Source organism: Trichoplax adhaerens, genomic scaffold (assembly GCF_000150275.1).
Source record: "Trichoplax adhaerens TRIADscaffold_6 genomic scaffold, whole genome shotgun sequence".
NCBI lineage: Eukaryota > Metazoa > Placozoa > Uniplacotomia > Trichoplacea > Trichoplacidae > Trichoplax > Trichoplax adhaerens.
In genome coordinates, this window is record NW_002060948.1 from 36,647 (window position 1) to 108,735 (window position 72,089).

At 32.8% G+C, this 72,089-nt stretch overlaps 13 protein-coding genes across 13 annotated transcripts in view; 8 read left to right on the plus strand and 5 right to left on the minus strand.

Moving 5' to 3' along the window:
- Positions 1–1,611, plus strand: part of TRIADDRAFT_57027 (uncharacterized protein) — a gene marked incomplete at both ends in the record, with an annotated part of 2,361 nt that extends 750 nt beyond the window's left edge. Inside the window, 2 exons of the mRNA XM_002113115.1 lie at positions 251–357; positions 1,452–1,611. Of these exons, the coding sequence (XP_002113151.1) occupies positions 251–357; positions 1,452–1,611 (267 nt within the window). The remainder of the gene's footprint in view (positions 1–250; positions 358–1,451) is intronic.
- A 1,658-nt stretch (positions 1,612–3,269) lies between these two features.
- Positions 3,270–3,604, minus strand: TRIADDRAFT_26324 (uncharacterized protein; the record flags this gene model as incomplete). The annotated part of the gene is made up of 2 exons (XM_002113494.1): positions 3,270–3,383; positions 3,509–3,604. Coding segments are annotated over 2 exons (210 nt in total), but the record flags the coding sequence as incomplete, so codon positions are not given.
- Positions 3,605–5,411: 1,807 nt separating this feature from the next.
- Positions 5,412–13,755, plus strand: TRIADDRAFT_57028 (uncharacterized protein; the record flags this gene model as incomplete). The annotated part of the gene is made up of 17 exons (XM_002113116.1): positions 5,412–5,607; positions 6,870–6,971; positions 7,347–7,402; positions 8,631–8,729; positions 8,855–9,028; positions 9,108–10,437; positions 10,554–10,711; positions 10,817–11,010; positions 11,120–11,160; positions 11,343–11,483; positions 11,586–11,845; positions 11,932–12,278; positions 12,372–12,472; positions 12,574–12,801; positions 12,867–12,985; positions 13,076–13,460; positions 13,607–13,755. The coding sequence occupies 17 exons, from the start codon at positions 5,412–5,414 to the stop codon at positions 13,753–13,755; spliced, it is 4,080 nt and encodes a 1,359-aa protein (XP_002113152.1).
- Positions 13,756–18,691: 4,936 nt separating this feature from the next.
- On the plus strand, positions 18,692–24,338 carry TRIADDRAFT_57029 (uncharacterized protein; the record flags this gene model as incomplete). Its single annotated transcript, XM_002113117.1, has 6 exons — positions 18,692–19,849; positions 20,419–20,514; positions 21,916–22,123; positions 22,780–23,066; positions 23,392–23,561; positions 24,221–24,338. The coding sequence occupies 6 exons, from the start codon at positions 18,692–18,694 to the stop codon at positions 24,336–24,338; spliced, it is 2,037 nt and encodes a 678-aa protein (XP_002113153.1).
- Positions 24,339–24,681: 343 nt separating this feature from the next.
- Positions 24,682–26,268, plus strand: TRIADDRAFT_57030 (uncharacterized protein; the record flags this gene model as incomplete). The annotated part of the gene is made up of 5 exons (XM_002113118.1): positions 24,682–24,815; positions 25,384–25,447; positions 25,684–25,769; positions 25,940–25,990; positions 26,130–26,268. The coding sequence occupies 5 exons, from the start codon at positions 24,682–24,684 to the stop codon at positions 26,266–26,268; spliced, it is 474 nt and encodes a 157-aa protein (XP_002113154.1).
- A 997-nt stretch (positions 26,269–27,265) lies between these two features.
- On the minus strand, positions 27,266–32,871 carry TRIADDRAFT_57031 (uncharacterized protein; the record flags this gene model as incomplete). Its single annotated transcript, XM_002113495.1, has 17 exons — positions 27,266–27,295; positions 27,879–27,983; positions 28,106–28,195; positions 28,279–28,365; positions 28,457–28,546; positions 28,616–28,657; positions 28,729–28,863; positions 28,963–29,050; positions 29,145–29,218; positions 29,306–29,333; positions 29,419–29,504; positions 29,758–29,850; positions 29,978–30,046; positions 30,120–30,226; positions 30,317–31,408; positions 31,728–32,146; positions 32,822–32,871. The coding sequence occupies 17 exons, from the start codon at positions 32,869–32,871 to the stop codon at positions 27,266–27,268; spliced, it is 2,685 nt and encodes an 894-aa protein (XP_002113531.1).
- A 1,509-nt stretch (positions 32,872–34,380) lies between these two features.
- Positions 34,381–37,749, minus strand: TRIADDRAFT_57032 (uncharacterized protein; the record flags this gene model as incomplete). Its single annotated transcript, XM_002113496.1, has 3 exons — positions 34,381–35,293; positions 36,218–36,283; positions 37,637–37,749. The coding sequence occupies 3 exons, from the start codon at positions 37,747–37,749 to the stop codon at positions 34,381–34,383; spliced, it is 1,092 nt and encodes a 363-aa protein (XP_002113532.1).
- A 540-nt stretch (positions 37,750–38,289) lies between these two features.
- On the plus strand, positions 38,290–42,661 carry TRIADDRAFT_57033 (uncharacterized protein; the record flags this gene model as incomplete). Its single annotated transcript, XM_002113119.1, has 22 exons — positions 38,290–38,340; positions 38,640–38,728; positions 38,984–39,197; positions 39,310–39,397; positions 39,552–39,641; positions 39,769–39,824; positions 39,939–40,024; positions 40,122–40,221; positions 40,297–40,436; positions 40,540–40,630; positions 40,709–40,800; positions 40,892–40,973; positions 41,048–41,110; positions 41,466–41,545; positions 41,614–41,673; positions 41,762–41,840; positions 41,913–41,966; positions 42,073–42,125; positions 42,198–42,231; positions 42,355–42,420; positions 42,487–42,558; positions 42,644–42,661. The coding sequence occupies 22 exons, from the start codon at positions 38,290–38,292 to the stop codon at positions 42,659–42,661; spliced, it is 1,758 nt and encodes a 585-aa protein (XP_002113155.1).
- Positions 42,662–42,903: 242 nt separating this feature from the next.
- On the minus strand, positions 42,904–44,538 carry TRIADDRAFT_27184 (uncharacterized protein; the record flags this gene model as incomplete). Its single annotated transcript, XM_002113497.1, has 3 exons — positions 42,904–43,089; positions 43,442–43,555; positions 43,696–44,538. The coding sequence occupies 3 exons, from the start codon at positions 44,536–44,538 to the stop codon at positions 42,904–42,906; spliced, it is 1,143 nt and encodes a 380-aa protein (XP_002113533.1).
- A 1,669-nt stretch (positions 44,539–46,207) lies between these two features.
- Positions 46,208–49,314, plus strand: TRIADDRAFT_57035 (uncharacterized protein; the record flags this gene model as incomplete). Its single annotated transcript, XM_002113120.1, has 10 exons — positions 46,208–46,255; positions 46,564–46,658; positions 46,972–47,101; positions 47,178–47,436; positions 47,575–47,648; positions 47,789–48,044; positions 48,273–48,370; positions 48,668–48,716; positions 48,786–49,029; positions 49,245–49,314. The coding sequence occupies 10 exons, from the start codon at positions 46,208–46,210 to the stop codon at positions 49,312–49,314; spliced, it is 1,323 nt and encodes a 440-aa protein (XP_002113156.1).
- A 59-nt stretch (positions 49,315–49,373) lies between these two features.
- TRIADDRAFT_57036 (uncharacterized protein) lies at positions 49,374–49,925 on the minus strand (the record flags this gene model as incomplete). The annotated part of the gene is made up of 1 exon (XM_002113498.1): positions 49,374–49,925. One exon carries the CDS (start codon positions 49,923–49,925, stop codon positions 49,374–49,376), a length of 552 nt encoding a protein of 183 aa, XP_002113534.1.
- Positions 49,926–52,001: 2,076 nt separating this feature from the next.
- TRIADDRAFT_27246 (uncharacterized protein) lies at positions 52,002–55,268 on the plus strand (the record flags this gene model as incomplete). The annotated part of the gene is made up of 13 exons (XM_002113121.1): positions 52,002–52,128; positions 52,442–52,521; positions 52,681–52,787; positions 53,424–53,492; positions 53,565–53,626; positions 53,719–53,801; positions 54,035–54,104; positions 54,239–54,323; positions 54,456–54,557; positions 54,630–54,721; positions 54,801–54,908; positions 54,995–55,076; positions 55,190–55,268. Coding segments are annotated over 13 exons (1,146 nt in total), but the record flags the coding sequence as incomplete, so codon positions are not given.
- A 7,982-nt stretch (positions 55,269–63,250) lies between these two features.
- The window catches only part of TRIADDRAFT_57038 (uncharacterized protein), a gene marked incomplete at both ends in the record, with an annotated part of 9,861 nt that continues 1,022 nt past the window's right edge, over positions 63,251–72,089 (plus strand). Inside the window, 19 exons of the mRNA XM_002113122.1 lie at positions 63,251–63,870; positions 65,194–65,378; positions 65,659–65,744; positions 66,016–66,136; positions 66,315–66,469; positions 66,651–66,764; positions 66,942–67,064; positions 67,157–67,222; positions 67,484–67,549; positions 67,919–68,112; positions 68,847–68,926; positions 69,491–69,621; positions 69,742–69,797; positions 69,921–70,068; positions 70,276–70,349; positions 71,008–71,118; positions 71,240–71,407; positions 71,532–71,672; positions 71,807–71,876. Coding sequence (XP_002113158.1) covers positions 63,251–63,870; positions 65,194–65,378; positions 65,659–65,744; positions 66,016–66,136; positions 66,315–66,469; positions 66,651–66,764; positions 66,942–67,064; positions 67,157–67,222; positions 67,484–67,549; positions 67,919–68,112; positions 68,847–68,926; positions 69,491–69,621; positions 69,742–69,797; positions 69,921–70,068; positions 70,276–70,349; positions 71,008–71,118; positions 71,240–71,407; positions 71,532–71,672; positions 71,807–71,876 — 2,709 coding nt within the window. The remainder of the gene's footprint in view (positions 63,871–65,193; positions 65,379–65,658; positions 65,745–66,015; positions 66,137–66,314; positions 66,470–66,650; positions 66,765–66,941; positions 67,065–67,156; positions 67,223–67,483; positions 67,550–67,918; positions 68,113–68,846; positions 68,927–69,490; positions 69,622–69,741; positions 69,798–69,920; positions 70,069–70,275; positions 70,350–71,007; positions 71,119–71,239; positions 71,408–71,531; positions 71,673–71,806; positions 71,877–72,089) is intronic.

Here is a 72,089-nt window from a genome sequence, read left to right on the forward strand (position 1 = left end):
TGACCGTTTCTATAGTGTCTAGTACGATGAAAAATTTACAGTATCATTATAGATATTTAATAAATCAGTAGCGTAAAATTGGAATGAAAAATGAGAAAACTTTGTTCGCGAATAGTAATTAGTTTGTAATTGAATGCTAATAACAAAAAAACAGAAACAAAGACTTTGACCTTCCATTTAATTCTTATATCATTCTGACAGTAAAATTTTAAAATTATTAACGCGATATTTGCTATCTATTTAATCGTAGGTTATCGTTGAGAGATACAAAAATGAGAAAGTGTTACCTATACTCGATAAAACTAAATTTTTAGTACCACAAGAATTAACGATGAGCCAATTTGTCTCGATAATAAGGTAAGAGAAATTAGAAAAGGAAAAGTAAATCGATATTTGTTCGTTTACTTTAAATTAGTGCAAGATAGTTAAAAGATTTAAAAATACCTTGAAAAGGACACGGAAAAATTTATAGATCATTTTGACCCTCTGACTACAATCTGATTATGTCAGTGTCGATAGATTTATTTGCCTTTTGACAGGAAAATTTTTTCATCAATTTATTGTTCTTTTTTTGTTCAAGTTGATGATTCCAAGAATTAGTTTGTGATCGATGCATGATAATGTACTATACCTTGTAATATCTTGTAATATCTTGATCATTATCCTAGCTTGATCCTAATTAATACGTATTAAGAATTATATTACTGGCAGTAAACTGTTACCGATATAATAGATGTATAGGAGCAAAATTAGTCAATGTCCTTCTTTTAATTAGAATGATTTTAATTACAACAGTTCGAAATTTTAATCAACATTAAAAAATAATTTAAAAAAAATTGTTAGAGACGCTTAAAATTTCGAACAGTTATGTGGTTAGTTTGCATCTATAAACGTCAAGTAACGTATTTACGTTGTATTGTTATCATCCAGCTATAAATATCAATCTTTAGTTATTTATAATCGTTTTAAAGGTCCAAAAAGGTATAATTTTAAAAATATTATAATTAAAATATCGATGAAGGAAGCCGTGATTGTATCGCTCTATATGCTATAACCATCTTCTAGGCTTAACATTACTTTTTCTTTCTATAATATCGTAGCCCTGTAAATATCGTTACCTATTATTAGTCAAATTATCTCTTTTGAAAAAGTATCCAAACAGTCGGTTAAGCTTGTGGTATAGCAATAGTTCTCATTATCTATAGTCTTCTTCATCTACGAATAGATCAATATCCATGTTCAATTGCTTTATACAGATTAGCCGTAGCAAAAGACTAGACATACAGTAGTTTATTGCTGACAAATACTATCAAGCCTACATGGTGAATCATTTACATGTAAATTAATCGTTGTATAGGAGACTTGACAGTAATCTCGACCTAGTCAGTTTAGTACTTTTTATCGTTATACGGTTTGTTGACATTTTTTTTCTCCGGTGTAAATAAATATAGGAATCGTATGTCATTAACACCATCGCAGGCATTTTATTTGATTGTCAATAACAAATCATTGGTTAGTATGACGACAACTTTAACTGAAGTTTATAGAGATGAGAAAGATGATGATGGTTTCCTATATATGGTATATGCATCGCAAGAAATGTTTGGCTGAGTAAAAGTTATCCACTTGGCTCGTTTTTAATCCAATCACTTTGAATTCCCGAAGTAGCAGCAATTACTTAATATATAATACAATAATCTAGAACGAAACGTTTATTTTAATTTTCAATCGAATGGTTAATATTGTAAGAAGGAAATAATTCTATCCTATTTAATACTGTCGTATAGATTGAAAGCATGTAATTAACAACGCTCCACTCATCATAAGTGAAATATCGATTGATGATAGTGTTGATTCTTACGCTAGATAATTAATCCGCTTTTTAGATAGCAATAATTGCCATTACATTACGCGTACGTATCGAAAATCAACAAATAGAAAGAGATGTACATTCATAGCGATTATATTTTTGGGTTGTTCATTTGAAAGAATATCTTGTTGAATACTATTAAACATAAGATATGGTTGAATAAAGTAAGAAATCATCTTAATTACAATTTAAGTATAATGCATTATAGATATTAATTTTTACCTCATTGATATTCCTATCTAAAATGCAAGACTTGTTATTGAATACAAATACTAGAAATTTCCTACATGCAGGTATCGATAATTTTTGTTTTATGGCCTATTCTCCCATTTTGTGCATATTAATGGTAACTATCGGAAAATTTTATTGTTAAAATTTATTAAAGTGTCTAATAGAAATACTCCTACAACATTAGTAGTTCTATTTTACTGTGAGATTCAGATAATATAAATGATTGAATGACGTACTTGTAGGCATACGGTAGGTATTAATGCATCTACAGACTACTAAAAATTCAATTTCTCTAACAAATGTTGGCTTCTTTTATACTTGAGAATCTTGTCATTGCTACTATGTAGTATTATAATATACTGTAAGATTAAAGATGAATATTTGAGCTATTTTGTACCCGTAATTTTAAAATCGAACCGAACCGAAGCTTACCATAAGTTAGTCATAAAGCAAAATTGAGGCCAACTCATTGCAGATATTTTATAATACACTTTCACAATAATAATCGATTGTTCAATATAGTTAGCATCATTTATTTGATGATAAAAAATTGGCACTATTTATGGATGAATTAAAGTGCTTAGTGTATACTGATGATAACAATATATCTTCAAAAAGGCATATACATTATGTAATGTAGGTCAAAATATCGCATAAATCTTTCTTGAAATCAGCAACTGCGGATGTTATTGAGATCTTCACTTACAATATCACTTCTTATTCATCTCATCACTATGTTTCTACCTTTACAAAATCTAAAAAGAGGTGATGGCTGATCTGTAAACATGAACTGTCGAATACCGCAGTATCCCTAAGCTATCTCCCAAGACAGTAGTCTCTATCGTTAACATTTCATCCAATATCCTAGTTTGTTAATGTCATAAAGTGGTAATACTGCAATCAATTCTAGTAAAATCAGTAGGTTAGCTTTATTATATAGCATTACCAAAGCATTATAAATTCTTTTATTGATTTATATTACAAGTTCAACATTAAGAAAATTAACACAGCTAAGTTTTGGGTCAATCATTCAAAGCTGTACAAATCAGTAGAACAGTAACATTTGCTACGTTTATAATATGCGTATAGCAATCACTGCCAAAATAGTAATACAGCAGAGTAATTATGATAGTAATATTAATTTATGGAAACGTCTTAGCATTTATGGTTATTTCTGTGAGGCTATAGACTCAGTCACTTGCTGTTGATGCTCCTGAAATCGAAGCATAATCCGTTGTGTCATTTTTAAATACTTCTCCGTACAGTTTAAAGCACAGCCGATCTATTGAGCAAGTAGATGAATGATATTAAAAGTTAGTTGCAAACGCACATTATGATAGTCCGATATAGTACTATAGAATAGAACCAATGTCTATCTTTGCCTATCTAGTGTGATAGATATTTTACCTCCAAACTTGAAATCTTTCGACTACTAAAGTCGTGTACACAATCACTAAAACATGATTCGGATAATTTATTGTATGAAGCTAGAAAGTCGCGGAACTTCAATGTCGAAAAAATAGATTTCAGTTAGTAATAATTAGACCAGAATGTTGTTCTAAATGAATAATTTATGTCAGAGCTTGGTTGGCACTTTCTGTAGAAATACCTTCAATATGCATACACAGTACTGTACTTGTTAACGATATTTAGACCTACCTGTCTCATATTTACGTCGTCTTGGCCGGCATTCATGTTTGCAATATCCTAATTCCTTTGATCAGTGATAGTGAAATAAAAATAAATTTTATTACGAAACGTATATACCTAAACGATCAAGCCATTTTAAACTAGCGGTCTTCTTCTTGCACCTATTGTCAATGAGCTTGTCTAAGTCAATTAAGGCACTACAGAGATTACAGAGATGGTACAGTATAATACTGGAAAATGATCATAGTGTACTAAATCCTAAAGGATACTGAGGTGATTGGACATTGAATGATGTCCATCCAGGTTTATCATTGGCAATTGCATGCTTCAATTATACACAGGTATACAGTATTATACAGTAGGAGGTGATCATAAACACCTGACGATCGTTGCCAGTACTTGCAACAGAATAATCAGGCTCGGGGATTTACGAACGATGATCATTTCAATGGACATACGGATAGTACTCTAGCGTGGTGTAAGCCCAACGAAAGCATATCTTTGCATGTTTGCAATGGCACAAGATTGTAACCTGGATTGAAGCCAGTAGAATACACAGATCAGATCAGATCCGAATAAAGAACGGTACTACAGCACTGTAGTAGGCTGCAATAGGCATCCTACGACATTGGTACAGTATGTTCTTTTTACTGTTGATAATTGTAAAAGAAGAGATAGTAAGATCATTTTAATGAGCACGAATGCGCTGCTGAGCACGTCGGTCAATCTTGGGAGTAATGGTTGGCGTTCAATCTTTGCAGTGTGCTTGGCAAACCGCTTTCGCCTTTGGCAACGATTACATCCACGTCAAGTTGCACTTCAGGAGCGGTCAATGGCAATATAATGACTTACCTCAAATATCCTATAACTGGTTAATATGGGTACAGCAAAATGGCTAAAATTGTCTACCAAAATTTCTTGTAAGTGATGAGATGAATATCGTAAGGTGTTGTTGTACTTGTATGATTGACTGGCGTGTCGACAGCGTGTATGCACTGCGCAGATCATAGCGGAATACTCTACTGTACGGTATTACCATGATGTCGCACACAAAGGTTTTACAATGTACAGTACCATAGTGTACAGTGTACAGTACATACATTACATTACAGTACTGTACAGTACAGTACTGTACACCGTAATAGTGTACTGTACACTGTACACTGTACACATGACCGACTACCGAGCACAGTATACAGTACAGTACAGTACAGTATCAGTGAACGGAACGGAAAGAGAGTCGAGCCATCTACAGTACTGTACTGTACAGTGTACAGTACACTGAGTACAGTACAGTACAGTACATAGTACTGTATATCACACAGTACTGTACTGTACTGTACGTACAGTGTACAGTACACATGACCGGCTACCGAGCACTGTACAGTACATACTGTACAGTAACATCATACTGTACAGTACAGTGTACAGTGTACTGTACTGTACTGTACTGTAACTGTAATACGATCAGTGCAAAGCGTTCGTGTGGAACGGTTACATCTTCAATCCATTCGCGCGTCTAAAGGCCCATTTAAAAAAAAATATTATTCATATAAAGTTGATAATTGACCAAGACTCAAGGATCAAGATGCTGGCGAAACATTCAAAGTGATTCATGTCTTCATTGTACAATATCTTAAGCTAACTCACTTTAATAATAATGACTGCAGTAGATCGCCTTACTGTAAACGATACAGCATTCAATAGTAATCAAGAGTACAACTTGCCTTATGCCAGTGAAATATTGAATGTAACCGGTGCTGCAGCCAATGCTGTGATCAGTGGCCTCAAGTTGACTGCAGATGACGCCGTGGACGACAACCTTGAAAGCTTCAGCCATCACTCGCGTCATAACGGTAAGTTTCGATAGTCCAATGGCGTTGTAGAAACGACTACGAGAAGCAAATGATATTTTCAATGATTCATGTCGCCATTTTACAACTTTCTCCAGCAAGCAATCAAAATGTAACGTCATATTCTCTCTCCAATGTCGATCATCTTGTTCTTCGTCGTGCTTCTCACTTTTACTAGACTTCCAACCAAATAGAAAAATACACTTGCAGTACGTAGAGTATCCTACTATACGATGAGTACACCAAGCGATCTCGTACTTGCAGTCTTATCATGCAAATAGATTAGCCTTGGGCAGAGTGGTGCCAATGATTCTGCAATCCTACAACGAGCTGTAAAAGAATAACAATCCCATTACAGTATATATACACTTCAGTACAGTATATTCTTTCTCACTTCATGTTGGTTACACGTATTTTGTAGCTCTCCATGATTGCAAAACTGATCAAACACTGCAGCATCACCACGCTATACTGTACCAGGAATATGGAATAACAAATCATGATGGTAATAGACCATACTATGCCTACACAATTCGATCGAAAATCAAATAAGAATGTTGATTCCCGGCTAGCTGTAGCTTACTGCCAGGAGAATACTGTAGATGCGCGTACTGACGTGTATCTTTTACCTAACCAAGTGGATAGAATTTATTCTATAAGCAACGCTATAGCCATTTACGGCTTGGAATACTACACACTGTGGGTCAGCATGATTCTAAAGAAAAAACATCGCTTCCAAATACTCTTCTATATTTATGAATATAATACATAAATATTGTCCTCTACTATCACTGTACGACATCCTGCAACTCAGTAAATGTACACTAGGTATTCCTTGATTGATTGATCTGTCTGATCACTTATGAGGTATTACTAATAAAGCTTGCAACGATTGCTTGCTAATAAAGCTTGCAACAATTGCTTACTATTAAAAATACTCAAATGCTTCTGATATCCAAAAGCATTGCTGTTTTAATGACTATCCGATTGCATAAAGATAAAGAAGCCCAAGTGTGCAAGTCCAACTAGTTATCTTATCAATAGACATCGACGGACATACTGTACACTACTACATCACTCTTCCACATCAATCAGCATACAGTTTATTACCCGATACAAAACATCCTTTTATCAAATGATAAAATCCCCTATAATGTTGTGAATTATTCGTAATATACTACATGTCGGTATGGCAATCATCATATCTTTCTCTTCTACTCGAAAATGTCCAGGCTAATTTCCTACAATGTTATAAACTGCTACAGATATAGACGATGGTCTCACCACAGAAGATGAAGACGCACTAGAATCTGTACAAAAGAAATCTGCTAATGATACGAAATCGAAAGATACCCATGCAGATAATTGTAAGATTAAAGACTTGTAAATTATAGCTTCTTTTGATCATATTCAATATTATAGCATTCATTGCCACATTTTTCTCTATTATTTATACTCTACTCTATTATGATAAATCTTGCTTGTATCTTATTACTGTAAATTGGAACCATAGCATACTTTATCAATCGATTAAGTAAGGCTATCAAGCCAAATTTTACTACCATCAAAAATCCGATACTCGAGTGACAATCATGACATAATCAAAGTCCACAGTCAATCCCTTATAACTGAAATGTCAATATATTAGCAAGCATTGAATTGGATTGTTTTGTTGGGGTGTTAATGTTATAAATTTACAATCAATATCTTCGATGATGATTAACTGAATTAATGCTTTTTAGATTTGAGACAAGACAGAAATTCTTATGCTTCCAGGCATCCAATCAATACCATAAAGGTACTAACATAACTAAATTACCTTTAGCAGTATTGTCGAATTCTTGTGTGAGCAGTTAACTTCATAGGATACTACATGATATTTCCATACAGACAATAGTAATAGTAGAGCATTTTAAATAATCAGGAAATCTTCAATCTTACTTGGGTAAAATATCATACTTGGTAGGTGTACAATGTATCATCCATCGTAATCGACGTTGGCAGTATAAGATACTAGCTTATAGTAAACGCTGTAGTGACTTTTTCAACAATTTTTGAAAATATTATTCAAGATTTACGGTATTCCTATGTTGCTTTTTACTTGCCAGTAGGTACTGTAGTAGGAATTAACAGTTAAGACGGTTCATGACAAGGACCATATGACCGCACTCAGACTACCATATTTACCGTCTTCAATCTTTGCCAGGCTATTATCTGCCGCCTGTGCACTATCGTATGCCTTGCAACTATATAATATAAGTAATGTTGTTAATAGGCTAAAACATATCGCTTAGTAATTGCTTTCTACAGCAGTTTGTACAACAAAGATATGATACCTGGCCACAAAATAATGATATGATTTATTATAGCACGTACGATAGCGTGTTAAAAATGGTAGCAATTCATTGTACGTTAGCTTTGCTTTTAAGTTTAAAAATATCTAATTTCGAATAGTGTTCATAGTTATATAGTTATTAAATTGATTTTACTAAAAAATCCGAAAATATTGCTTTTTTATATATAAGTCATCAAATCGCTCGATACAACAAGGAGAGCATGATACTACGATCGAAATTGGAAAATTCGAAGGTAAATCGTAAACTTCGATAATATAATTTATGAATTAATGATATATTATTACTACCCTATATATACTGTATGTATACTGGAAATTAACCTATAACTAGATTTGCTCATTGGACTTGATTTTATATACCTGTCTTCTTGATTATAAAATAGACAAACTTGTCACTCGTTCCTTCAAGCTTAGCGATCGCGAACAAAAATTAAAATCTACGTTCATACACAGGCAAGTGTAACTCTGTTAAACAATTTCAGATATTGAACTTTTATGAAAAAATTTAAAGGAAATATACGATGTGATTAAAATACACTGTTGTCCATAAATCTTACTATTTATCACCTTTTTTTATCGAATAAGTAGCCAAGGAAACCGAAATAAGCCTATTAAACGGGTCCTCCAACCAAAATTGATCAAGAATAAAATTAATGATGACTTTCAACAGACATCTCAGCAATCGAAGGAACCAAATATTGCTTCTACAGCTGCAGCTGCTGCCGCCGCCGCTGCAGTTGCAGTTGCAAATACTTCACCTATTTTAAAGGTGAGAAATAGAATAGACGCATGTACATGAATTACCGTAATGTAACTGCATCAGTATTAAGTTGCACTATTCTAAAATGTTGCATATCTTGTTCTACATGCTTACGCTTCAACTATCGCATTCAGGTTCAAGAAACGCTAGAAAACAAATTAAATGAACTCATCAATCGACTTCAAGTAATAGATAACAACATTAACAAGAGTGATTCCTATCGGAGTGAACAGAATTTACTTCAAACACAAAATAAACTTCAAGAACAAGTTCATAGTCTAGTCAATCAGCTTGAAGGCTTAGAACAGGTCGAGAAATTCATATTGATATTTTTATTTGTGCTATAAATTACTAAAGTGTTTTTAACGTCGTAACTATGAATTTCAGCAGAGAGATGTTGATAGAAAAAGTAAAAGTGTACTCGAAAAAGGTCACCCCGTAAGCACGTCCAAGTTGTTACCTTCTCCAACCGATAATGATGGTAATGCTATCGCACCAAATGACAATGTTCAATCGCAGTCATTACACTATAATAACAATCGGTTAAATGTTACTCGTGATGTTATGGCAAACACTGTTAGATCAGATATAAAGAACAGTAATAATAATCAATACGCTTTGGCTAAATTTGTTGGTCCACGCACCAATCCTCCTAAGCCAATTGAAAAAAATCACTCCAAGCAAGCTAGAAAAAAAGAAAATCACGAAAGAGGCAAACTGTTAGCAGAAATACTATCATCTGAAAGTTCTCCATCGTCAGTTCATGATGAAAATCGTTTAGGCAGTCAGTTATCCAAGAAGTCAATACCTAGTACGAAGATTAAGTCTAATAAATCAAAAAATTCTGTTAGCGTAAACATTGGTAATTACGGAGAAACTAAACCGCTAAATTCCTACATGTTGCCACACTCACAATCAAGTAATCGGAAGGAAGATATTCTGATGGAAGTTAGTAATCGGCAGATATGGAATGGGATAGGAAAAGCTGAAGATGATTTAAAAGAGATACTCTCAACTTCGAACATTATTGATAATAATTTGGAAATTGTTTCGCAAGTGAGCCGCTATCGGAATAGCATTTTTAGTAAGGTTGAAAACATGAAAACATTTCAAGATATAAGCACACAACGTATTAAAATGGAGGTTAGCAATAGGATTGAGAATATTACAGGTGAAATAGAACCGGAGATTGTAGCGGCTTTAACTAAAGTAGTAATCCCCCAGAATGAAAGTAATAGTACAGGCGGGAAGATAGATGAAACTAAAAAAATTGATACCGTCAAGGGTCATCGACGATTTCTGAAAGGCAAAAAGGAATCTAATAAAAAGGTAGAAAATGATTTCGCTGTACATAAATCCAAAAAGGGAAAGGTGAATAACTCTATTAATGGAGACAAGACTAGCCTTAAAGAAAGGATGCAATCTCGAATAGGGCTTGAAAAGGGATTACACAGGAGAACCAGTAACGATACCTCCAAATTCAATATGGGCGGAAATTATTATAAAGCAGAACCTAGGCGTCAACGGATTGATTGTTTACCTAATTATGAGTCAAAGGTAATTCCTTTAGGATACCCTATTATATCTAATTCTGTAACGGTAGAGGATACACACAAGCCTATGAAAGACAGCCAAGATCTTAATAATTTAAAATCGAGAGAAAATAACAGTGCGCAGTCGGTTAATCTGTGCAAAGACGAAAATATTAAAGAAAATGGTATGTATATGTTCATTAGTTGAGTTAATTTATGGTTATGAATTAAGTATTTAATGTTATCTAATAAAAAATTAATTAAGATTTGCTCTAATTTTATTCACTTTCAATTTTACAAGTTGATATTCATGTAGAAGAAAGAAAGAGCCCTCAAGTAGAGGAACAAGTCATTGACCATCCTGTTAATAAGGACAGAAAAGCCGAATTACAAACTGTGTCGCATGAGGACAAGCCGTCTTCATTCAGTAGTGAAACTGAAGAAGAGATTCCAATCAGGGTAGGTTGTATACGTGTGATAATATTCTCATATTATTCTTGTTAGTATTATATATTTGCAATTTAATGTTGGCCTAATATTCAATTGTAAATTATGATTATCTAGAATGGAAACAGTGATAAAAATTTGGTAATGTCGTTATCCTTGCAAGGAGCACGTCTCCAACCGAAAAATAAATCTCCTTCATACAACGCTGAGCCTAGAAATCGGTATATCAGCGGTAAATACTTTGGTGAAACAAATATTCTAGAATCGGAACAACAATTGCAAATAATGATACGAAATAATATAGTTGATTGGTATGAGTAAATAATATATGGAAATTCGACTTATTAAAGTTGTAAAATTTTATACTGTAATATATATGAGTTACTACCAGGAATTTAATATTGTCGATTTTATTTATAGGGTTGAACAGGAACTGATTGCAAGAATAGTTTCAGAGGCTGGTAATATACGCAACATCAGTAATGTTGATGTCGAGAGTAGTAATGAAGCAGATGAATCTTCCTCGAAGAGCAGCGAAGCTGATCTCTGTAATTGGATATTTATATTTAATGTAAACAGTTGAGTAAAGTAAACTACGGCTAATACATGCTATTTTTCTTGGTTGTAATTTATTCATTTATAGTAAACCAAATGGGATCTCGAGGTTTGCAGTTACTAATTGATGCCGGAAGTTCTATCAATCATGAAGCAGTAGAAAACCTAGTATCAGAGGTTTTGACTGATAAATTGAGAGATCAGATGGCCGGAGCACAAGTTGAAGATGGTAATGATTTCAAACGTCTGGTAGACTAACGTCACCAATAATGTTTTTCTAACATGTAGTAAAGTGCTATTAATATAACTTCTATTTTCTGGCTTGTTTTAGAATCTGAACATAATCTAATATTAGATAAAACAGTTCTAACGCCTCAACCAACACCGCCAGAATCAGATTCAGACCATGAATTTAATGTGATTGAAGCTCCCAATGTATATACACCTCCAAAATCGAATGCTTCTTCATCGACATCATCTGATCTAGAACAAGGACTAGACACTATAGTAAAAAATGAGGATAATGCATACGATGAGCGTAGCATTGATAGTGAAAATTTAACAGAAAATAATCCACAAAAAGATATAGAGGTTTGATCATGTAGAATCTACTTTTATGCAAGTCACTATTCCTATTATTGACGTGTCTTAATTAAAATGGAATACATCAACAATAGGATTCAAAATTTCAAAAGCCGGACCTGGATACACCAATTCTGAGTCCTTCTGCAACGCCTCCTCCTTCGGAAATCGAAATGGTTCCTCCAGTGACTCCTACTCCGTCTGAGTCTGATAAAGGATCAATGAATATAGCGATGGAGGACCTTTCACTGACTTCGGAATCAAGCCAGAGTGATGACGATCTTAACCAAACCGTAATTGCTAGCCATAAGTACGGTGGCACCACTCGAATTTATGATGAAGATGAAGAATACAATTCGCAACATCAAGTTTATACTTCAGTTTCTGAAAAGCAAATGATCGAAGGAATAGACAAGAGTGCAGTAATTGCGCCTAGACCTATGTACGGCCTTAGTAATCTATATTTGTATACATTGAACTTTGTATTGCATCATGAAGGCATCAGCATTGATTTAATGTTCAATTATTAACGTAGTAGTTATTTTTCCACTTCTGCTGAAATTGCTAACGATGACGAGTTATCAGTAATACAAGAACTGCAACATTCCGAGCTGTCGAATACAGAAGTCGAGAAAGGTAACGTTACTAATTTGTTCAGTTCATACCGTTGGTTACAGTTTTCTCTGTAATACTTATTGTTAGTTTTTAGAATTAAAAAATGATAAACATTCTGGTAGTTGTAGATGAAGGAAAAGTTAGCCCTAAGACCATGTCAGAGTCTAGCTCTATAGTTACAACAAATGATACGTATGGAGATGGTATTTCGGAAGGGGAATTGTTGACGAACGAATCAACTGCGTATGTAGAGTCGCGGAGTGAAGGAGAATTTGTGCATAAGAATAAAATTCAGAAGGATGCACGGCCACATTATGAAGCCGGTGAAATGATTAATACCTATGTCTATTGTTAGTATGTATGCTAAATATTTGAATGTAATTTTAAAATTTTTATTTGCTGTCTTTGATTGTAGCTATCAATTCTCGAAGATTAATTGAAGCTATTCTGGATGATGAACTACCAACCGAAAGCGCTAGTAGTGACACAGTTATGGATAACACACTAAGTGAAGTTAATCCATTACCTGATGATGTTAGATATAACGAGATTTTAAATCAAAAAGTTATTACCTTTTACATGTTCTTTAGTACAGCAATTACAGTTTGTTGATTTTGATAATAGGATGGGAGCTGCTCAAGCGAAGGTGAAATTTCGCCTGGTGCTAGGCAAGTTAAAGTATCAAGCATTGACCAGGTAGAATTCGACAATGATGGCAGTGAAGGTCAGCTGAGTGTTGGACAGGTCAATATCGAAAAGATTAACCCTACATTAACAAAAGGAGACGTTGCAAAATCATCAAATCGTAACTATCCAGACCATATAGATGATGGCAATGTAGAGTCCACGGCAATTGGTGGCATCAGATATGTTACGCCTATATCAGCAACTACAGAAATACCTGCAACTGATATTAGGCCAAAACTGCCGGACAAACTAGAAACAGAAATATTAGACTGTCATTCATCCAGTCCTTCAGAATTAGAGCCGTTAGGCGCTATTGCAGCAGGTAGTATTTACTGTAATATTTTTAGTTTCATAAATTGGAAACATTTTAGATTAAATAAACATTATTACATGTTATATTCGGTATACAAATTTTGGTATAATCCTTTCTACCATATATTTATACGCGTATATTTACGTATTTGTCAGGAACTGACGGCATGGAATTTGTGACGGAGGAAGAAGACAAGGATCAATCAAGAGTTTTTATGCGTTCTGAAGAGATATACGATAATGATAAGGAAGAAGCAGATATTTCAGTTTTATCAATGGATGACATTGATAGTATATCTGGTTAAAGATACTTACGCAACTAATTATCCAACATATTGCTCGCATATTTTGTCCTTAGTCAGCCCAACTTATACGTTCTGCAGGGTGAAAGTGATGTTAGTTAGATCTAGCTCATAGAAAAGGATTATATTATTCTGGAAGATTTATTCCAATCTGTAAAAGAGATGATATAACGTCATATCATTAAATGTTACTGGCATGATTGCAATCCAATTTAATGTACCATATATGAATCCAACCGTGTTCAGGTTTGGAGCCGCCAGACTCTCTTGGTTAAAATGTGTAATATATGTATGTTCGATTCATAATTTATTGTCATCGTACATTACTTGTATATTAAACTGACTGTAATATATACTGTGTATAACATACGAAAACTGCTTGTAACATGAGATAATATGTATTGTTTAGTTTAGATTGTATTGGCTATAAATTTTGGAATCTGAATATAAATGTAGGCGTGAACTTTATTTATAAAATTACGAAATGTATTATTTTTGAATCCAATTCGCTAAAGCAGTTACAAGTTGTAGAGGTAACAATAGATAGTATCCAAGTATATGTATACAACATATGTATAGCAATAACGATATAAATTAATTAAGGTTTGCCTCTGTAGTACGTAAATTGTGTATATGCTATATTGTATATTAAAATTGCCATAAGGACTTGATTATGCTTAGCTATTATCTTACGAGTATTATTAATATGGTCTAACGAATAACGGAACTGTAGCATTAACAATAAATAATTGCTAATTTAGCGTAGAAGTCCTATATTAGTACCATCGACAGATCTTTTCTAAAGGATTAATAAACATTGAATAAATTGTAGCGATGCTGTAACAGTTGCTCTTCACGCCTGGTGCTGTAATTAAGAAATCAGGAGTAAAGGAGGACTGATAAAGCGTACATCTACAGTTCCCCTCTCCCGTTTAATATTAATTGACAATAACAAGAGTAATGCTATAAACCGGCTATGGCATCTGTACTAAAATCTTTCATTAGGCATTTAAAGACATTTTGGGTAGCTTAAATTGACAAATCCTATAGAGCGGCCTCGCGCCTGTTACGGACGAACATTAATAAAATTATAAATTTGTGAATTTTAATACGAATTAGAAAATTTTACATAACAACAGGTACAACTATTGCTATCAACCAGAGAATAGCTTATGACGAAAACATACAAGACTTTAAAGTATGTACTTAATTTAATTTGTAACTAGCGATCCTTCGTGTATACTATACAAGTATACATATTACATGTCAACCACTGTAGTATTGTAGTGTTAGTACCAATAATGTCACTTAAGTACTCAAACTAAAGGTAGTGCAGTACTACAGGATCTCAAGAATTTATTTACCATGATTTATTTTTTGTTCTTGCTATTATTAAGAGTCATTTCTTGTCTAGCAATTTTGGACTAAAGATAACCTAGTTGGATAATTGGTAGCCGCTGTAATTTTGGCATAGATTTGCTAAATACAGTTTTGGTAACGTTGACATGCTATATATTTTTACTAATCATGAATAACATATTACAATTTTTCTAAATATGGAAAGGATTGTTGTAAATTGAATTAGTGTTACAGATGTATTCAAATTTTTGGCTGTGTCAGTAATTACATTAACAGTAATTAATGTCAAGTAATTTAATTGCATCACTACTTCATAGGCTGATAAGTAAATATTACAACTTCCATTGCTTATTCTTAGATTAATTGTATCACAACTTCATAGGCTAATAAGTAAATATTATAACTTCCATTGCATATTCTTAGATTGAAATCTAAACACAAGCATACTCATCACGTCACAAGGCTTGAACTCAATGATTTATCTGACTCTTAATATCAGCTACTTGTGAATTTTTATGATTACAATAGAATTACTTGCACCGTTATTAAGACTTATGATCGCCATAATGCAATCATAAAATTTCGAATTCTTTTCCCGTTATGCCATGAATGATTTAGAGAAAATTTGGTATTTTTGTATCCAACTTATGTGCTGAGTTGATATATTGTAGATAGCTATAGACATATGACCTTACCTAACACATGAATATTATATTGGCGTGCATGAATACCTGTAGAGTGCAGACTCGTTTCTAACTGTGCCATCGTCGTTGGTTCGTAGTGGCTGTATGATTACCGTAGGATTTATAATGTACAAGTGTGCATATACGTATGCACATATACGCATATGAAATACTATGGCAGAAAATTTAAAAACGACGATTCTTATTTATTAAATTATATGGAAATTATTTAACTTTTACTGAAGCAACTTATTTTAAGCAACAGGCGAATTACTTCAATTAACGTTCCTTTCGCAATAATATGAAAATTATGGTGTTGTTATTATTAACGGACTGTAATAGAAGAGTTATGAGATATGACCCAGTAAAGGTAGATGATTAACCCTGCTGTTGATGGCTATAAGCCCTTCTCAATCAATCATACTATTATAAATAATAATGTTGATTTAGCATTGTTTAAGTAGAATTGACCATAAGGTTGTCATTTATGAAAATAGATTTGGTTATAACGCTAACCAACTTATGTTGTTTATAGATAGACTATTTAGGGTAGCGTCTCATCGGCAAGATAATGGAATAATTCAATTGTTAACCAGACGCTAACTATATGGCAAACCATCTTTGCTGTTTTTAACAGTATGTTGCATATTTTAACCTTTTTCAAGTTTAACGGTCACTGACTATTGTTCGTGACAAACTACGCTAAGACAGGCTGATTAGTTTAGTGTAGAACTTAGTTGACATGAAAGATAATATCTGGCTACATTTTTCTTGCTATTAACTTTTTATCTCCCTTGTAATTTAGTTCCTGCGGATTTTTTAAGCACTTTTTCTGTACATGATTGAGCTAGTGATAGCTTAAAACGGTATTATCGTTGTAAAGGATTCATTGAAGTTTATTTTGCATTTTCAACAATTCTTGAATTTTAAATTACTTTGCTGCATTTTGATATAAAGTGATACAAAGATTGAGTCGCCATATTTTCTATTCGATATTGACAAGTCTTATACCTGTGCAAATTTTAGTCGTAGCTGAAGTTGTATTGCAGTGCTAGAACAGGTTATAGATTAAATGAAAGGATGCATACGGCAATATCTGACTGATAAGGATGTATAGGCAGTATCAACCAAAATGGCAAAGTTACCGAGTAAGTTCAATCTTTTATGAAAGACGTATAAATATTCACTAATTTTAAATTTTCATTTTGCCTTCTTGATTATCATTGAGATAAATGATTTGCTTGGTAGAATGCATTCAAATTTATATTGTGCATTTTACTTTAAATCTATGGTAGTGCAAGAGAATATTGCTGAAGCGATGCAGCAGTATCCAATTTACAGATTATTTTCAGATATTATTAGTGATCTGATTTTAGCTCTAAGTTAATAAGATTGGATAATGAATAACAGTCTTTTCTCTTGGATATATTCCTATATTTTTATTGCTTACTTAGTAATACTATCCAAATTAGCCCGATCTTATTTTAAATTGCAGCATACTGCAAGAGAAAACAGTGGAAGGGATAGTTGACGTCTTCTAGATGACTACCAGAAAACATTTTATTACTATTAGCTTGCTATGATCAAAAACTTAAATCTTAGCGGAGTTATTAGGGAATAGTAATTTTCTGTTAACTCTAATCTTATATTGAGCATTCTCTCCTTACTAGTACAGCTCTAAAGCCCATAAATTTTGGTTAAAAATAGTAGAATAAGATATCATTTAAGGCACAAATAAATACGTATCATGTGCAAGGATACATTCTTATTTTAGTACCTTGGATTGTGTAATACTAGCTTTGACTTGATAGAATTTGATAGGGAATAGTAATATGTTTTCTCTCAACTCTAACCCCATTACTTACTGTACTGTATGTTATCATATTGATGTTTGATGTTAATAAATTCATAGTTTACATCGATAAATTGATTTTTCACTTAAAAATGGTAGTGATAAAGTAAATTTATCAACACAATTTAATTAAAGAAATTTTAGAATTATTCTTGAAAAAATCCATTTATATCAACTGCCATACTATCTCTTTTTGATGCCGTTCCCCTTAACATCATAAATAGATTTCAGCTCTGCTTTTTGCTAAACCACTTTTCTATTCTTATAAATTTATCGTTTATCCGATATTTTAAATTATGCGTTGATATAATATCCCCCTAAATCGAATGGATTCTAGCGCTATCCAATAATACATTTTCAATAAAAATCTCTCATTATATTTTGACGCCGCTGACAACATTACTCAAGGAAATTTTTAGTCGTGCTTCTTACTCGAGTTTTTATGTTAATTCTTTATAATTAATATCATCCATTATTATACCAAGGAATACAAGATTATCACCCGCGCTTTTATAATCATTTGAAGTCTCACGACTTACGGTTACTGATCATTAACCTATCTAAAATTTTTACTTTACCTTTATCCAACTTTAGTATTTTGCTTTCCTAATCTATCTAATAGTACCTCTGCCAACCATTATTACATTGTTGCTGAACATTAACGTATCTAAAATTTTACCTACCATTATTTAACTTTGCTAGCTGCCTTTCCTTCCATCTCAATAGTAACTCTTCCGGCTGTTATGACATCGTTATCGATCATTAACGTTTCTAAAAATTTCACTTACAATTACTTAACGCTGTTATTTGCTTTTTTATCCTATCTAAATAATACCATTACCAGCTGTTCTAGCATCAATACTGATCATTAATACGCGTATATCCAACTTTTGACTTACCCTCATCGAACGTTGTTATTTGCTTTTTCAATTCATCCAAATAGTAGCTCTTCCTGCCGTTATAGCATCATTACTGATTGTAGTTAATACGTATATCTAAAATTTGACTTACCATCGTCTAACGTCGTTATTTGATTTTTTATTCCATGAAAATAGTACCTCTGCCAGCCATTGTTGCCCTTTTCATCATCTCTATTCTGCTTGTGCTCCTATTAATCATCTACTGTACCATACTACATAAAAAGAAATGTAAAAAAATTTGTTGCGAGAGTTGTCCATGTCATAAAAAATCAAAACCGAGGTCACTATTGCCTGGTACGGATGCAGAAGATGGCTCTGATGATAGTATCGATCATAATGATGAGAAATCCGATCTATTATTGAGAGATCGGCAAAATAATGCATTAGAATCTGTTCAAGTGCAAAAAAATTATGGTGAAGATCGCAATCAACGACGTTATACTAATAGTGCCAATATAGCAGCTGCTACTAGTAGACCAATAACTCCATCGATAAGTAATACTAGTCGGCAACAATATGATCGAAATTATGCCAATGGAAATAATACTCGAATTGCAGCCGGTCAGCAAAATGGTGCTCGAACTTCTGAAACAGAATCAAGATCAACTCCTTATGCACGTACTGGAAATACGAGTAATTTACAATATGATGATCGATCGCTTAAATCTATTCCTCTAACATCGACTAATGATAGTGATAATTATCCTAACGATTCAGCTCCATACCATAACGACGGAAATTCATCATCGGTGATGCCTTACCATACTATACCTAATCCTAGTATTTCCTCACAAATTAGTAGTACCATACCCGATGTCGATGAACAAGATCAAAACAACTCCGATTACGAAGAAAGTCTTTCTCAATTAAATACTAGAAGTGGTCAAGTTCAATTTAAAGTTACTTATGATACAACAAAATCAACTGTTACCATCAATATCGAAAGATTAAGCGATTTACCTGCCAACGTTAGTAAAGGCATAGTATCAGTCCATGGAGCTTTCCTTGGCAGTAAAAAGAAACGCTTCAAGACTAAACGGCGTAATATGCGATCAGCCATCTTTAACGAGAAATTTGAGTTAGCTAAAATAAGTCTAGAAGACATGAAAGATGCAGTTTTACGCTTACGAATTTATCACACTACTGATAAAATTTCCTTTTCCTCGGAAAAAGTCATCGGTGAATCATTCCTACCCATGTCTATCGTTGCATCATATGAGAATGCTGAATCAATCCACCAAACTACAGCTATTCAGCCAGTAAAGACAGGAATTAATGGACAGGTAAACTTAAGCACTCTAGTTTAAAAGTTTACATCAATTTGCAGTACGTTGATTAATTTACTATTACAAATAAAAGTTTTTACTGTTTTATGACTTTAATGCAGCATGCAGTCTTTCACCAATCATATCTCGCTAATGATCATTTCTAATCTTCTTCATTGCACTCTATCCCATGCTATCCTCGCCTATAGTCACCAATGTCTATTTAAATTAAATCCAGTAAAGAAATGTATTTCTTGAAGAAAGTAGTTCACAGATGGCCTACTCGCTACACAAATTAACAGCATGACTTGAAGATTACACTATAAACTAGTTTCTAACAAACACGAGCTCAAAAATTCGTTTCCAATCATCAAAATGAATGTAGATATCGTTTTGTTTTTATTCTCTTTCTATTTTACGTTTATTTTTTTCGCTTTCTTTTCCGTTTAATGTTGAGGAGAAAAATTTTCATTTTATGTTGATAGCTAAGTGTTTATAGCCATGATAGGAATTGAACATGAAATTCAATACGCTATAGACTCACGTTCCATTCTAGTAGTTCAAGTATTTGGATATACTGTGCGTAGCTTACGTCGGGATTTCAACGTTACCTCTATGCTAATCTAGCCATTATCCGTATTGCGGATGGAGATTATTACCATCCATGTTGGTTATCTCATTGGGTAGGCATTCTCAGTTTAATAAGGAAGGCCCTAATCGAAAATAACGTTTCATAAGACAAATAAGTGATTCTTCAACACAAGTTCTCGCGCCTTTTCCTTTAATTTTCCCTTCATTTTCAATTCCTGTCATAACTTTGCTTTCTCAGTAGATACTAATTGTGTTTATCTAGTATATATTACGACGCTATACAATATAATGCACTATTTTAGTTACGGATACAAATGATTTTAAACTCGCACCAGTCCTTTTCTCGTCGATAATGAAGCTAAATCTTGCATTTGTGACATAAAATGGACGCAAATAAGGTTCTATTCGGAAATAGCGTGCTCTGAGGCAAGCAGACGACAATTTAACCTAAACACTCGCCGCATTTTCCCCTAATTTACTCTTAATTTGGGTATAGTACTATATGTTTCATATAGTATGGTAATACCGTAGGAATATCAATTAGATGCGTTCGAAAAGACCTCAGTGAATTTCTTACAACGAATAAAGTAAATGACATTGCATAGAGAAAGATTTGGAATGATTTAGTTCTTTACTGCATATACGTGATTATAGTATACCTCATGTCTTTGAAAAGATCTCAGTGAGTTTCTTAGGACGCATAAAGTAAATAAGATTGCAAGATGGAAGTTCTGCAATTATAATGTTGTTCTACTTCTATTATATATCTGTAACAGGATAGTAGTAGAAGGACAAATCAGACATCATTAAAACCTTTCAGCTAATTTCGTAAAACGTAAATTACGCTTAGGAAGATCTGAAATTAGAGTATTCTGCTACTTCCACTATAGTTCATAAGCAAAGAAGGAAGATAAATCAAACCCCTTTGAAAAATCTTCCGTACAATTCTTATCACGCAAATAAAATTGTATCCATAACCCACCAGAAGGAGTAATAGTGTATTGGAAGTTGCGTATAGAAAAGATCTAAATGATTAACTCTCTCCAAATTAGATTATGGCATACTAGTGTAAATACAAATTAGATATCTTTAAAAATTTGTAATCAATTCTCCAAATTACTTATCCATAATTTAAGCTGCCATCAAGTCCGTACTCAAGCATAGAAATAATTTACGACATAACCCATAGGTTCTCTAAGAACTTTCTATCCGTAAATTTAAAGCTATCGCGCAGCAAGTAATCATAGATATCATTTAGAATTGACAACATGGTATAACACTTGTTAAGATTGTCAATAATAGCTATGAAACATATCATATAGACAGTTTTTAATTCGTCAATAGTCACATTCCATAATTTTTTCTTTGAACTCATGTACTTGTAATGAAAGGCCTCTAGTCCTAAATGATGTAATTAAATTTTATGGCTAGTTTCTGTCTTTCTTTGCATTGAGGATATTTTCGCTTACTGTATGATCGTCGTTTTCTATTAGCCGCTTAATACATTGCCATCACACTTGGACTTACCTGATTCAGCTAGTATATCAAGTAATGGGTCTTACGAACTATCCTCGATGCTACCTCATGGGAGAGTTCCGGAATTATTAGTTTCCCTGACTTACAAGCCTAAAATTGCTCAATTTTTAGTCAAAGTTATAAAGGCGGAAAATTTATTCCATCCTGGTATGGCCAATTTACCAGGTATATCAGTCTTATTCACCATTCCTTTTTAGATCTATTCTAAATACATTAAATTATACTATGACGACTTTTGAACATTAAGACTGACAATGCATTTTAGCTAACCTTTACTTCACTCGAAAGCTCTTACTCTATCACGCTATCTCAATTTTTCTGGCACAGCTTGATAGAAAATAGTAATATCCTTTTCTAATTAGGATTACCTCGCCTTTGTTGTTCTCTTTCTCTCTTTACTCTCTGTCTTTTTCATTTCTGATGTTAAATTAATTAAGGTTATCCATGTTAATGTCATTAATCGTGTAAGTATTCATTCAATCAAGTTGTTTAGCTTCTGTTCTATATTTTAGTAGATCCCTTTCAGAATCTCGATGAGTAGTGTTGATAATTTCATTAAACTTTTACTGTACTGAATTCGATATTTTACAGTACAAAATCATTGGAGAGATTTAGTATGAAATGGATGATTCTTCTGACAATGAATAGTGAAATTTTAACGTAAAATTGATTTCTTTTAGGTTATAGTAACTATAGTTTATCGTCCGTGACATAAATTTATAGCTTCAAATATTCATTATTGAGACCCTGTTTAGCTTGCTATATTATGATAGTAATCATTCACTGCAATGAAACTGGGCTGATTTTATTTTCAATTGTAGACTCATATGTCAAGGTAACACATAAAGATCATCATGGTAGATTACTCGATAAAAATAAAACGGGATTACAAAAATGCAGGCGAGATCCGGAGTATAACTCTACTTTTGCTTATGATGCAAGCCATAAACACTTTGTTGAATCAACTTTCCATTTTTCCATGGTTCAAGTGAAAGGAGTTGGCAAAAGTAAAGACTTATTAGGCGGTTTCTCCATAGGGAAGCAATGTAGTGGTGAGAACGAAAGAGAGCATTGGAATGAAACAATTCGATTACCCAATCAGCCTATGGTAAGATGGCACGCTTTAATTCAACGAGATGAAACAAGTATGCAATATTAGGATGAGATTAGAGAGAGAATTGCTTCAATGCCTCTGTTTTCTGTCGATACTACCTTGAAGACGTATTTTCACCATGATTTTACGTAACAAATTTGTAAAACCATATTAGATTTTATTATATGACAGAATAATCACAGAGAGTAATTTATAAAATTAATAACAAAAATGAGTATAAGCCAGTTTAGCGAAGTAACATGTTGTCGATTGAATTCAGTTGCGAACATTATTCTAATTCAATTTTTCTTTCTATAATTCGATAATTTTTCAATGCAAGATACCCAGTAATCAACAGATTAATCCATCTAATGTACAGTTTACCCTTGCTATAACCCAACAAAATGTTAAAATTTATTATGATAAATATTATTACGCCAGTGGATTTCTATTTAATGATTTTGATTCAATCTATGGTTACCATAATTTAATCAAATCTAAATGTATCTTGTAAGTATTTTCTTGCTATAAAAAAGTACCATCAAGATTTAGCATATAAGAGCTAGTATGAAATAATCCGTTTTAGTTGATGATTATAGTAATAATTTGATTGCGATGTTGACGGTAGTATTAGCAGTTCTTGAATCTTCTAGAAGCATGATTAATGTTAAGATGAAATCCCGTGCTATCATAGACATACGTTCATACAATTCATTAAAGGATAGGGAATTATCCCAAATGAGCTGTAATAGCTGATCTTTACAAATTAAAAGTAGATTGATTGAAAATATTCTGAGGATTCTATTTAGCGGTTGCTATCTAATTTAAGCTAGAATATTTCTTGTACTCTGTGAAATTTCATTAATTTCCAAGTAGCTTTTAAAGATCCGTCATAGTACTATTTCATCCTTATAACTATGGCTGATTAATATCTATATCTACAATATTGCCTATCATCTATTCTAATAAAGTATTAACCCAATACCTTTAACAGTGATTTAAGTTGATTTTTTTCCCATCAAATTTGCTTATCCGATCGTTAATTATTAAGATATTTATATCAATTATTTTATTACGGTCCTCTACGCTATATTATAATCTATAAGGATGATATAACTAGCTAATAATATTACTTAAAGCTCTTCTTATTTGCTATGGATTTCATATAGCAGCATAATTGTTGGAGGCTTGCTTTGTAAGGTGACTAGTAGATGCGCTGATGCTAAAATTATTAGCTATGATATTATTAAGATCCGGAATGTACAATTTAATAATCGATTGAATTGATTATCTTCAAACCATTTTTGGGGATTTATAATAATAAAATTATAGACTATAATGCCAATTATATAATTAAACTGTGGAATATATGGCATAGAGTATAATAAGCTATTGCTTTATGGGTATAAAACTGATTGAAGTGGATTTACAGTCAAGCCTAATGTACGCATATGCTGCATGCTGATTTTTGTTTATTATTGTAGTATAACATCATCGTTCAGGAGCTAGTTTTTACATGCAATAAAAGATCAATCTACTACGTAGGAAGAGTATAGGACAGGACTATCAAACACTTCTAATATTCGATAGGACCTACTTTAGTTTTAGTAAGCAAAGAACAATTAGGAATATGGATGATGATGGCCAACTAAAGTCTATTGATTTAAATCGTAAAGTACAAAAAGCACTATGTAGTAATCAGTTACAGAATACATGCCAGCTAATGGTGGAAGCGATGAGTTATACAGATTGCAAGCCATTTTTGTAAGAAATAATTCTGTTATTTCAGTTTAATACCATTTCTTTAACCTAGTCCGCATTGCTATTGTAATTTACAATTCGAGTTTGATCATTATTAATGAATCACATTAGTTATAGTTTTCCCCAGTTTTCTCTGCATGGTATTCGAACTTAATGATTTTCGCCAATCGTTTTAGTTACAGTTTTCTCTATCATTCTCTGCTGGATAGAAGCATTTCAATTCTTGAGTTAAAATGAAATTTTTGCAATTCAATGCATAATGCTATGAAATACTGTTTATTATTCAATTTTTTATGTAATACTAAATATTATATCATAGCATTGCCCATTGATTTCTTTGAAATGATTTCAATTATTGAAATGTTTCTCTCAGTATTTTCTAACCGGTAAAATAACGATTTCATTTGTCTTGGTTAAAATTGATTACGCAATCAACGGAATGTATTCAGTGCTATTTGATGTGATATTATGGCTAACAATATCTGCAAATTGCGTTAGCCATAATTTTTTTAACATCTAAAGGCGTTGACAATAAACTCATTTGTGTCTATTTCACTTCTTCCGATTATAGATCACGGAAGCCAGATAATTTAATACAGGACTACATCGATGAATTGATCGATCAATATGATCATGTAGGAATATTTTTGCTTTATAATGACATCTGTGAATAGATTTTCTTACATCGGATATACCATAATTAGGCATTTGAACGTTAATTGGAATGAATAGCGTAATCTCGTTGCTTTTTTTGCAGTATTGTTAAATTCTTATTACCAGCAACTTCAAGTTTGCTCGCAATGAAACTCGGTCACGAATTTATCAACCATTATTATTTACTTTCGAGTGTCTCTGATTGTTTGCCATTTAGGTTATCGATATATTTCGTAAAGAACCAAAGGGATATATAAGTAAAGCTGCAGTTCTAGTATTAGCAAATAAATGGACTGATGCAAGGTTTGTCGCATTTTTAGCTATTGACTCTTTTAAGGCATTGTATAGAAAAATTAGTATATCTTTGGAACTAATAGCTTATATAATTATTAAGGGGACACCTTAATAAATAAGGGAGCTCTTTTACAAATTGCATTTCTATATCTTACTGATTATTATTAATATCATTTTAGATTAACTTTGGGTAAAGGTCTTATGGTATGCAGCGACAAAGACGAAATAAGGTTTAGATTCATATTCTACATGCCTATTTATTTGTAACGTTAAATGTCAAATATAGCTATACGTTAGAAAAGATAATCTATCCTAGCTGCTGGATGAAATGCTGTAAAGTCAGAGCTAACTGTTGTATAAAATTGATAGGGAAGCTCTAAACCGATTGAATCACGTATTTCGAGAAACTGAAAGCGTCAAAACATCTTCCAATAGACTGAATTACTATAAGCGTAAGGAAACGTCTAGTTTACCGACTGTTAAAGATGAAGAAAGTGTTGAAATGTAATTTATTTGCAATCGGAATTGGTTGATATTGAATATTAGTATTAACTAAATGGACATGGAAGTACTCATCTATTTCTAAGATTACTTGTAATAGGAACTATAGATATTAATATTAGTATACCGTTACAGTATGGGAATACTTGGATTTGTATCTTGATTACCGTTGATTGTATCATATAGAATATTGAAGGTAAAGTTAGTAACTGATAGTAACTCCAGTTATCTAATCTGCACTATTTGATGATATACACATATTTGCCATATTGCAGGTAATTTATTCAAAGTTATCGTATGCACGCTGCTGTATTACATGGCAGCTAATAAAAAATATTGCTATTAATATCTGTCATCTCTATGTAATTTACAATACATTATTAAATATTTATTTACCTATGCTGCAATATATATCTGTACTCATTATACGAATGCGACTCTTTCGCTTCTTTCACATGCGTGATTGAGTCCTTGTTTCGGTGTTGTAAACACACACGCGCCCTTTATGGTATCGATAGCTGAAAAATCTATAAACAATGAGCTATCGTAGGCGTCAGGGAGTTAAAGCATACATTTTAGTCAGATAAATCAATTACAATTTAGTAAAGTATGCCTACGCTTTTGCAGATTATACAACTAATGTAACTATTCATAGTAGAAAAGTATATTTTAAGGATATGAACTTCCTTTCGTTATCGCGTGATGATTCCAAAAAATTTATATCATATGACTACTAATATAGCAAAGCCGTAGATACGGATATAGTATTAGTATCATTATTACATGCATTATAATTATTGAGAAAAATATCGTTGCAGGGTTTAAATTTATGAGTGACGAATTAAGCAAGTTTGTTACTAAACAATAATAAAAAATTTATTTTCGTAATTTTTAAATAGACAAATAACTCGTTATGTTTCATATAATAATAATTGCATTTCAAGTGCATAAATTACCAGTCTCGATGGTACTTAAATATTCTCCTTAAATTTGTTTTGACATTATTAATATTTATATAGTCGTGCTAAAGAATTCTTGAAATGATAATAATTATTGGAAATTTGATTAGTAAATGTATAAATATACTAGCTTGAATATAAAAAGTCCTTCAATTTATATTTATATATATGTGATATACATCACTTGTACTGGCCATGGTTATGATGTACTAAGGGACAATATGTTTGAGATTTAATTGTTACTATAGTATTTGATGTGATTTGTACATACGTGCTGTCGTAATTATAGACTACTAAGCGTACCAAACTTCTTTTCGTCTCTATCGTTATGCGGTTGGATAAAATTAAAATATAAAAATACCATTTTTCGGAAATTCACAAGACTACCTAGCATATTGATTGAGAAGTTACGGTTGTAAGCTCACAAAGGGCTTGTGGCTTCAATATTCACTGCATTGAATATATAATGCAATGACAGCTCTACTGAAATACGTGTACTGAAGGCTTGAATAGATGAAATCCAACTGCATAGATAGCCATTATTTCCACCGTATTGTCTAAATATTGTGAAAAATAATTCTTACATGGGCGCTTAACTATATTAACATTTTGGTATTACTGTACCTGTTAACAAAGAAAGAAACACAACAATATTTACCGGATTTACTAATGCTTGAGCAGCTACTGAATAGGCAGGCGAATTTCTCTTTATTTTTGTACAGTACTCTTCTAATTCGTCGCGGTTTCGAAGAGAAATGAGGCACTGTGTAAACAAAATTGAAGACGGTTAGAGAACGATAAGATATGACAAATTTGATTTGTATGTTATTATCGTTCAGTTTATTTTGGACAGACAACCTAATGCAAAGATAAATGCTAACTTACCTCGACGGCAATAGTGTGATACCGGAATCGCTTAGCTAAATCATATCTGGCAGTCACATTTTCGATATTTTTTAGGTACTTAGTCGCGGTCTAAATTTTAAAAATTTAGAGATTTTATTTTAAAAATAAAATATTTTAAGGGAGGTGGCCTGTGTCTGTCACAATTTGCATACCTCTTCCGATGCTTTTGCACTAACTAATGCTTGTAAGATGGTTTCGTTTGGTGTCGAGGATTTTGAACCAAAGTTGAAGAATTTACTCTATAAAAATTTCGATACATTTTAATTTATTAAAATTTAGTTTGCGTACCACGCTTACAACGGCTGTTGGTAATCACACTACTTAAACTACCTTAGTTTTATTAAAATTTTCAATATATTGGAGCTGATCAGTTTTCACATAAGCATCGACAGTTGCCATAATAAATTGCCTCTCTGTTAACTAAAAAATACTGAGATTATTAAATCACCTTGACAATAATAATTCATAGAGTATTGTACTATAATAAACCTTATTCTCCTTATGAACCGAATGTGGGCTGCTGAAGTGATCCTACACGAAATTAATAAACGTAGTATAAATTAAAAAGTACGATTTCAGATAGAATTAAACATATCACGAACTTGTGGCAGGCTGCTATGATATTTTGCACAATAGTTCAAAGTCTTAATTAAGGAGTGTTCAAATATTGATCCAGTGGGTGGATACTTGACCAGCATTTCATTAGATTCTCCAGAAATTAGTACACTATCTTGAGCCTGTAGTAAGTTTTTTGCGTATTTTAATAATATAACAAAAAGAAGATGTGTTAGATCACATGCTATAGTTTTTGACTATCAAATTTATAAATAAAGTACCTCAATCGATATTTGGCGTTTTATCAGAGAGCATTGCTGGCTAACTATTGCACTAAAAACTGACAATTGTCTGTCATATTTGAATTCTCTAAGGAGGGAAATAGCAAACCCGGTTATTGGATCTTAATATAGAAAATCAGTGGCATATAAGAACTGGTAGAATATAATATATTGAAATATACTTTTTAAGCTCTTCTAAGTTCTGGATTTTAACCTGAGGATCTCCACCAACTAAAGCTAACTTATATTTTAAAGCCTAAAATGTAAATCTTATATATTATTTTACTAGACAATGTTATTGATCCAAATGCAATAGACAACCATGCTACATGTAGTTACTTACGGCAAATTCTTGGGTTCGACCTAAAACACTGCGTAAAGTTACATAAGAAGTGAGTCATAGTTAATAATAGCACGAAAATATAACCGAAAAATTTCAAGAATTTTCATGTGCACCTGTACATATCAATTAGATCTTTATGTTCCGATGCAACTTTTAGATAATGTAAATATTGATCTGTTGCAACTGGATGGTCCTTTAACTGATGAATAAATAGATCTAAAAATTGAAGAATATCAGTATATTTATATGTAAGCATAAAAGCTGCATGCATCTGATAAGTTAGATATAGTAGAAATTGTACCTTTTCTAATAGTCCTTTTCAAGAATAAGGTAATCTTAAATTGAATAATACTCAATCAATTTGGTGATAATAAGTTTTCTATTACAATATGCGGGCATAATTGCAGACGCTAATCAATTATTAATGTACTGTAATATATAAAAATACATACAATTAAAATGGCATTTCCATCATCCGATCTTATCGCTTCTTTTAGTAGAGCAAGTTTATCATTCATATCTTTATACCCATCAAGAAAATAAGGCTGAAAATAAAAATTATAGCTATTACAGAATTATCATTGAAAGTCTATGTATAATACATATACATACGCAAATTACTTGAATGTTATGCTTAAACTATTATATCATTCTTAAGAAAGAAAGAAATACCTGGCCAAGTACGATTTTTTTTATTGTCTCTTTAACAGGAGGGATGTTATTTTTTTCCCATTTTAAACGCTGTTATGGGCAGAATTTAAATGTTAACTTAATGGATTAGTAACACTTCGACACCTAAACTAGTTTATGTTACCAGCAGTTGCTCTCGAAGACGTCGAATTTCTTTTGTAAGCATGTCCTCTTTAGATACCGTCACTGCTAGCACAACGGGCTGCTTTATGAGTTTATCGTTTGGAGGTGCTTTAGAATAAACGGTTTAAGTTATATAAATTCTTCTTAATTGGAACAAGACAAAATTAAACATTTACTAGTAAATTTATAGCAGCATACCATTATCAACGGCTTGTGTTGTTACAGCTCCTGTTACAGCAGAAGAACTACGATTTCTGGTAACTTTATCTGTCTTTCCAATAGCTGTTTTTATTTTTTTCACTGTAGCACTTATTCGTTTGCCTTGAGATTTAATAGTCGTGGAGGATGCGGAAGTAATAGAAGAAGTAGATGAACTCGAGCTCAAGACAGGTAATTCACCATTAGCATCTGTATCGGCACGATTAGGTGCCTGATCAGCAGGTGATTGAATAGAGCTTTTTAGCCTTTCCTCTTCAATCGGCGCGTGATAAACAACAATAGGATGAGACGAGGACATTTCTAGGTGATCAGGCGCAAGAAGTACACCATTAATGCTAGCTTTCAAGTATACAGAATCTCGGTGAGTAGCAAACCAAGTTTCCAAATTTATATTATCCGGAATTCCTATGATTCTACCAACCCAGCGTTCGTAGGCATTTTCGGGGTTTGACATATTCCTGCAGCCTTCATTATGCAATGATGAAACGGATAACTGGGATAATGACGACGATGACTCTTCGCTCAAGTTATATCCATATACACGAACAATATTATCGGATACTGTTGCGTTAGAAATTTCAATTTTCTTGCTATTGCCAACAACTAGATATCTTAGTGTCACATTTTCATTGATCAGTTTTTTCATATACAATTCGATTGAGGACGTAGGAACATTCGACCATAATCCTCGAACTTTCGCCTCAAATTTTTCCACGCTCTTACCGTAGGCTTGCAAATCGTCCTTTCCAGCAGATTTTACTTCATAGTATTGGATTTGTTGCGCTTGTTTAGCGTCTATATTTAGTGTGAATGAGACATAGTATGCACGTTGTGTCTTTTGATAGCGATAATTATCTGGGTATCTTTTGACATCATCAACAATAATGAATAAATCTCTATTATTAATTGCTTCTTCCAACACTTTCTCTTGAGATCCGGATAAATTGTTAACTTTTCTTTCAAATTTCTGATAAAGGGAATTATTTGCAAAGGAAATTTGGTAGTCTTCTGGTTCAATATTATTTTCGATGTATGTATTCTTTCCTGGTTTTTCAGAATTAGCATTCAAGTCTAGATAATGTGGGCATTAAGAATTAATATAGACGCAGTTTATTTTAGGGCAATACGTACAATCCGATTTTATTAGTATTAATTAATTAGAATCAGCAAATTTATGCCATAGTAAACTCAGTTTATCTAAAAATATATCTATATTGTGATAACCCTAGGTACACGGCACAAATATCTATGCCAAGTATTGCCAACATAATATTGACAGCAACGAGGTATAATAACTTACTTTTTCGTCCAAATATTGTTGAAAAATTTCTCCGTTTGTCACCGCTGGTCTCACTACTTTTCTCTGTATCAATGTTGGTAGTGGACTTACTTTTTGCGATTATATTATTATCGGCCTTGTTGATATTTTCTGCAGCTATTGTATTGATTTCTTGTGAACTAGTAGAAGTCTGTCTTGTTCGCTGTATTTCAGTATCATAGTTCGTTGGTTGTATTCCAGCATTATAATGAGCAATTTCTGATAAGCTAACACTATTACTGATATTCGCGGGAATTGAATTAGGATGCGGCGAGGGTTTGCTAGTGCTACTATCTACCTTTGTTTTAGAGGCCTCTTCCTTTACTTTAATGGTTGATCCTTTAGAGTTGGCGGTTTTCTCAGTACTCAAAAACGACAAATCATCCGCAGTATTATCTCGGTTAATACCAAACTCAGCAAAAATGTTACCGATATCGCTTTCATCGCGAAAGAAATCATCCGTAAGAGCTTCGTTCTTTTCTTCAGAGAAGCTGAGTCATAGAAAGGTAGCAATGCAGGCAAGTCAGTAAACTGATCAAAGTTAGGAGATATAGTGCGTAAAAAGTAGGACTATTTTATTTACTGAACTGTATAATTGATATTTAATTAAGCTTACAGTAATAACATACATAGAATAAATTAATTCGAGCGATTAATAAAATACTAGTACCTTTCGGCTAGTAAATACTGATCCATTGCAAGTATCGCATGTACGTATGCTAATTCATTAATTAATAAATAAATTTTTTGGATCAAAATCATCTCAATTTACTGTAATTACTTGATCAAGAGACATTTCGTGATATCGTGCCATCTAAAGTGGTTATTGCTAGGAAATAATTTGATTCCTATGCCTTTCTTAATGGATAATATCATAGTATTTAGGGAATAAAGCGGTAATTGACATTTCAGAGAAGATCAACAATATAAACATTTGGTGCAAACGCAGCAAGTTCAAAACAAAACAATATTGCTTAAGGAGTATCGGGTGTTCCAGTTGTATTATTGCTGAAATATCGTGGTTACTTTTATAACTGTCGGCGTAATTATAACACAGGGGTAACGATATTCACTGTTGGCGAAGATTGAATCGATGCTAATTCAAATACATTACATAACAGTGATTTGATATGAACAGCATAACCAAACATGTTGCAAAAGCTAACCTGAAAGAGGCCATTTCTGAAGTTAGAAGGGAAGGATTTGCCCTGCGCATGCTTGTATTAAAAGTAGTCGTTGGTACGGTAAGTCACTAAAACAGCGTTGCTGTCCTATACTGTAGACTGTTTCTATTTTCTTTCTCTTTAGCGCTTACGCTAGGGGACTGTTGGGCTGGGATTGTGTCATGGGTGGACTACGCATGACAGCGCTGGAGTATGCTAAAGGTAAAAGCCTATATTTGACCATATGGTAGGTAGACTGTTACTGTACTACCAGGGTCTTCGTGTTGTGCAGGCCAAATTAGCTCAAGATTATAGTTATGCGATAGAAAATTTAGAACTAATCTTGCGACTTAATTGGCAAGATCAATACAATCATTCTATAACTAGTTGTATACAAAGGATAAGTTTCACTGTAATAATAATAACGATACTCTGATTACAGCTAGATAGTTCTTGGTAGTGGAAAACGAACCTAATTTATATATATTAAAAGTCAAAGTTTACGAACTGGAGTTGTTGCTTTATTACTTTGAAGATACTTTATCGCAACTAGTTAGCAAGCAGCGATTGAGCAGGATACTGATGGTTACGATTAGCATAGACTACTATAATTCACTGCTATCTAATAGTCCATACCACTGTACTAGAGAATGCTCCGAGCAGTGATTGAGCCATGATACATTATCCAGAACATCCTGTATGGTTGGTTGTTAATTAATTAATGTATATTTAATCGGATTATAACTAATTATCGTATAAATTAATTACGTATGGACAGTTTTTACATATATTTTTGTTTCCGAAAGGCCCTTCCAATTAGATTGCAGGCAGTAAAAGGAAAATTTGACTGTAGATGACAGTAAAGAATGATGGTGATTGGAAGTGTTTTAGTGTAATTGCATTGTGCGCTTTGCTGAGTTTTTTGCAATTATAATGAACTAATTAATAGAAAAAGCGCTCATGTGCTCCATATAAAAGTATATTCTATGAACATGATAATTAATATAGACAAAACAATACGGTAATTATATCGCTACTTCAAATTTAAATTGAAACTGCCTTTATTGGCTGTAGACTGTATTGTTTATAGCGATATTTTCTATAGAGGGTGGGTGATTTGTTCGTATTAATATCAGATAGAGTTGATAGAATACTGGAGATGGAACAAAACGATAATTATATCGTCAGTTTAGACTAATTTGAGCAGAAGTCGATAATACTGTTTATAGCGGTACTTCTTGAATGAATGAGTGCTCTGCCCATATTAATATGAGACATTTACAAATGACCATTTCTTTATTTATTGGATAAAATAGACAGAGTAATGCTTAGCGCAGCGAATGATTTATCTTGTCGTGTGTGCTGTTTTACTTTTACCATTGCGAGTATCATAATAAAATGTTAAATTTAAATTGCAATTTTGATCAATGAATTATAATCATACGAGCTTGTCTTATAAAATTATTACATACGCATTACTCGTAGAATGTCCTGCTTCGTGATACTTGACGTAAAATATAGTAGATTTTATAATACTCTAACATCAACATCAGTAACCCTTATTACCTTAAGGTATTCTTATTGCCAATTTTGGTTTGTGTAGCTGGAGGGTTAGCGGTTACAACAGTAAAGGGTAAATAGAAGCCTTTGGGAGCACGGTTAATACCGTCATGATCAGGATATCGTCGAATTCCATCAATAATTAAGAATAACTGCTTATGCCTAATGGCCTCCTGCGTACCTTTTTCCCAAGATCCTTTCAGACTGTAAACCTTCCTTTCAAAGTATGTATACACCATACCGTTTTCAAATATCATTTTTCCATTTTTGGGTTCTATAAAGTCCTCAATGTATGGGACACTAGCAGAACTATTGTAATCAATATGAGAAGCAATGCTTACAGCTTTACCATGACTTTGTGCAGCTGCATCAGAGCCAGTCATAGATTGGTAACCGTAGACACAAGTGTAATTTTTAAGGGGAATGAAGCCGACAGTTTGGATAGCACAACCTTTTCCAATATGGATTAAAGCTAATTTTGAACCTTTCTTTGATATTAGATGCTTAAGATATGATGTTCTCTGATCTTTTGGAATCACAGACGAGATTCCTTTCACGAAACCTTCGATTCTTTCCATCAATTTTCCAGATACTAGCTCAGTTCCAGCAGAAGATATCCCATAATAGGATAGCTGTTGCATAATCTCCTCGTCAATATTGATCGTGAATGATACATAATACCCTGAAATACCTTTACTAAAGCCGAAATTATCCGGGTATTTCCTACCATTATTGATAATTAGATATAGCTGATCGTTTTTAACAGCTACTTCCGTCTGAGATTCCCAAGAGCCACGTTTCAAATTGTAAACCTTCTTTTCATAGTACTTTACTACGGCATTATCTATAAATTTTATGCTGCCGTCATCAGGCTCGATATAATTATCGATGTATATGCCATTTTCAGCGGATAATCTAAATTGTAGGACATTTGTAACAATGATGTATTAAATAAGATAGCTGTTACAGTTAATAATTTTCATTTAAGGAGAAATTTATATCACCATCAACAAATTTATGTTCGCTACGTAGCGATAAATTCTGAAGTATCCTAGAAAAGGGTTATTCATGGGCTGCTCGAGAGAGCATACTGCTTGCGAGTTGCATCATTTGGTACAATAGAGAAGTATGATAAGATAGTTAAGGTTAATTATACATTGGCTATGACTAGCTATGACCATTCATCGTAATTGAAGGACTAAGAGTTGAAAAAAGAGTTTATTTGCTGACATGTGTGTTAAGTTCATGAAGTTCAATTATTTTTCGCGTTTATTGTGAGTAGGCCAGGTATTAAACAGATTTGCAATCAGCGAACATGACAGTTTCAGAAGGAAAGTAGTATGCAAACTTGCACAGTCTAATAAATAACGTTATTAAATTGGAATTTAAAATCTCCATACGCTCGTATATAATTAATGTGTAGTTGTATAGGGATGGAGTAATAATGAGTCGGAGTAAACACTGTATTTTCTTATTTTAGACTACCTTACACCCACCTTCAATTCTATAAACTGTAATAATATAGACTTTTATCTCTGATCAGTTTGTCTAACTTTATTGCGAATTGTGACAGTAGAGCAAAATAAGATATACAATAGTCGACCTTTTTACAATTGATGTAGCTAATTGGGCGTACGAGCATAATCCTATACGCGTATATTTACTGGTATCTGTCTTCTAATTGAAAGACTGCTGGAGTGGGATACTACCGTTAATCTATCCAATGAGCTATATGAACACTTGCAAGTAAAATTGACTTCGTTGCGTTGATTGACTTGGCTAGAATAATACGTAAATTAACAAAAGTGAACGTCCTAGAACGTTTAACATCTTAATTACCTATTGGAATTCGCCATCGCACATGGGCCTTTTTCTATTTCATTGAGTACATGCACAAAATATTGCCTGTGAGTCAATATTATAACGATTTTCTTGGTGTTTTTATCACTCTATTACTCATAGACTGATTATGATTAGCATTAGCAGCATTTTGCAAATGGAATTGCGAATATTAGTAGCAGTTGTCTACTCCCCAGCCTTGAATGCCGAGGGCTTTACGAGTTTGAGCCCAGTGAGCACTCATTTGTCAGAGACATTGAACAAAGCATACCGAATTGCTGATACTATGCAAATATTTTCCTAATAAAGTATGCAGCAACATGTTATGCCTGTTCAACCTGACTGGTCAAAAGCCAGAGTAATTTCTGTTTTTATTGACAACTGGCACACCATGCGGCTAATTAAGAGAGTACTAAGTTAGTGACTGATATTATAATTAGTCGATGGTTTCCAAGGAAAATTTTCGCTTGTACAGTACAGTACAGTAGTGTACACTACTGTACTGTACTGTATACTGTAGAGTACTGGACGACTTACTGTACAGTACTGTACTGTACAAGCGTTACACGGTACAATCTACTGTAATATGTACAGTACATTATACAGTACTACAACTATAAAGTACTGTACTCTACGCCAGGTTATAAAAAGTTAAAAGTTCTTTTTACTGTACTGTACGTGGTACTGACTGAGTTAGCCGTTGCTCACGTATGAGCATGGCTACTGTTGTACATGGTCGATTGAGCGACTGAGTCACTCAGTTTACAGCACATACAGTTTGTATGGTTAAAAACCTGGTCAAAAACAAAACATAAGAACTGTACTACTGTCTAGTGTTTGGTGAACTCATGGACTACTGTACATGTACTTTACTGGATGATTACCATGATTTTCTACTACTATCATAGTCTATCACTGTACCGAATTCTATGCTGCATGCAGTCCCGGCATAGACGAGGTATGGTACTGTCCAATTTGTAAACGTCACTGATTTTCTACTGTACAGTGTACAGTACTAAAACCTCGAAAACCTTTGTGACTGAACCATAGTGATTGTAGCCGCGTTTCACACTGTGCGAGATTACGTACTGTACACTGTACACTCGACCTGTTAGAGATTGGAGAACCGAACCGGACAAACTGACTGACTTTAATCGGTTCGTATGCGATTCGAACCGAACCTCTGACAGGTCTAGTGTACAGTACGTGATCTGGCAGTGTACAGTACAATACTGTAATTCGATGTGAATGCCAGTCTCACCTGTCCAAACCTACAGTACATTGAGTACAGTAGTACTGTACTGTACTACATCACAGAGAGTATAGTGCGCTCAGTTTTGAGTGCTGCATACGCTATACACTATAGTAAAGCACGGCTGTTTGCGAGACTACTGTATTACCGTACAGTACATACTGTACCATAATTGGTGAATGAAATCTGCCCTACCAGTACTGTAGACGTCTCCATTTTGTGCAAGGGTGTTCAACAGATTCTTTACAACGGCCGGATAAAAGAATCTTCTACTAGCCATTTCTTCTATTCAGACGAGTCCATCGTGCTGGACCGTTCTGTACAAGTATAGCTCGTTGGTAACTTGTAAATCATCTGCTTGGCTGTTGTATCATCGCACTACAGTAAGGGTAGAAATACGACAACAATCGGAATCACTTCACCTGCAGAAACCACATTGTAACACCAATCGTGATGGCAGTCAACGAGCTTCGACGAAAGCAAATTGGTAGCTCATAATAGACTGATGTTCAATCTTGGTCATAAATTAGTAAACAGGAACAGAGTTTGACTATCAAGATCAAACTTAGTTTACTGGTTTTTATACGATATCTTACAAGCCAAGTTGATATATTGCTTAATTAACTTGCTATAATTTGATACTAATGTCTTCAGTGGATGGGCAACATACTGTACAAGTGCAATTACAATAATAATTATGAAGATAATATATCCGTAGAAATTGTTGGAATGCAGTAAACTGAGCTATTTCGATGCGTATTTATCATTCATTATGTTCATGTGTCTCGTCCTCATAGAATCGATCAAGCTGATGATGAATATGTATCAGCCAGCTGGCAGCAAAGCTTCGTCTATAGAGCCTAATTGGAAGGTATAGCTATGTACACTGAACAGTTGAATTAACAATTTTAATTGAATTTGTAATAAGTAAAATATTATGGACAGTAAGTCAAACCGATCAGGAAAATTACTTCTTTCTGTCAAATAGACGAGTATGCATTGTCTTCTCAGCCTTTACAGTATCTTGCTACAAATGACTTAGTGTCACTTAGGGTTTAACATGCAGTTATATATTAATTATCAGTTATACGTAATCCAAATACTGATAGTAACTTGTAAAGTGATTATTATTCCATTGAATTGATACAAGTACCTACTGCTATTATCTAGGTATTGATCTATGATGGCTATGGCCAAGATATTATTTCCCCATTGCTGACTGTTGGAGATTTACGTGATTTGGGAGTAACGGTTCATTTGTATGTATAGATAGGCTCACACACTATACATAACGATCAATAATGTTGACTCGATATCAAGTATTAAATAAGTATAATATTTTAATATTATTAGTTTTGCAATGTTATTTGCTCTCTGGTAATAGAGGTAGTGAAGTTCACTTAATACAGTATGGTGTATCTTAGTATAATGATAGAATAGAAAGACGTCGAATTTATATATTCTATGTAAAGTTCTCACACCTTATCTATCCTTTCTATGTGGCTATACGTTAGGCCATTAATGTCAGATAGGGAACCTATACCGGATGTACCTGCTATCTATTTAGTGGTTCCATCATCTGAAAATGTTGACAGAATCATTCAAGATTGCAGAAATCAGTTGTATGATTCATACTATTTAAGTTTCATCTCTCCCATCTCGCGTAATCGATTAGAGGATCTGGCGATGGGAACGATCCATGCAAATTCAGTTTCTCAGATTTCTAAGGTACTAAAAAGATGATTTATTATACTTAGACTCACTCATTTAATAGACGTGATATACGTTTCTCTGTTTGTTGGCAAACTTGTTTTTCGCATTATTGAAATAATTATTACAGGTTTATGACCAATACCTCAACTTTATATGTCTTGAAGATGACCTATTCATTCCGCGATATCATGATGTCGAGATGTTATCATATCATGGTAGGATTGAACTTCTATCTCTATCGCCTTAACTAGTGATATAATATCTTGTCTACTTGCTATAATTTTGAAGTGTTATCAACTTATTACTTTGTTGAAAGCTGTATAGCTTGATAATAAACGGTATGATTGTCATATTCGCTTTCATCAATAGCACTGAATAGTACTGATGCCAAAGATACGGACATTGAAGTTATACGAGATATTTTGGTAGACTCTTTGTTTTCTGCGTTGGCAACTTTAGGTATATGATCGTACCGTGCTATTGTATAGCGCTATTATTAGTTCATAGCTAATTATATTATTGGCTACATACCAAAATTTTGATATGATTACAGTACTCATGTATTCATACTGTCTAATTAATGAAGGCACTGTCCCCATCATTAGATGTCCGCGTGGAAACGCTGCAGAAATGGTAGCTGAGGTATATTCTATGTCGTTCTTGAAAAAAATTTTAGATTTTAAATCGCTGTATGAAATGGCTCATTAGATTGATAATTAGTAATTCGAGTTTTGCGTATATCATTTATCACTCTAGGCATTGGATAAGAAACTAAGGGAGAATCTAAGAAATAGTCGCACATGCCTTTTTTCAGGAGACAGTGTGGTTGGTGGACAGTTTAAGTAAGCAGCTAGTGCTAGATACAATACATCAAATAACGTGAAATTTCTTTTCTTGATTTAAATGATTAAAATCATCAAATTTCATTTGCCGTATTAGTTTTCAGAGACCTCTTCTCATCATACTTGATCGTAATACCGACTTTACAACCATTTTACATCATACCTGGACTTATCAAGCCCTTGTTCACGACTTACTGGTATAACCTATAGAAACTGCATACGTTATGTCAAATTTTAAATTATAAACTGTTTGTATGAACTTTGATTACTAGAATATGGAATTGAATAGAGTTAATATTCAGGAAAGTTCTTCTAGTGAAGAAATTGGAGCTAGCAGTGCAAAAGCCCAAAAGCCAAAGTGCTATGACTTAAACTCGGATAGTGATTCCTTTTGGAGTTTCCATAAAGGAAGGTTTGTTGATCTTCAAATCTTATTCTGTGGCTAGTGCAGAGGATTATTCGTTTTGACATCAAAGTGTTTCATACCACCACATCTTTGCTTTTCATTATTCTAGCCCATTTCCAAGCGTTGCTGAAGCGATTCAAGTTACATTGGATGAGTACAGAAATTCTGAAGATGACATTAAGAAATTAAAAAGTACCATGGTTAGCTCAGAATACAAAGCTGTGAGCAGTTTTTATCGCAACTGTTAACGCTGTTTCTTTTTGTTATTTTAATACTAGGGCTTAGAAGATGAATCTTTAGCGGTTGTTAGTGCGGCTGTAGAAAATTCGTTATCGAATGATCATACTTCAAAGTTATCATCTGCTGTTAGGTATTTTGCATGAAAGCTCATTTTAGTGCTCTTAGAACGGTATTTTGTACAGTTACGAGCTGTGCATATAAAACTTCTTGTTTTCCTTCAGCTCGTTACCAGAATTACTGGAAAAAAAGAAATCCATTGATATGCATACAAATATTGCAACCGCTTTGCTAGAACATATTAAAGTGAGTATTCTAAAGTTTGCACTGGTTTGAATAAGGCTGCTGTAATTCTGTTATCTCTTTTCATATTCTTTCAGAATCGTAAATTGGATTCTTATTTTGAACTTGAAGAAAAACTTATGAGTAAATCATCGATCGGGGTTAGAATTGGAGAATTGCAGTGCAAAAGTTTTATGTTGTTTGTGTTAATTTTAACTATGAATAAATTTAAAATTAATTTTATAGGAAATATCAGTTATGGACATTCTCGCCGATCCAAACAGTAAATATTCCATTCTTCTTTATGCGGACCATCAGATACTGTAGACATTGTAGATTAAGCATTGACTTTACCATTATTTTCGAGTAGGTGCTACTCCGGAAGACAAATTGAGATTATTTTTAATCTATTATATTTGTGGTCCACCCTTGACTGATGTAAACATTGATTATTTGATTTGATTTGATTTAAAAGTACAAATTATTTAGGATGGATCTATAATTATGCTCTTTTAGGCTGATTTAGAGAAGTATACTACTACTCTAAGGAATGCTGGAGTTAACCTAACCTCTTTTGATTATGTAAAGAAGATGAAGTAAGTATACCTCTTGTAGCATTATAGAGTAATTGCGGAGTAAAATTAATTTTAGAACTATTTTATAGGTCCTTTGCTAAAATGACTCTTAAACCAAGCATTGCCAGCGATAGCAAATCTAGCGTGGGGTATGATAATTGTTGCTATCGTAAACTATGTAGATTATTTATCATAGATTTTCGACAGTGCCACTAAAATTTACTTCACGGGGATTAGGCAAGTCTTTTCGCGGATCATGAAAACTGGATCTAAATTTGTAATGGAAGGCGTCAAAAATTTAGCGTTTAAAACTAAGGTAAGCAATACCGTAATTGAGTACCACTTTTTGTAACTATTTCGTTTAAGTATACATATTGAATTGAAACAGGATTTGCCTGTGACACGTATTGTCGATGCACTGATGGAATCAAGATCAATTGCTGTAAGATTACGTTAAAAGATCTATAATAGATTTAAGTTATTTAGGACATTAAGGATGGTATTATCTATGGATGTACTCAAGGTTATCTATTTTAAAATGATCATAGGAAATTGAAGATTATCGTTACTTTGATCCAAAGTTGCTGAGAGCATCAGACGGGTATATACAGTATAGCATACATGCGCCTAAAGTATACGGTGAAACGATTTTATCATGCTTTTTTTTATATAGATCGGCTGCTCATACAAAAAATCCTTTTCAAGAGGTTTCTACTTAATGCTCATATTAGGAAATTAATTAAAAATATTTACTAGCTAGCTATTCTATGTCCTATTACAATAATATGGTAAATTGCTATATATATTAATAAAATGTTGATTTCTTGAAGGCTATTGTGTTTATGGTTGGAGGAGGAAATTACGTTGAATATCAGAATTTAATCGATTATGCCAAGGTATGCCGTAAATCATACTTTCTCTTTAAATCTAGCATTCTGTAATAATGTTGGGATCTTTTTAAGCGCCAGACAGTACAAAAGCATATCACTTACGGATGCAGTGAGTTAATGACCGCATCTCATTTCTTGCAACAGGTTTGTAATTTTTAATATTTTCTTATATTTCTGTTAGTGCTTTGTTATCGTTGTGTATATAAGCAATACTTTATTTTTATAATAGTTGGAAAGGCTTGGTTAGAGATTATCTGCTGAATTGGTTCTTCCAGTTCAAAATCTAATATATGAACTACTTAGATCGAAATAAGCGGGAGCAATGTACAAATAAAATCTGGCAATTCATTTTACTGATTAACAGCTAAAATATTGAATAAAGTATTTGCAGCATAATTAATATCTACAATTACATAGTAAATAAAAATTTTATTATCAATATAATAAAATATTCGTCTTTACAGTCTACGCATATAAAAAGGTTAATTGTTAACTTTTGGTTTCGGCTGATGAATAATTCTGTCTCCAGAGAAATTCTTTCATATACCCATTAGAGGATTTGTCATTGTTGTTATGCAAGCAATTCTTGCTGCAAGTGTAAACTAACAATATACCCCAATCGATGCTTGTTTGAGAATTTTCAATCTTTAAATAATGGAGGAGTTGAGGCATAATCTAATAACGGAGATAACAGCTTTCGGTAACTACCTTGATGCAGGTATCGGTGTTTTAGTTTTGAAGTACAGTACATTAAGTGTACATGACTGTACGGTATTGAACAGATGATTGAATTAAACGTAATATTAACAACGTTTGTCTATACAGTTTGACTACTACAAGAGTGCAACATGAGACTATGTGACCAAGGAATACCGCATTCGTATGAATATTTTGCTATACTATACGGTCTACAAACTTGATTGTAGCCTAAGTTATGCCATTTATTCATCTAATACTATACACTAATCTAAAGTGTTGCATATTACTGTATATGCTGAATGTTAAGTTTAAGTTCCAATGTCTTTACCTGAAACTCGAATATACGTTTAGCTCCACATGAACAACCTGGAATGTCGGATGATGAGGGGATATCCTTGCTTGAAATCCATAGGGGAATTCCATTACGCTTATACCTTAGGATCTACACGTATATCAAGATTGATATAATGACTTACTGAATGATGTCACTATCCAAAAACGTTTCTACTGTCATGTACAAAACTACAATGAGAGTAAGAACAGTTCATAAATAATGTAAGAATGGTATCATTGATTACTTACTTGATCTGGTTGTAGGCGAATCTTTTCTTTAAATTCAAGAAATTCCTCGTCATGATTATGATCTTCCACAGATTTTATATCGGCTTCTGTAATTTGATTAGCAAGGTCGGACTTAATATAATCATGGTAGTTTTCTCCAGTCAGCTTGGAATCGGTAGGATGATCAGATTTACTATCAGCATCGTCGTTGTCATTATCTTCATCATCATCATCGATACAAACATCATATTGCGGAAATAAGTAATCATTGCTTGCAAATATGGGTGTTTTGGCTGCAGAAGTACAATTTTCACGATGGCCGTGCTTCCAATCAAATACCTGATGTTGTCTACAACAATACGGCGTTCCACATTTAGCGCATTTTTTTTCGCTCGGAATTCCACATAAACTACATAACGAACACCACTTTGTAAGGAGTGAATTATCGTATGAATTTTGAGGATTTTGTCGATCAGGAGGTTGGCTACTATAAAAGCTATTATTACGAGGTAATTGGCTACGAAACACAAGGAAACAATCTTGTGCAGAACGCTGATGGCACTGTCCATCTCTGCAACAAAAAATATAAATGGTACGATGAAAGCATGCAGATTCGCCATCTACTGGGCAATATAGCTGTATAAGGAATTGCATTACGTTTCCACAATTCTTGCATGTTAAGCTAGCTGCGGAAGGGATTCCTTGCAGATCTAGCCATACTGGTTTGCCACCGACCTTACTTGGAAAAAATTGATTAGTTAATAATAATTCATCATCGACCTCCTCAATAAATCCTAGCTCAACATTATTATCATGGTGAGTGCATTCTGCTTTCGCTGATTCTTCTTCTTGCTTCTTTTCCATGTTGAGTTGATTAACCACCATAGGCATAGACAATATTTCTCACCAATGCTTTCTGCTCGAGTGGCAGTGGTCAATGATTAAATGCAGTATACTGTATGGTGCAAGTGGTTTGGTGTACATTTCTGTACAACCCGATCTGTTTCTGATATAATCACTACCGAAATCGATAATAGTAGTACTTACTGTAGTTGCTATAGAAGTTAGTAAAAACAACAGACGGATGGACAATTCAAGTTGCTGTCTCTGTTGTAGGCCCTACCTACTATGCGGTATGATTTAACAATTGTATAAGTATAGTTTTAGTGATATAAACATACATATACGATCGACAACAGCTGCAGTAGGCTTTGCCCACTTCTTTTAGCGTTGGAGTTGTGGATGTATACTGTATGGTAGTCAGTTTACCTTTTTTGGGACAAATTTAGAATGATGGAATGACAGATAATCATTTAGAGCCGTTAGATAGATAGAATTTCTATCTATAACCACGTTTAGTGTTATACAATTTTCAGTTGAGGACTAGTAATTGGACAGAACTTGGATCTGTTTACAAAAAAAAAAAGTACTTTCTCATTGATCAGACATTGATCAGAATTTTTCAATTATCAAAACGGACGTTAGGGAGTAAAGAAAGTATCTATAATATTATAACGTGTTTTGACTATAATCAAAGACAATCGTTGGTAGCCAGTTGGTCTTTGGTAGTCTTTAGCCATTCTTGGTCGTTCAGAAAGCTGAAATCGTAACAGTTATAGGCTTACGTAGGTATTTGATTGATATCGTAAAAGTGAATGGGACATCAATTATTTTTAACAACAATATAAGACATCAATTCGATATTCAATGTTTATACGTGATAGCTATATCCTCTACATTTAAATGTCTAGTACAATAAAAATTCACTAACGTTCTAGTTTATCACTCATTACGCTATTGCTTTGACTGTAAGGTTACTCTATAATAAAAGAACATTTAGTAAAATAAACGTTTTTGCCATTTCAGAATCCATTGAGTTTATTATTGTAAGGGTGACCATTATAACTTCTGGTTAATGAATTTAATAATTATATTATATGCTCACATTGTTTCACCAATGTTGTAAAGGCTTTAAACGGAGTTTAATAATAGTACGTGAATCGAAAGTAGAATAGCAGTATTTAATCTATGCAGCTATAGAACTTAGTGAATTACTTCTCTTTTTCCTTGATATTAATAAAAAAACTGCTGGCTAATCGATATCAGGAATTATGACGCCCATAATTTATTTAATTAATCTTTCACGCTAATGGTTGTTAATGTGTGGTTAGGCTGTTGCGTAGAATTCTATTTTATGGTCATACCGTAATCGTCTACAGATTGATTTTGTACGCGCGTATATTGCTCTCAGTTTGATATTTCATTACAAAATTTGATTGACGATGTTGGTGAAACGCCTTGATTGATTAAATAAAGCGTATACCATAGACTATGTAAATACAGTACATGTATAGTAGGCCTAATGACCAAGTAGAAAAAGATATTGAAGCAGTTCTGTTAGAGCTTACGAATCGAGTAATCAAACAGTTTAGGGATTACTGTATAATGCATCTCCATTTGGAGACTTATCAATGTGTTACAAGAAGAATTAATCTAGTATTCATATTCTGTTATTAATTAGATCAGGATCAAAATGATGTGCTATAAATGTGCTGCAAAATTTGGTCTTCTTAAGCGTCAGGTAATTTATCTACATTTTATGAACGTACGATTGGAAATAAATAAATTTCATTTATTGATTGATACAGTGTTATAATTTAACATAACGTCATATATACAACATACAGTGTAGTATTCGTTATCCTACTCGATTTTATATCCGTGCATAGGGTGATCATACTTTTGCTTGCACAGAATATATTGCCAAAATTTATGTAAATCTGTACAAGTAAATCGTGCTAGTAAATAAGAATTAGCTACTGTTACTTAATTTACCGTATTAATTCTGATTTTTGAGCTCTTAACTGATTTCATACTTATTACAAACAGAATTACTGTAGACGCTGTAATAAGTTATTCTGCAAGAATTGCCTATTCAAATCCACTCATGATGGTAATTTGATCTGTAAAGATTGCTTAAAGAAGTAAGTTAAAATTAGATTGACAATTTGAGCTCTATTAAATAAAATTGTGCGCACTTACATAACTGTGTACTTATAGTACTGGTAATGGTAATGGGACAAATTAGGGTATTAGTAATATGATAGTCAATAGTCTTTATAATGTAATATCAACGGTACGTATATAGAATTTTTAAAAATTACATCTTAGTAATCTTTACTTGGTAATAATAAATTTACCGTAATATCAAAGTGAAAGTGATACGTATATTGAATTTCTAAAAATCGCAACTTTGTAATTTTACTTGTTAATAATCAATTTACCGTAATATTAAAGTAAAAGTGATACGTATAGAATTTCTAAAAATCGCATCTTTGTAATTTTACTTGTTAATAATAAATTTACCGTAATATTAAGTGAAAGTGATGGAAATAAGCAAAAGGCATCGAAAGCTGTTAATGAACAGGTATACTGAATTGAATTAAAACGTAAGATAAAGATTTTTATCTTAGTATTTTACAGCAATATTGTTACTTCTGTAGGCAGCTAGTTTTTCCTCACTTAATTATACAAGTGCTCAACTTACCGCGCAAAAACAACGCAGCAAACACGCTAACCAGAGAGGTAGTGGACTTAAATATACTAACAGTGAAGAAGATTTTCATTCCTCTAACGTACAAAGTGTAAAGGATATTGAAGAACGACTAGAGCACCTTCGTAATGAGAAAGAAAGAGTAAACGTCTGCGATACCAAAGATATCAAGGAACGACTTGATAAACTGAAGGACAATCCGTGTAAAGGTAAGTATGCATAATTTAAATACTTTCTTTCGATATCAATAGTAAGACTATTCAGTTTATAGGCAACCAATTCCTGTACTATTGCTTAGGGATCCAAATTAAAACTATTATAACTTTTTTATTTAATATGTTGATTAGTATCGGATAAAGATATCGAAGAACGCTTATGTAAACTACGTGGTGAGAACTATTCCAGCACCAAGCAATCACTGGTAACTTAAATATTTACGTTACAGTCAAACGACCGAACTGAGGATTATAATCTCTCTGATATTATGTCATAGTTTCCAAAGTAGAAGGAGCACTTATAAAATTTCTCAAGCTCGCTGCTTATTATTGTAATTTACTTTAGCTGGTTCAGAAACATCGAACCGAAACCGAACAAATTGATGAGTTAATCAACAGAACTGAGGACGAAGTTCAATTAGATTACGGGCCATCATCCATTAAGCCACCGCAGGAATTACTTTCAGAATCTAGCACTAATCAGGCAATGGATATTTCCGAAGCTGAAAAACTTATGCAACAAATGCAGATAGATATGATAGAAGATGATAAATTACAAGATAAAGTAAAAGACTTAGAATCAAGACTTAAAGCCTTGAAGGGTAATTACTGTAGTTAGCTAGTTCTCAATAGTGCTATCACATTGGTGATAGACTGCAAGATCCAGATAGAGAATTTACTAATATACTTGTAGTCGTATTTATAGTCTGTATAGTAGAGTAGTTATTTTATAGAACATGGAAATTTTACGCTGATATGTTATTTATGTATATTGGAAATTACCAGCTATAAAGACAACTTGTTTATTAATTGGTGTATTAATTTATTAGCTGATAAGGAAAATCAAGGTGCACATGGATTCAACGCTTATACCGATGAGGTTGACAGCGATGATGATGAAACATCAGCTAGCAAATTACTAAAGCAGGTACGATGTAACCGATAAGGATTTTAATTTTCTTAGAAATTAAGTCTCAAGTCTGTGTTCTTTGATTGAGTTTAAATTTAATAATGTTAGCTCATGATAGAATACAGTGATAGTATTAGATTGGAACATTTTTGCTTCAAGGCACCAAAAGATTATAAATATCAGCATTTGATACATCGCTCAATTGTAGTTATACTGTATACATTTTCACCTAGAGAACTATACAGACATAATTATTCCATTACATTTACATTTAATACCTTTGCATAAATTTTTGTTTCTTAAATTTATGATAAGATTATACTAGAAGCTCAGATGGATCAAGGTCTTCAACAGTCTGGATACGGTTGGTTTAATAAAGTATCAATTTTGTATACATGTGTTTTTGGTATAAATATTATTATAATCAAAATAGGATTGCTATGCGATAGTATTCATCTTGATTTTTTAAGGTCTGCATTTAAGAATAGCAGAGATTTTCATCTTGCTAAGATATTGAAATATGGAATTTACTTAACACTAGGAAATTTACTGGAAAAGAAGGCAAACCATGACGATGAAGAAGACGAGGAATTACCATGGTGTACGATATGTAATCGGGATGCTTCATTACGATGCCGCGGATGTGATGATGATTTATATTGCAAGAGATGTTACAAGTAAAAATAGCATAAAATTACCAGTGTTCGAATGGCATTGCACCTGCTAGTGATGCAGTTTACTTCCAAGCATACAATATTTATGTCATATCTATTGTGCCAGTTACAGCATAGTTTGTACAAGATGTTTAAGCTTAAGTGTTATTATTTGTAAGATTGTATGGTCCTATTGTGTTTAAAAAATGTCTTTTAACCATTTTACAATCCTTTTCTAGAGAATGTCACCAAAGCGAAGACCCTGAAGAACATTTCGTAGTCTCTTACAAACCTAAGCGAAAATCTTAAAAAAATAATGTGTTGCGTCTATGAATTGTACTGTATTACAGCGCAATAATTGAAAAATTCTATTTTGTGGTAACTTCCGCCTCAGGTTGATCATATCCTGCAATTGGTGGAGTAAAAGTTGGCCCGTTGCATTGATATGGGAATAATTGTGGATCGGCTTGTAAAGCTTTAGCATAGAGCGATGGAGATAAAACCTTTAATTGAAGCAACGCTTGATTTCGACTTTTGTATATATCTTGAAATTTGATTAAATCCGAACGGTGTTGGTTCATCTTATATCGAGACCATTCCTTTAATAATAAAATTCTTCTCTCCTCTTCCTCTGGATTGTTGTTTTGGATATTTCTTTTTCTGTCCTCTTTTAACCACTTACTATCTACAGGAGGATCGACAAATTTTTTACGTTTCTTTGCCTCTTCTTGTTCTTGCTGAGCTGCTTTAGCTAGTTTAGAGTTTAATTTTGCCTTTTGTTGTTGTTGTTGGGTTAGTTTATTTTTTACTTTGGATTTTTTTTTCTTTTTTCCATCACCACGTATTGGAATAACATAGCGGACGCTTAAAGCAGTTGATCGCAAGCCAAAAACGCTCATCGCTCTTGTGATTGCAGCCATATTGCACGCTTGCCGAGCAGAGGGCTGGAGGATGCGATTGAGAGTGCGTTGCAGTGTTGAGTCTCCTACAGTATGTACAGTACTGTACTGTACAGTACTGTATGCTACTACAATACAGTACTGTACTGTAGTCCAGTACAGTACAATGTACTGTACATGCGGTACACTCACGAATTTGACTGAACAGTACGGTACAGTGTACTGTACAGCAGTGCTTTGTGTGAATTGACCCTGGTCCGGACCGAACCAGACCAGAGACCATGAAGACCTTTAGCAGTGAACAACATTCTGTATCGGAGTGCGACGTCTCTCCAATTTCTGTCTGACTGCTGACTCAGTGCCACGATAAAATCTGGGACTACTCTTCTCACAAAGTGGATCGATACAGTACAATGTACTGCAAAGTATGTACTGTATACTGTAGTACAGTACTGTACTGTACTGCAGCATTCAGAATCTATAGTGTAACAATATTCTGTATCGGGAGTGAGGCGTCCCTCCGAACTCTGTCTGAATCAATGCGAAGACAAAATCACGGCCTGCTCGAAAGAACGGACGGACACGATACGATCGTTTAGCTATCCTAGCGAGGAGTCCTTCACAGTACGGCGTTGGAATACCGACTATGGACAATATATCTGCACTACTTGTACAGTACTACCATGAGCAATAGCTCTGTTATCTACACCGACTATTTTTGTAATGAACGGCCGCTACAGTGGACAGTATTCTGTATCGGGAGTGAGATGTCACTCCGAACTCTGAATCAATGCGAAGACAAAATCACGGACTGCTCGAAAGAACGGACGGACACGATACGATCGTTGGCTTTACTCTAGTTGGCTATCCTAGCGATGTACAGTATAGTACAGTACACACATGATTTTGTAATGAACGGCCGCTACAGTGTACAGTACACTGTATACTGTACACTGTACAGTACAGTATTCTGTATCGGGAGTGAGATGTCACTCCAAACTCTGAGTCAATGCGAAGACAAAATTACGGACTGCTGGAAAGAACGGACGGACACGATACGATCGTTGGCTATCCTAGCGATGAGTACACCCATGATTTTGTAATGAACGGCCGCTACGCGTCCCTCCCTCTTTCTAGTAGTCCCTGGTTTTACACACGACAGTGTGTAAAACGGTTATAATGGTAGCGTACTGTAAAATGCCTGCAAAAAAATGTCGGCCTCCTCATTTCTTACAGCTTTCCACCGTTTCCAGCCCCCTTGTCATTTGAATAGTCACTGACAAAGTGTTCGCTACTGGGCCAGAATGGGCTGGGGCCGTTATAAGGCTGTCAAAGTCCTTTTCACTTGTCAACACTACAGTACTGTTCACTGTATAATCTACAGTACTGTGCAAGTCATACTGTACCGTACTACAGTAGACAAATGTACAGTATAGTACTGTACAGTACTGTACGACTAGACGGTCATCAAGCGCCGATTACAATCAGTAGACGTTACTATGACATAAGTTCATAATAGAAAACCAATTTCAAAAACGAGTTGAAGGAGAAAAAAATCTCATCAACATCAAGTGATGCCAATAGAGCAGGAATGATGGACGATGATGACTACGATAACGATTCCTTTTGCTCTGATGCAGATGCCTCATCATCATCTGTTTCATCATTGAGTGAAGAAGATGATGAAAGTGATCAAGTAGATGAAAAGTAAATACACCCATCCTACACTTGAAAGTGGAGGGATAACATCATTATTATTATTATTATTATTATTATTATTTTGGTAATTTGGGTAATATTGATTGGATAAATAATGGCTACGTAAATTATTAAAAATTTCAGTCGTTGCCTAAAATTCAAGTTGTTTCTATCATTAGGATGATAGAGTACAAGTCAATTAGTGTATTGAGCTCTATTAAATCGATGCATGGATTAATATAGAAAGACAGTAGATTAAATCAGTGCGGTGGACAATAGCGAGCATGTCGTTAATGACTGTTTTGATTGCATACTAATCAGTGTGTGAAGTATGATGGAGAATTGCAGTCATGAGCTATTGACAATCATAACTGCTACTAAATATTGATATCTATATACGATTACATTACTTCTAGCAAAGAGCCGGTCATCTTGTGGGCTGGCCCTAAAAAAGATTTACCCGTAATTATTTTTCGACCCGAGCTGACTGCATGTGCTGTCGATCAACGCTATAAATCGATAGGAGGTAAGATGTTAATTAACTACCTATCCGTATAGACGATAAATCATCCTTATTATCAAATAAATCAATCAATCATGCATGCATAATACCAACCAATGGTCTATCATGAAAAATAAATACTAGCCATCGTTAACGAAATACGGTATACTAATAGGATATCAGTAATAGTGAAAGAAGAGATAAGATAGCTAAACCATTCAATAATTAATTTGTCTAATATGTAGCCATAAAGTTCTTGCTACGCTTGTTGAGACAGCAACCAAACGTCGAATTGTTAATGATTTAAATATGGTCGATATTTTATATCATTTCATAGATAAATTCCACATGGCTTATAAAGTAATGTGTGATTGTAAATTAATCCATCAAGTATTAACAGCCCATGGATTTCGAGAGGTAGCGCTTTCTTCATGTAATCCATAACATGCTTATGTTAATGCTGATAGACATAAATAAATACGTAATTATTGATACTAACATGGATTAGCCAATAATTAATTTATTTTACAATGTTAAAGTAGTGCTAACTTATCTCTCTTTGATATTATGGATTAGGCTCATCCTAATAGTTCCAATTTTAATATAATGTGGACTGGATCACATTTAAAACCTTATCTTATGCGCGGTCTCCTCGATTACCAACGCATTAATCATTTTCCTAGGTCTTGCAAATACATCGTGACTACCTTTTTTTTTTGCTATGAATTACTTCTATGTTGATCATTGTAGTTTTATGTCATTAAATAATTGCTGTAAGTAGTGACTATACACCTTTTATACTATTTTATTAATTATTAGTAACGACTAAATAGATGGCATCATTTAATTGCATACTCGCTGAGATTACAATTATTAATTATTAAATTGTTACTTCAAATCAATCATCTATATTGCCCCTAAAAGTGTAGGTTATAGTTAAATTAAGTTACAACCTATTAGATACAGTTGATTTTCAAAATTCGCAATTTTGGCTTAATTGAAAGTTATAATGCTATATCAATAAGGGAGCCGTAGAGCTATAAGTATGTTTCAAGAATTAGATGCTATTAGTAGATTGCTCCATAAATACATTAAATCAAGAAAACCTTATCGTTATTTACTCTCGTTCATATATTCGTATAATAATAGTCTGTTATTGATATGAGTATTTAACGTTTAGGTGCTACTAGTAAATCGCACTGTAAAATACGTTATATCTGGAAGATTTATCGTCACTTTTCACTGTTTCATGTGATAAGATTCTATCATAATTATGCATATCAGCTTAACCTATACTAAATTTCGATAACGAAAAATAGATCGTACGAGGTTACACGCAAAGATCGAATGTTTAAGAATGTGCAAAGGATGCAACATCAGGTAAGAGAGTACCGTAATATTTGGGTCTACCGATTTAGTTTATTGATTTTAGGCCAATTATAATTTAATTTTTAGTCAAGCAAGACCTTTGATTTTGTACCAAAGACTTTTGTATTACCAGAGGAATATAACGAATTTTATGGTAATTATTCATGCAACATTTGATTTTGTTGTCTTTTGCTACGGAGAATTTCGCTTATGATCGTAAGTAATCAAAGCTCCACTTTTAAATAGCAACATTTAAGAGAGAAAAAGGACTATGGATTGTTAAGCCTATCGCTTCATCTAGAGGTCGTGGAATATTTCTGGTCAGCCAAGTAAGTCAAGAAATATATCGTCTAAATTTCCATTTGGATAAATTTCTTTGTTTTTGTTTTGCATTAACCTTGTCGGATTAATTACGTTTTTCTAACGTATCATAGTTTAGATACCATATTATAATCCGTGTAATGTACTGCAAATTGACTTCTCTTATTATAGTTTTAGTTTATCTTTGTTACTAAAATGATAGACTTTACCATAAAATTTGTTATGATGTCAACTCTTATAGCCGAATCAAGTCCCTCTAGATGAAAAGTTAGTTGTGTCCCGCTATGTTCGCAATCCTTATTGTATTGATGGTAAGTTTTATTTTTGATTTACAAATCTAAAGAATGAGATTCATTTATAAATCTATTTACATTAATGCATAAATAATATTTGTACTGATGCAAATACTTAAGCTATTATTCTTTTTTAATGCATACTCACCTAGGCTATAAATTTGACATTCGATTGTATGTTCTTGTAACATCCTACGATCCGTTAGTAATTTACTTGTATAAAGAAGGCCTAACAAGGTATCGTATAACTCTGTTAATTTATTGATAATCTTGGATGACGACACTAATCACCTTGGCTTACGTGGGAAGTTTTCATCTTTCAATTAGGCATTAACTTATGATCATAATCTTTTTTACTGACCATCACAGATTTGCTACTATGAAATATGACAATGGAGTTAGAAATATAAATAAAGCTTGTATGCATCTGACTAATTATAGTATCAATAAGAAAAGTAACGATTATATCAGGTATAGTATAGGAGATGCATATCATGATAAAAGTCTGATCCTATTCACCAATGTTATTCTCCTTGCCTACAGATGTGAAGACCCAAACGTTGAAGATTTTGGTAACAAATGGAGTATGAGTGCTATGCTTAGATATTTAAATGAATATGGAGAAGATACTACTGGTAATGCACACTAATAATTGATATAGAAATTAAGAGTATTCTAATTTATTTAATTCTTGACGAAATTCCTCTATTATAGCCTTGATGATTAGAATTGAAGACGTCATAATTAAGACGATAATAAGTGCTGAGCTACCTATTGCAACGGCCTGCAAATCTTTTTTGCCACATAGAAGAAATTGCTTTGGTATAACTCCAACGATTCTTCATAACTTGGATTATTGATTATGGTTTTATTATACTGCATTTTTGCTGTGATTCAATATATATTAGAGATTTACGGATTTGACATCCTGGTAGATGAAGACCTTAGACCGTGGGTACTAGAAGTTAATCTATCACCTAGTTTAGCATGGTCAGTTAATACAAAATATGTAATAATAATAATGAAAATATGGTATTACAAGTATAATTCAATAATCATGTAATTAACTAGTCGGCTTTTCTGCTTATCAAATTTTATTGCAGTGATACACCTATGGATTTCAAAATCAAGTCTAGCTTAATTTGTGATACGTTCAATATCATTGGTGAGTTTAATTTATAAGATTTAGCAAATTCTCGGTACAGCATCAAGTATTATCGACTATTCTTACAGGAATCGCCGCACATGATCCGATTATAACGAGAAAGCCCATGAAAATTTCACATCAGTTAAATAAAGCGTATGGGAACGATTCTGTAAGCATAGAGACATTGCATAGGGGAGATGGCAATTTTTTTAAATTTGCATACTGTTAAATGCAGAATGATAATTATTTTCACTTCAAACTGTAAAGAATTCTAGGGCAAACTCTAGTGCTAAGATTAAAAGGCCAGGGTTGCCATTTCGTCTTACTCAGGATGAGGCACGATTAATGTATGACATTAAAGAGGAACATAAAAGGCGAGGTGGTTTCGTGAGGATATTTCCTTCTCCAGATTCGTTAGAATTGTATGGGTAAGGGTCATTTTAGATAGTTATATATTCGTAATTGTATTTTTAATTATTTACTTACTGGAAATCTATAACTGTTTTATTCAGGTTATACTTAGAGCAGCACAGCACTCTAAACGCGACATTGTTCTGTAGCCTCTTTCCTGAGAAGTATGCTTAATTAATAAATAAGAATCTTTCAATCGCATTTGGAGATATAAAGGTACCTAAAGGTAGTATTATCTAACTGAATGAATTAATTACTCTCTTTAGGGCTAAGCAACTGATGGTTAACGAAAATAATTTCAAGTGGAAACGAAAGTATGGAAAGATAATTTATGAAATTATATTTATATTGTTAAATTCTTGATGATAAAAAATTTATTATGTTACTGTGATTTGATGTAGGTCTGTAGTATTACATAAACATTTATGTCCGCAGAGTGTGCTGACCGTAAGTAAAAATTTCTTACAATCAACTTGTAAATCCTTTTGTAGTAGAGTGGCATTACAGTCAGTTTTAATTTACGGGAGGAGCCGTATACTGTCATTTCTAAAAACTGCAACCTAATCATTAAATATTTTGAATTTTTGATCATATGATAAATGGCGTAGTATTATTACATTTTTGGTTATTTGAACCCACTTTATACAATCAATAGAGTCAGCAGTAAAAACCGTGTTCAAATCATTGTACAGAATTAGATATTAAAATGGGAGATCGGCTTTGTTTTGTATTCCAAAGTGTATCAATATTGTACTCATTTTACATTTCTTAATTGTGTAAAATTGCAAACTTTTAGCATGAAGGCAATAGCCACGCAATTACACTTGAAGAACGAATGGCTCATTATCAGAGCAGTTTGTCGTTTGTAAGTTGCTCGAAAGCTTCAGCTAGTAATCTTTGTAATGATAAAATTTCTAAAATCAAAACATAAATTATAAATAGGGCAAGTTTTCACCTATGAAATCAAACAAAAATCGTTCATTAACTGGTGAAAATGCTACTGGTACATCTAGTAAATACATACGTATAGAGTTATTAATAAGTTTTACGTCAATAACACCAAGGAAAATGTTGCTTTTATGATCTGTAGAAATGGTAAATGAAAGGTCTGGCTATCATCAACCTTTAGCACAAGGAGAACTAGAGTCTACAGATCGAAAACATAATGTCCAAATGGCGCAGCCTAAGGTCACTAAGGTGTTTACTCGTTCTACATCGGATAGTTTAGTCCATAATGTTTCAAAGAAAGGAAATATGTTAAGGTATTAACAAAAAGTAACCATTTTTATACGTTTTTACTTCTGTTGAATATTTGATTGGGAATTATGGTATAATAGCTAACGAAATATCAACTGTAAATCTTGCATAATTTATACTATACCACCTAATGAATATTCGTTATCAATTTTGATAAAATAGTAAAATTGAGGTTCGTCAAGCTTTTTCAACATACTTACAGAGAATTCAGCAACGTTGGATTATGGAAGCGAAGTACTAAATTAAATATATCCATAGTTGATGCAATATGTTTACGCAATCTTAGTGTATTGTAGGATTAAACGGTTTCTGAATGTACCTATATATAAGAGTAACAACAACAATATTCTTTTTTTCGTAAATATTTTACAGGGAACCGACAGAGGATGAAGCTCATACCAAAGATACGCAATTAGTAAGTTATAACTAAATGATAGTTTTCCGAACATCCCGTCAATCTTGTTTACAATTATTGCTTATTTCGGTACTGGTTATAAATATTTATACTAGGATTTAGTCATCCAATTTCTTAAACGCGCTGTGCTAAACTTGCAACAACCATTTATTGTTGATATACCGAACCGAAAGCTACCGATTCACCATAGGTTTATTCTGATAATAGCAAATAATTGATTTTAACAAGAGCCTTGCAATACTTTAGAATAACTCGTATATTTGAAATGATTGTAGGAAGCATATACTAGCCAAACAACTAGGAAATTTTATTCAGATTTATGAACGGGTATGTACAGCAATACTGTATTATTATATAGCTAGTGTTCTGTAGTTTTGTTGTATGTATTAGTGATTCGATTCTACTTAATAAATAGGAAACTAAATCGCTTAAAGTAACTCTACGCGGACCTATGGGAAAAAATGGAAGTACTGTCTTAGATAATGCGTTTTCAGAACAAGTCTTTACTAAGTTTCTTTACTTGGCAAGGTGATATATTTACACGTATATGTTACAAACTAATGTATTGACAACTTACTACTAAAATACCGTGATAATTGATAGCTTTTATAAGTTTAATGTGTTATAGTATCGAATATCACATATTTAATATACTTAGATATTGCAAAAATACAGTAAAATCAACTCTAGCAAAAGCATTTTACCATTTCCATCTTGTTTATTAAAAGTGAAATTGTTACTAATTTTTTACTTTGTATTTATGCAGTGAACAGCAACTTGAGGAGTTACTAACATCATACACCAAAGAACATAAATCAGCTGGCATCTTTTTGGGAACAAGCTTGCAGAGAAGAAGACCTTCATTAGAAAATAATAGAGATAGGTTCAACTCTGTCAGTAGCAATCAAACGGATAATAAAGAATCAATGAATGTCAATGTAATGGTTCTATTTTGCTAAATTGCTTAACTTCGAACAATAGTTTAAGAAAGATTTTTACTCTAACACTACGACATTGTTTTATAGGACGTAATTAATCGATTTTCTAATGGATTGACATTGGATCTTAAAGAGGATCGACTTCGGAATACGATTGCAAGCACTACTAATCAGCTAAAACAAAGTAGCGAGTTAACCGACTATGCTCACTGGATTGATGACGAAGGTGACGTTCCTAAACGTAGAAGTTCATTTGTGATTCCTGCTAAAGGTAATTATATATTTATGATGAATTAAATTTTAAGAACATTTTTACTGCGGTTAGGCTATTTCTATCCGTGATAACGTTTAAAGTCTCAATGTTTTATTTCTTTACGGCTTCTGAGCCTTTAAGTACGGTAATTTACATTAGTGAAATTATTTCAGATAAATTATATCATTGTATACCTTGTCCAGTATAAGTTAGCTACGACGAACAGTGATTGGAAATTCATGTTTAAGCTCTTTAATTAATTTACATAGAGAGATCACCCTACGCAGAGCCATTATCGAAACGGCCACAATCGGCTAAAGCGCGATCCCATACGAGATCAGCAGGTATTAGAAAAAGTGTTTTGTTGCTTGTTGGCGGCGAGTCTGATAACCTGTCATAATTTGATACTTGATACTTAATATCAAAGTCGTTTATTTAGTAATCCTTTCTTGTTTCTAATCATGGCAGATCATCATATCAATACATCTATTAGTAGTCGGAATATGAACAATAATCAGCAGATTCATGGTGATGATGCAATAGCGGCTGCTTTGCGCAGACTTGCTAGCCGGCAAGCATCTCGTAAATATTCAGCGAATGGGCGAAATACCCCACTATATCAAAATATAAGGTAACAGAAAAATGCAAATAAGTGGATGATTACAACAATGCTTGAAGATTTTTGTTTTAAGTTATTATGTAAGCAACAAAGATGAAACTGTGCTTAATTAACTTATAAATTCTAATATTTTAACATCAGGCTTTGTGCAATTTTTTATCTCGGTTAGATAGTTACTATGTGTTGATTTTATTGCCTATAATTTAATACAGAAAGTACAGTATTTGTCTATTTATCTTTATTTAGTTAATCTACTGTAGCAACACATTCGATAGACACCCTATCTTTCCAATTTCTCAATTTAGTAACGACGAAAGGAGAAAACCAGTGATTCATGATGGGTCATGGGAAAAGGAACTATCGGATAATAGATCAGGAGAGACGGATGGAAATTACGGTATATGCGTATCTAGCGTATATATATGAATATACTGTACAAGTTTCTGCTGCAGTACTACGTTACTATATTTGATTCATCAGGTTTTTCAGAAACGAAGTTTTCTTACTCAAGTAAATCTAATCATGCATTACTTTTATAGTTCTTAATGACATAGTATTTTAACTTATAGATGTTAAACATACGGTACCACGCCCTCCGCCTAATCCACAAGGTAACCGCAGGCCTATGAGTAGTAAACGCGTAGCCAGGTAAAAATCTAATAGCTAGGATTGCCGTTAAGTTGTTATAATTTCAATCTTTCGCAGAAATAGAACTTAATATTTGTAAATCATGTATTGTAACAGATTATCTAATACAATGAATATGGATCCTCATGAAATCCGTCAGAAATTGGAAGAATATAATAATTATTTAAGGAGGGAAAAAGTAAAGAAAGGTAAGTTACCAAATATAAAAGTTTATAATTTATTTAACGCTAAACTAGTTGTTTAAGAATATTTTAATCAAAGTTTTGCAGCTAGAATGTGCTGTTCGTGGTTTGCCAACTAGATAATTTCTATTTTTACTCGTAATAAACTGTTCTTAATTAAGACTGTGCGGTTGTTAATTGACTGTGCTTGCAATCTAAACTATAATGGATTAAAGCGTAGTTATCACTTACATACTTTATCATCAATTTAAGATCTCAGTAGATGCGAGTCCAACATGTATAGATAGAATACTTTTATTAGAACATCATTTTTTATATTAAAATTAAAGTTGAGTATATTTTACCCATATCAATCACTTTTTTGATATATAATGCTGTTTACTTTAGGATGGAGTGCCCATTAATCGAAAACATAACCAAAAACGAAATTTTATTATTGAATCAGCTGTGTATTTATACGTATCTATTTATCACCGTACCTAGCATAACTGTGCGTTATATGAGGTCTGTTAATGTTGACATATGTATCGTAGTACATATTAATGAGTGAAACTAAAACAACCCTGTTGTTATTCTTTGTATAGTACGATTTCATCCTTTTCTTTTGCTGTTCTTAAGAATAAAACTTAACTCGATATATTGATGATACAAAATTACCTGCGTTTTTTTTACCATATAACCTATACGAAATTTTGATATGATTTGATCGCTACCGAGATTGATATTCTAGCTAGTCAATGCTACAATTTCCTGTTATATATGCTGCTGCTTTTTTATCACGTATAGTTACGTTGTTGTAAACACATATATGCTTTATATATGAACAATCATATTAACCTATCATTATCTTCTATCTGTCAAGATTTGCTTAAATAGCGTCTGAAACTATGATAAATGAATACATTATTAAAACATTTAAAAGTTGTCTGTAACGCTTCGAAGGTATCTGTAATCTGACTATATCTCACATTCCGAGCGTTTGGTGTAATCTATAAATGCCCTTTTTTAGTGACAACTACGAAGATATAGGATAGAAATAACTCCATAAGCATTTCTAGTGTTCATCTCAAATTATTTTATTGGGGCTAAAATGAAATACAGCACCGGTTAAAAATTTTCATGACATGTTGAATTTATTTATCAGTTTCATTTTATCTTATTCGTAAAATCTGGATTAAATTATCACTACAGTATACGTAATTGATAATCTATTAAATTTACATTTAATTGTTAACTAAAAAATATACAAACTGCTTGCAATATGAATTTAGCGATTATGAAATAAAATTTTAAGACAACTAGAAAATGGTTTGCGTGCACGTGGCAAATCTAATCTCGTAAGATGTGAATCTCGATGTTTTGCTGTTCAAAATGCTAAACTTAAGCTGCTGAAATTATATTTACTATACAATATACTGCATGTTGCTGTAGATATTCATTTCCAACGCAAGGCGCCATCTCTGTTATGGCATTATAGACATTTGGATTTACTATGGTTATGAGCTCAATATTCTGTTACATTACTAAGTTCGGGTTTCTTTACAGCATAGTATGCTAGTTACTACTACGAGGAACTACGTTCAACATACGAGTATACCATTGCTATCTGCAATTCATTATCATAAGTATTTTAATTCAATAAGGTTAAGGTTTTGAATTTACTTGATGATTTCAATTTGATAAGATCACAAGCTGAACGTCACATTCTAGCGTTTAAATACTATCCCAAGCTACTAGAGATTATTTTGACCGTGGAGCAAATTACAGGCCCGGTAGATATTCTTATTCAAGATACTATATCAGTTGTTATCTTTATATATTACAAATATCTAAGTTTATTAAGGTATGGACTTTCAGGCTTAGCAATAAATCTAGAAATCTATGACTGACTATCACTAGGATTCGTAAGTATATTAAACATAACTTCATAAGAACGTCAATAGACGTTTTCAATATACGGTTATTTCGCTCTTATTATTATTAATTTAGCTATTATAATAATCATGGTATGAAATAACGTCTATTTTATGTTGATATAAATAGCTCTATTTAACGCATTTACTATTATGGTTAATTTATCTATTAACTATCAACACTTTAATGTATTATGTACACTGATCTAAGTAACTATATTTAACGTATTCCGCCGTTATCAATAATTTATGAAATATAATTTACTAGCAAAGTGTCCAACTTATAACATTTCGCGTAAATGTTTTGCTATTGGCGAACTTTATTCCTTGGATTGATTATGATGAGTGTTAAAATTTCTAGCTGATAATATAGTGCTTCACAATGTAACCGTTTAGCGACAAATGTTCTATTATTATCGAACGTTGATGAGCTGATTATGATAAATATTGAGTAGTGCTTACAATATCAATCGTTTACTGACATTTAATATCTATGTATTAATGAGATTTATATAACATACGCATATAGACCAGTATAATAGATAATGTCTATCTCACTATAGCGGTGGTCTGTTCAAGCCTTATTACCTACCATTCAATAGCTGGTTGAGATCACGAGTGCATCCCATGATTTATATGGAGATACTGCGATTTATACCAAAGTGTAAAATAAGAAGTATTGAACCGTTCTAATTAATAATCCAAGTCAATTACCCCCATCATGAATGAGAGAATAAACATATTGACTAGCTACAGAACTTGCTAAAGAGAAGTTTTTCTTCTGGATAACATGTAGGTTTGCAATATCATTAACGGCAATTGAGAGTTCTTTTACTGTGCAAAATTACGGGATAATAACTCTTCTATTAAGTAGCATATTGAATAGAATTTGAATTACAATATGGTGTCGATTGTTTGTTTATTTATTAGCTAAGAGCTACCTTACAACGTTTATTATAAAACATAGGAGTGAGCTAACGATTGTATTACTAAACCCTACACGCTAGGCTTGATGTACTGATAGCCTACGCTTATTTGGTACCGTGGTAGAAACGATTGCATTGCTTCCTATACTTGTGTATTTGCACTCTGAACTTTGTTCCCAATTCCTTCGTATCCCTGGATGGAACTAAATTGATATAAACACTTGATTGCTTAGAATTAGCAGCACTGAGTAACAAGGTCTACGATAAGTCATCATTTACAGAATAATTCTATTTTGATAGGAATTGAAATAGCTCATCGTCATTGGCACTAACATAGTTAAAAGTTTGCAAACTCGGAAACGACAACACACGTACGAGTACATACGCGTAGATCATCAGCTATCGCCAGGAGCTCATTCGCTAGCTGGTTTTATTAATGCTCAAAATTGTTTACAATGTCGGACGTTCCCTACGTTGAATTCGAAGATGCAGATGGCCATAATCCCCATAGGCCATTTTTCATTACCTATAGGCAAACGGCGATTGGTGTTATTGTCTTTATCATTCTTGCAGTTAGTGTTGGATTGATAGCAGGATTAACAGCAAGTGGCAGGAATCAATCGGCTAATATCACCACAACAAGTATGCCGCTAACGACTGCAGTTCCAACCAAGTACGCCGCCTTAGCTAAACCTCGATTGCCTACCAGTATTAAACCGAAGGCTTATTACTATCAATTAGATATCGATATGACAAAACTGAATTTTGTTGGCATTAACACGATTCAGTTTATGGTTAAATCTTCCACCAATATTATCATTGTCCATGTTTCTGGTATTAAAATGTTATCAGCACCGCAAGTTAGCAATGATCGAAACTTTAACGGTGCATCGACATACTATAAAGTTATCGATACTGGCAATTATAAGCCCAATAGTTATTACTACGTCGTCCTACAGAACAAATTAACTCCAGGAACTTATTATATTCGATTTAATTTTACCGCGCAATTGGCTTCTGATCTCCTAGGACTTTACAAGTATCAGTATACAAGAGCATCAGATCGGCAAAAAATGTAAGTCTACGTAGTCATTCTAAACTGTTTAGTAGAATATCGATATTATTATTTTTTAAATGAGCGACTACAGCACTAAAAAAGTTTTGAAACAGTTTAGCATTCCTTTGTACAGCATAATATAGAATAATATCAAATAAAAATTACTTCTAGGATCGGTTTATAGGGATGAATATAAATAGAGCATAACGAACACGAAATCATCGTAGTGAGAACATTAAATATTGTGCTTAGACTATCCCAATATTTTTAACTTAAGCAGTAAAAATACCGCTATATAACCAGAGTAACTAGAAATTTTCTCGAAATACACGTAGTATCCACATAACCTCAATTAAAGATCGGTATGATGGCTGCATCTTTCTATGTGCTTAGCAGTCATAATTTTACTTGTTGCTAGGAGAAATATTACAAGCATAGTTGACAAAAGGAATTTGCACTCTTGTTGGCTGCTAAAAGTAATGGTATATTAGATATTCACGCAAAGTATTAATAGTAAAACTAGTATGGATTGTTGATGAAGACTTATATGAAGTTATATTTAAGAAGTTTGGGAATATAAAACTGTGATGGAGGGTTCAATAAAATTGATACAAGTAGATTTAGTAATCATCAGAGACTAATAATACCTACATGATTTAGTGATAAATTAAATTCGCATTGCTAGCTGTAAAGTGTATAAGATTAAATTCAGTTGCTGTTATGTAGACGAACATATAAGCTGTCATATAGTAATGTGAGCAAATAGGTAGCACTAATAACTATAATAAGTACAATAATTGAGAATGAAGTAAAAAGTCAGCGGTTTTAATACGTATAGAATAGAATACATGTGCAACACCTTACAGGAATCAATGATTTCAAGAAGTAAATGGGTATTTAAAGGAAGGATCAACATATAAGCTATCATATAGTCATGAGAGCAAATAGCTGGCACTAACAATAATAACTATAATAATTTAGAAATGAAGTAAAAGTCAGCGGTATTTATACCTCTAGAATAGAATATAAGCACAATTCATAACAAGAATCAATGTTTTTAAGAAGTATAAATGGATATTTAAGGAATATCTTATATCACTGCATAAATAGCTATTTAGAGCTACTGGTAGATATCACCACTATTAGTCAACACCATAACGTGAGCTAATAAAATGCAGCATAATTGGGTTGGAATAGCTTATATTCTTAATTTGATTTAGTTCGAAGCTTGGAGACTGTATCACAGCTTGTAAACCTTATTCTAAAATTTTATGAATAGGATATATTCAGTATTCAAATTTCTGATCTGTTTGAATAATTATTTCGATGAACAATAATTAGATGGGCAATAGCTAGTCAAGGGCAGGATTTCTATACACGGAGAATGATTCCTTGTTTTGATGAGCCAGCCTTGAAAGCAACCTTTCAAGCCACGATCATCGTGCCAAGTAATTATAGTGTCCGATGGAATATGCCTGTTACTAAAAAAACTGCTATTGGCAATAAAATGCGTTATGAACATTCAAGTAAGTCAATTCTTACATTATTACTGCGGATTTATCATAGCTTCTAAGCTAAAATACTCTTGGATAATCGTTGTTTTGATTTGCAGTACCCTATTTACTATCTACTGTGTGTTGGCTTTCTTTCATACTTTTGCTACTATTATCGCAGCTTAATGCAATTATTTAAAACATGATCATTTATCATAAACAGAAGATTACGGTACACTGTATATTACACTATCACTAGGTTATATAAAGAAATGAACATATTGCTTTAAATCGATATTTTCTTAAATCTTAGCCTCTCCCATAATGTCAACGTATTTACTAGCCCTAGCTGTCGACGGATTTACTTATGTCGAAGGACATACAACTAGAAATACTCGTGTTAGTAAAATTGACTAGATCAATCCTGTTTAATATCGTTTTATTACTTGCTAAATGGATTTATCAAATAGCAATTGCAATAGTGAAAATTTAAGTTCTTAATTAGTGCAGCATTCGAGTTTTATACATGTGCAAATTAACTAATTTACAGATATTCAATGACCGATAATCAATTTAAACATTAAGATTCTAAATTCTCTTTAAAATTATATTTTAGAAGTAATGTAAGGGAATGAAATCGATTAAATTTGCGGCTTTTTTTAATAAATAGGTTAGAGTGTGGTCTAGACCATCTATTCGGAATGATAGTTATTTCTCCTTGAGAACCATCATCAATATAACACAGTACTATGAAGGATTTTTTGGAATTCCCTATCCCATATCAAAGCAAGGTTAGATTAATTGTTAGATAAGTCATGATTGTAAACTGATAAAATCATCCATAGAATTCTAATATTAAGATTTTTCCTTTATAAATCATCTGTACATAGTATGTAATGTTTACCTAGCAAAAGATAAATTAGAGCCAATAGGTGTAAATTAACTGCTATTACTGTCATCAACACATAGATCATGTTGCCGTTCCTAAATTTTATGCCGGTGCGATGGAAAATTGGGGTTTAAATTTATATCGGGAAGAAATTCTTACCTATAATCCTTATTATGTTAGCTCAAGATTACTAAAAACTATTATTGTTATCATTTCCCACGAATTGTGTCATCAGGTAAGCAACATTTCTGCACTATCGATAACACGAGCGAGTTTTCATAACCTAATTAGTAACCCAGCTGTTTTACAGTACTCTCCTAAATTATATAGTTGGCAATATATAGCATGAATATGTTCAATCAATCTATACCTGTTATATTACTGATTGATCTGCTTTGATTTAATTTAAAAATTAGTGGTTGGGAAACTATGTTACCATACAATGGTGGAATCATATGTGGATCACTGAAAGTTTTTGCAACTTTTATCAATTTTATGCTGGTTCTATCCTTCAGCCCAGCTTCTTCTTGGTAAGACCTCGTTACTGAAGAAATCTTCAAGTATAGCTAGCGACAATTTCAATCAAAGTTTTACATGCTACGATACCCTCTATAATTATTCGAGCAAAAATTGTTGGATTTAATAATTTTAATACAGTATTCTCCTCGAATAATTCTGTCTTCTTGTTTCATGTACAATTTGCACAGAAACAACAATTTGTTACAGATAGTGTTCAAGTTGCAATGCTTGTAGATGCTACTCGTAGTTCGCACCCCTTGGTCTTACCGCCTAATCTTGGTCCCATTTTCGATAAAATTACATACGAAAAGGTATAATACTATTGACTACACCCTAGATTATTTGTATAAAATTAGTCATATCGATTTTTATATGATTCTTTTTGTTGACGTTGCCATTGCAGGGAGGATCTATCTTTCGCATGTTACGTGATTATATTGGTCCTGCGAATTATCATACTGGAGTAAAGGTAATTGTTTTGATTTCCTATTTATTAGGAAATTTATCTATTCTAAGTTATTTTAATTATAGCGGAGAGTAATAATAATATACAGGCTGTAAATTAGGAATAATGACACCTTCCTCATTAGATGCGATTATTTAAGTTCTAATAGCTTATCAGGAATAATTCAACTTTAGTACTTAATTAGCAATATATTAATGTATAGTTACAACATTAGCGAAGGAAATCTGAAATTAAGATTTTTATCTAAAATTTCTGGGATATTAGGCATTATTAAAGAAATATTTATATAGTAATATTGCAACAGAACAAGTGTTTCAAGCTATATCTGGAGTAAGTAAATGTTGGCATCGCATCATTTATTGGTAATATAATTTGCATTCTTAGGCGTACCGAAATTAGATAGATTTATAGTCTAGGTTTAATACTGCTCACTTATTTAAGCTGTATTAGATGAAGTTGTTATCAATATGGAAACTTAATGATTGACCGTCTGTTTGCGGAATATTTTAGTAAATTTTTTTTGTTAATTTAGATCATAACACACTGGGTTAGTTTAGTTATTCGTTATCTAAATTTTATAGAATCTGCGTATAGCCTTTACCAGATAAAAAGGAAATATTTGACTATTAGCTGCCTCCATCTATTTCTAATTGGCAGTAAATAATTAATAGATATATATCTTAATCTTATTTAAAATAGGCAATTCAAAGTCCAATTAACATCAGTGATTTTATGGGTCCTTGGGTATATCAAATGGGTTATCCATTGGTAACTTTAATTCGTCATCCCGGCAATCGTGGTTTGGGCATAATATCACAGCAACGTTACCTAACTAATTCATCATTAAATCCTAGTACTGACCCTCCTGGTTCACCCTATCCTTCAACTTTTGGGTAAAATTCTTTGTATATTGTATAGCTGGTATTATAAATTGTGTACGCAAAAGCAAAGTAAAGGCCCTACAAATTAATTAATATTGAGCTATATGCTTTATTTCGAGATGTTATTATCGATTGCGAACCTTATTTCAAGTTGCTGCGATCATTGTCCAACTGTTATATAGTTATTTAAATATTGAAGCACTTGTAATATTGAACCCTAACAAGATGTAGTAGATGATAGGTTATATAAATGCAAAGTAAATGCCCTAACGGATTAATTATTATTGGGCTATCTGCTTCATTACGAGATAATGCTATGGATTGTTGAATTACTTTGATCACTATACAATCATTATATAGGTATTTAGTTAATTAAGTGCTGTAGAACTTGTATACAGTATTAAACCAACAAGATATAGTACTGTAGAAGATTGCTTAATTGATTAAATAATATTACGCATTTCGCTTCATTAAGAGATGAAACAACCAATGGCACAAATGATTTTAAATTTTATAGGCACTATTAAGCTTTATAAAGCTGTTTAATAGATTTAAAATGCAGTAGTATTGGTAAAACTAAGCCAAAAAGATGACGCGCATGCCATATTTAAGAAAGATTGATTAATAACTTGAATCAACTTCCTACTCTAGCTTTAGTAGTGGATTTTATGATAGCGTACACCGTAATACTGTTATATACATATGTAATTATTTCACAAAAATTTGACTCATTCTTACCTCTATAGCTACAAATGGACTATTCCTATTCGATACTACAATTCAGGAGATAAAACTACTAAACTCCTGGTGTTTGATAGGACTTCAGGTAATAACCCATGGAGTAATAATATTTATTATGCGAAACAAATTACTGCAAAGGCTCACAACAAAGATATGTACAGGTCTGATAGCCTACTAGATAAATAGAAAAATGGTATAAATTCTCTATGAACGTAATATGCGAATAATTTATAAATAAGTAATACTCCATAAAAGCTACTCATATTTAGTAATACGAAAAAGCCAGATTAAGAGTTCATTAGAAGAATAAATTTATTAAGTTTTGACTGTCATGAGAACTGGTAATGGATTATTACAAATTACGTTAAAATATTTCTGCTATAAAGACTCTAAAAGTTAAAATTACCGAGTATCTAGCGTATAGATTTGTTGTATTCTATTAGAATTATTAATATTTAATAATTAGCTAGCGAAATTACGTCATGAATTTGCACGAGTATAAGATTTGTTGTAAGCTACCGAAATTGTTAATAACTCTTTAGTAATATCAGCTACAAAATATCTTACCGTGAATACTGTAAGTTTAAAAGTTACTAAATATCACCGATTTTTTCCTGCTATGTTAATGCTATTGATTCTTACTTGCTAGCCTCTGTTCAGATTGGTTGGCCAGCAAATACATGGATAAAATTAAATACCGACGAAATTGGTTTCTATCGCGTCAACTACCCTACAGAAAATTGGCAAGCTTTGGCTATGGCATTACAAACGGATAAAACTGTATGCAAATACGTTGTCAGTTGTAGTGGTTGCTATCTGTACTGAAAACTTTAGTAGAATATTCTAGATACGGTGATAAATAGTATAGGTGTAATTACTTTCAATTTTGATTATATTTAGCAATTTTCCGAAACTGATATTGCCAATATGTTGGATGATGCTTTTCAACTTGCACAGTAAGATCGATAGAATAAATTAAAAGTAATTTTTACATTTTACGTAACAGTAATGAGGACACAAAATACTTTGAAAGTTTTATGTATAGTTGATAATTTGTTTTGTATATTGGATTATTTCAGGACTTATCGTATTAACTACATGATACCTTTAAACCTAACCAAGTATTTATTTAAAGAGACAAATCAATTACCCTGGGGTGTTACTAGCCTTTACTATTCTGCAATGTTTCAACGCCTATCAAATAGAGGATCCTTTCAATATTTCTCAGTAAGTAGAGCTACTTTAGGATAAATACCCGTATCGGATTAAAATGAGTCTACACCTTTATTTTTTTCGCTGGGCATATTGTATCGTTCAGAAGCAGTCCCTACAATCACCTAGCTGTTATGCTCAAACTTTATAGAGTGGTGTATTTAAAATTTTTATTTATTACAGTAGGTGATTTATAACATTTCATATTATTGAATTGCCTAGAAATACTTTCAGAAAATAGCTGCTGTACAGGCCGATCGGTTTGGATTTTCTGATAACGGAAACTGGATATACAAGTAGGTGAAAAATGACGTATTAACAATAAGACAATTTAGTGGAATATTTTTATTCATAACGACATTGGAAGGCTTAGCATGATTATATTGAACTTTAATGTCTGTAAGAAACTTAGAAAAGACTAACTAACGAATTTTTAAAGTTAAATTTACACGGTTTTCTTACTATAAAGGCACTGGAAGTTTACTGTGCTATGAAGAAATTAACATACATATAATATACCAGTATTTTAGCAAGTACGGTAGTTCATAATATGGCGCATTAGATATTTCTACTTATAAAGAGACCGAAGATTTTGTAACCATTATATTAACTACTTCAGCATTAGTTCATAGAGGTACACGGGGTAAATTTTAATAGACTAATCTTTCTGTTTATTATTTATTTACAATATAAAAGAAAATCAATAGATTATTATGATTATATTGAAACTAGTATTTCTTTCAATAGTGTAATACCTAAAGGAGTAAATGATGAATTCCTATACTTTAATCTTACTTAGCGTTTTATAATTATAACATATCCTATAAAGCTTAGTAACAGCCTAAATTTTGTATGTAATTTCAGTTGATATAGTGGCAATACAAACTTGATATGAGATTCTTTTAGCAGGAAAATCATGATATCTCATTATCATTCGTATGATCTTAATTTTAGGGAAGCTCGAGCAACTGTGTTAGAGATGGCTTGTAGTACAGGTTATAAGCCATGTATTGCTAATGCCACAGCCATCTTCAAGAAATATATGCAAAATCCTACAGCCAATAAGTACGTAAATATGCTTAGATTCGAAGATTACAAATTAACTCGATGGTTTATATTTTCCTTCATTAATGATGCAACTGAACTGAGACCGAACTTCTTATATGATTCTCTACTTTTATCGTAGTATCAAAGGCACAATTAGAGGAATTGTATTTAAGTATGGTATTGAAAATGGTGGTGCTACGGAATGGAATTTCCTATTTAAGCAATACAAACAATCGCTAAATATTGCCGATAGACGAACTATGTTAAGGGCATTATCAGCCACAAAAATACCTTGGCTTATAAGAAGGTATGACTAAATGTAGAATGATTTTATGAGAAATACAAAGTTTAGACCTAGTAATTTTTGAAGAATTATGTTAAGTAAACATATAATTCATGAATGGTTGGTAACATCCGTGCTATTATTATAGGTTCTTAAATTATACTGTTGATCCAACTAAAATTCCGTCAAGTTCCATGCAAACTGTTCTACTTAATGTTAATCGCAATACGGTAGGAAGGTATTTTACCTGGGAATTTCTGCGCGACCATCAAAACTTCTTGATGCAGAAGTAAGTAGCTTTGACTGGATATGTGCAGATTGGAATACTTCTCGTAATTACTGTTGTACTTTGCATAATAAAAGTATGATGGGCAAATAGATATTTGAAAATTTTATTGCATTTATATCGTAACCAATACGTAGATTTAAGACAACAAGATCAATTGTCCGCATTATTACTCAAAACTATGACACTCCACTTCTGCTGAATCAGGTATACAACAATTTAAAGAAATTATTATTATACACGTATAAATAGCTTATGCTTTTCAACTTTAAATGTTGTAAGTATGACGATAGATACAAACTGTAGTAACGAATGAGATTAACATAGTTAGCAAGACCTACTGGTATGTTTTGACATACCACTCTCGATTTGCCTAGAAATTAATGCTTTATATTCGCCATTCTTTCAATAATATACCCA